Source organism: Neoarius graeffei, chromosome 8 (genome assembly GCF_027579695.1).
Source record: "Neoarius graeffei isolate fNeoGra1 chromosome 8, fNeoGra1.pri, whole genome shotgun sequence".
Lineage (NCBI taxonomy): Eukaryota > Metazoa > Chordata > Actinopteri > Siluriformes > Ariidae > Neoarius > Neoarius graeffei.
Window position 1 is genome coordinate 78,022,998 of NC_083576.1, and position 72,089 is coordinate 78,095,086.

The 72,089-nt window shown below is 40.0% G+C and overlaps 1 protein-coding gene across 11 annotated transcripts; it reads right to left on the bottom strand.

Annotated features, from left to right (window-relative positions):
• Positions 1-15,279: 15,279 nt before the first annotated feature.
• wt1a (WT1 transcription factor a) lies at positions 15,280-48,042 on the bottom strand. 11 transcript variants are annotated; one of them, XM_060927060.1, is made up of 11 exons: positions 45,006-45,402; positions 40,088-40,210; positions 38,938-39,040; positions 33,567-33,647; positions 31,658-31,677; positions 29,992-30,015; positions 25,105-25,196; positions 21,824-21,968; positions 18,521-18,610; positions 17,846-17,929; positions 15,280-15,401 (listed from the first exon to the last, which is right to left on the bottom strand). In XM_060927060.1, the coding sequence occupies exons 1-11, from the start codon at positions 45,400-45,402 to the stop codon at positions 15,280-15,282; spliced, it is 1,281 nt and encodes a 426-aa protein (XP_060783043.1). The 11 variants fall into 11 exon arrangements, with proteins under 11 accessions (XP_060783043.1, XP_060783041.1, XP_060783044.1 ...); XM_060927058.1 differs by lacking the exons at positions 29,992-30,015; positions 31,658-31,677 and adding an exon at positions 48,024-48,042 and having other exon boundaries at positions 17,837-17,929; positions 25,105-25,204; positions 45,006-45,407; XM_060927061.1 differs by lacking the exons at positions 29,992-30,015; positions 31,658-31,677 and adding an exon at positions 29,464-29,466 and having other exon boundaries at positions 17,837-17,929; positions 25,105-25,204.
• Between the last annotated feature and the right edge of the window lie 24,047 nt (positions 48,043-72,089).

A 72,089-nucleotide genomic window follows, 5' to 3' on the forward strand; every position in this document is an offset into this window, starting at 1 on the left:
CACAATGACCTGCATTTTTTTTCTTTTTGACAGCAAGAGCCGACATTAACATTAAAAAGCCGTTTGGTGACAGAACTACTGTTTACAGCTGTTACAATGTAAGTGATAATAGGAACTAGCTTGCTTTGTGGCCATTCCATTACATTAAACGTCACTATAAATGGATAAACAGTACAATAAATAATATTGCCCTGTTAATAATATTGAAGAACTAGAAGGGTACTTGGTAAAGTCCATACCTCCACCAAATCACATATTATCAACATCAAAACCAAATCACTTGAACCTAGGATAATACTAAAGCTGTCCACCAAATTTCATCCAAATTCATCCACTACTTTTTGAGTTATGTTGGGAAGGGGTAAAAAAAAAATCCTGGATCTGCGTACATATCTGGATTTGCATCAAAAATCTAATCAACTGTTCCTTGGCCCATGTCTTATATTTCTTCAAAATTTCATCAAAATCCGTTCACTACTTTTTGAGTTACGTTGCAAACAAACAAACAGAGGCAAAAACATAACCTCCTCCAACAAAGCACTAGTAAGAGAAACTCCACCTCATTACACCACCTTATTGCACATGCAAGTCACATTATTATTAAGTGCTGTATTATCTAACATGTAAATCTCTTTGATCCAAAATTTTGGGCATCAAACATTCCAGAGAAATTGTATATATCATTCCTGGCCCAAATGTTGTACTGGGTCTTTATAGAACTGTATAACAAAGCCTTTACAATGTGTAGAATTTGTGCAAGTAGTAGCTTCAGAGTCACTTCTACTTTATCTATTCCTCTGATAAATCATCACAGCGTCAGGTCAGAGATGTGCATTTGCTATTTACCCACTCCGACCCCTCCCAGTAACTTATCAGTGCTTATCTCATGTCTTATCTCACTTATCTATTCCAGTTGATGAAGAGCCTTTCTACCCCACTGTGCCTTTCGTAAAGGTGGGGCACTGATACAGCCAGCTGCTCCGTCTGGTCAAGCAGGTCGAGGTGATAGCAGTGCTGAATCATCCTGCAGAGTTTACACTCTCGCCTCTGTGTGAATTCTTCTCTGTCCATTAGCTCCATACAGAGCTTCAGTACAGACTTGATGGCATTTTATAAGGTCATTATAGTGATTGCAGGCTGATCTATATGCAAGTGTAGATGCTGTATGCTTCAGGTTTATAGATATCGTAGTTACCTCCAACAAATTTGTTGGAGGAGGTTATGTCCATTTGTTTGTCTGTTCCCAACATAACTCAAAAAGTAGTGAACCGATTTGGATTAAATTTGGTGGGCAGCTTTAGTATTATCCTAGGTTCAAGTGATTTGATTTTGATGTTGTTAATATGTGGCTTGGTGGAGGTATGGACTCTCCCGAGTGCCCTTCTAGTTTATAAAATGTCACATGTCAGCTTTGCAGAATGCTAGGTCCAGAGCTGCTGCCACCATCATCATTATCATCACCATCATCATCACCATCATCATCACCACCACCATTGTCATCATCATCATCATCATCATCACCACCACTACCACAGCCATCATCGCCACCACCACCATCATCATCACCATCATCACCACCATCACCACCATCATGACCACCACCATTGTCATCATTATCATCATCATCATCATCATCATCATCATCATCATCACCACCACCACCATGGCCACCATCATCATCATCATCATCGCCACCACCACCATCATCATCACCACCATCATCACCATCATCATCATCATCACCACCACCACCATCATCATGACACCACCACCACCATCACAACCACCATGACCATCATCATCACCACCACCATCATTGTCATCATCATCATCATCACCACTACCACAACCATCACACCATTGTCATCATCACCATCACCACCACCACCATCATTGTCATCATCATCATCATCATCATCAACACCACCACCACAACCATCACCACCTCTACCACATCACTACCACCACCACCACCACCATCATCATCATCATCGCCACCACCACCATCACCACCTCTACCACATCACCACCACTACCACCACCACCACCATCATCATCATCATCATCACCACCATCATCATCATCATCACTATCATCACCACCACCACCACCATCATCATCATCATCACCACCACCATCATCATCATCATCATCACTATCATCACCACCACCACCACCATCATCATCATCATCACCACCACCATCACCACCATCATCATCATTAAGCATGTTAATGGTAAGGAAAGAAAAAAAACAAAAAGCCAAAAAGCTTTTGAGGAAGAAACTTTAAAAGAAGCTATGACTCAAAAAAGAAAAGATTTTCCATCAGATTTATTCATGTTTGAAATGTTTTCCCATTGATAACTTTCAGAGCTTTTCATGAGTTGTAAAAAGCAAACAAACAAACAAACAAACTGATATATTCAGTATATATCCAGATATATTCCGATTTTATACTTTAACCCCAACTCCTTTAACTGCTCAGAGCATACATTTTAAACAGAAGTTCAATGAGTATTTTAAAATCTCTCGATCTAAGACATAAAACACTTTGGGGGCATGCTGTTGTGTGATAATAATCAACTAAAAAGCAGTGAACTCTGATGCGAAGCAGATTTACTGTTCCTACCCCACTGCTGATTATTGTCCAATAAGAGCACAATCCAGAGTGTTTTATTCCTAAATAGCACAAAGATTTGCCAATGCTAATCATTTGGATTTATTGGGTCATTCTATGAAACCGGTGCCTTTTCCACATTGCAATTCTTAAAAAAATAATTTAAGATAAGCTATTTTTTAAGATACTCATATTAAATATGTGACATCAGAGCCGCAAAAAAATGTATTTTCCCACCTCGTGCATAAATTCCTGTTAATATTATCCTTTTTACTGTGACCCAGGTGTCATGTGTTTTACCACCCTGTAACGGACAAGATGCACTAAATTTGAAGCATAATGCATATATTAATTTAAAATCATCTTATATTTTCCTCTCACATAAATGTCCATAATATGATATTAGAAATTGCAAGTTGGGCTTTTAATCAGATATTTATGTAATTTATATTTCTATCTCCATAACATGAATTCTCAGTGTTTTTTAATTGGTGTTTTAACAATATTGGCCATTTTACCCCATATTGTGAAATGAAAGTTACATTTGTTAATAGGCTTATTTTATCACATTATGATAAAACAATTATTTTGGGGATATTTCACAGCATTTCCATGAATTTAAACAAAAAACACATTGTTACAGGGTGGTAAGTCATGTTACAAAGTGGTAAGTCCTGCTTTGGGTCTGTTGATTTGGTTTGTTTCCATGCATCAACATTAGTTTTATTAATTTTTCCTGGATATATGTAGGGACAGCAAATATAAGACAAGAGCCAAAATACATATGAAATATTTATTGATAAAAGGTTTCACAAATACAAATAAAAAAACGTTAGTAAGTGCATTCAACATGGGCAGAATTCAGAAGATTGTTTTTGTTGTTGTTGTTGTTCTTAATTTCATTTCTCATGGACCATACAAAAACATGAAGTACATTTAGCTTTGAAACTATTGTTTAAAACACTAACATTGCACCCTGAATCGTTAACTAACTTTTCTAACTCTAACTGATTCTAGCTGTATTTCTGACTCTAATGATGATTAGGCATGGATCAGCATTGCGGCGGGCACGAAATAATCGTTGCCGTTCTGCATTGCTCATTGGGGCCATGATCATCTGCAAATTAACATTAAATTATGAAAATTATGATTAATGATACAAGTGAGTGTGATAAGTTTAAAGAGGGACAACTCATAACTGGTTGTTACGATTTTGTTTACATAAAAACGCAGCATTCAAACTATCTGGCTGGTATGAACTCACTGAAGCTTTGATTGTATTCCCAGTGCTCTTAATAAATAAATAAATAAATAAATAAATAGGTTTCTGTACTTATAGTATGTAAATCCCTAAATATAGATACAACATTTGAATGAATTATAATCTTAATGCCACTGACAAGCCTTCATATGTTCCCTTTACCACCCTGTAACAATACAAAGTGTTAAAGGGTGGTATGTTACAGGGTGGTAAATTTCACCTCAGAATGACCTCAGCTAGTTCTGATAATAACTAGCATAGCTAACAAGTGTACAATCCAGTTTACAAATCTCTCTATTTTCCTTAAAAGCTGAAAAAAACAAGAATTTTTTATAGTTTCCCTGTCTATTATGCATTACAGGGTGGTAAGGTTAAGCTTAACGGACCCTATCTAACTACCAAAAAGAGCAAATAAATCATATCAAATTGTGTGGGAACTTGCCTGCTTGGGATCCTGACTTTGGCCAAGGGTTTGAGTGATGTCATCAGCTTCCTGTGATGTCACTTAAAGAGACACTGTCTTTCTAACAGCCAAAAACGTGTAAGCGTTACAGGGTGATTATGTAAAATTGTGGGACGAGCATAAATTGTGATTTTTAGATAATAAATGATACTTTTATTCTAAACAAAACTATTGTATTTTACGAAGGATGTACTTTTATTCATGAAATTAATAAAAAATTGTTTGAAAAATGTATATATTTATGTAAATATGTTAGGTGCAAATTCCATACGGGACTTCCCGGACATGGGAAAATAGGTTGTGTATATGATAAAAAGATGAAAAAAATGTAGGATTTTTGTTTACAGTGACAGTAAAACATGCATTGTGTAATTCACAACACTTAAATAAACAGTTTTGTTCATTTGAAATACATTTTCACAATTTCTGACATTAGAGGTCATGAAATTATGCGGACACAAAAGGCACCGGTTTCGTAGAATGACCCTATTATACACTGACACATTGGGGGGTCTGTAAGCATCATTATTCTAAGTAATATGCATATTATACTGGCAAAGATCTGACACCGGGGGCAGAATGGTGGTGCAGTGGTTAGCACTGTCGCCTCACAGCGAGAAAGTTCTGGATTTGAACCTTTCAGTGTGAGTTTGCATGTTCTCCCTGTGACTGTATGGGTTTCCTCCAGGTGCTCCGGTTTCCTCCAACAGTCCAAAGACTTATTAGGTGGATTAGACCAACTGGATACTCTAAATTGCCAATAGGTGTGAATATGAGTGTGAATGGTTGTTCATCTCTCTGTGTTAGTCCTGTGATAGATTGGTGTCCTGTCCAAGATGAGCCCCGCCTCTTGCCCAGTGTCAGCTGGGATTGGATCCAGCTCATCCACGACTCACAATGGATAAGCAGTATAGAGAATGAATGAATGAATGAATGAATGAATGAATATCAGATGTCCAGTTTCACTATCAGGCCACTATCAGCAGAAAATGTTATCCTGTAACACATAAAGATTTAAATGGGATTCGGAAAAGAAATGCGCTTTTGTAACTGGAAATGTTTACACACAAATACACTTGACTTATTTTCTTTCATTAGGATTGACTTTATTACAGTTTTGCAAAAGTATTCATCCCCCTTGGTGTTTGCGGGGGTTAGCACCATTTGATTTACACAGCATGCCTACCGTACCACTTTAAAGGTTCAAACTGTTTTATTGTGACACAAACAATAATTAAGATGAAAAAAACAGAAATCTGGAGTGTGCATAGGTATTCACCCCAAAGTCAATACTTTGTAGAGCCACCTTTTGCTGCAATTACAGCTGCAAGTCTCTTGGGGTATGTCTCTAGTAGCTTAGCACATCTAGCCAATGGGATTTTTGCCCATTCCTCAAGGCAAAACTGCTCCAACTCCTTCAAGTTAGATGGGTTGCGTTGGTGTACAGCAATCTTCAAGTTATGCCACAGATTCTCAATTGGATTGAGGTCTGGGCTTTGATTAGGCCATTCCACGACATTTAAATGTTTCCCTTTAAACCACTCCAGTGTAGCTTTCACAGTATGTTTAGGGTCATTTGTCCTGCTAGAATGTGAACCTTCATACCAGTCTCAAACATCTGGCCGACTCAAACAGGTTTTCCTCCAGAATTGCCCTGTATTTAGTTCCATCCATCTTTCCTTCAGTCCTGACCAGCTTTCCTGTCCCTGCAGATGAAAAATATCCCCAGAGTATGATGCTGCCACCACCATGCTTCACTGTAGGAATGGTGTTCTCAGGGTGTTGGGTTTGCGCCACACATGGCATTTCCCATGATGGCCAAAAAGATCAATTTTAGTCTCATTTGACCAGAGAATCTTCTTCCATGTGTTTGGGGAGTCTGCCACATGCTGTTGGGCAAACTCTGAACATGTTTCCTTAAGCAATGGTTGTTTTCTGGCCACTCTTCCATAAAGCCCCACTCTGTGGATTGTACAGCTTAAAGTGGTCCTATGGACAGATACTCCCATCTCTGCAGCTCGTTCAGTGTTATCTTTGGTGTCTTTGTTGCATCTCTGATTAATGCCCTCCTTGCCCGGTCTGTGAGTTTTGGTGGGCGGCCTTCTCTTATCAGGTTTGTAGTGGTGCCATATTCTTTCCATTTTGCTATAATGGATTTAATGGTGCTCCCTGGGATATTCAAAGTTTGGGATATTTTTTATAACCCAACCCTGATCTATACTTCTCCATAACTTTGTCTCTGACCTATTTGGAGAGCTGCTTGGTTTTCATGTTGCTTGCTTAGTAGTGTTACAGAGTCAGGGTCCTTCCAGAACAGGTTGATTCATACAGACATCATGTGACAGATCAGGTGACACTTTGATTGCACACAGGTGGATCTTAATCAACTAATTATGTGACTTATGAAGTGAATTGGTTGGACCAGCTCTTATTTCGGGGTTTCATATGAAAGGGGGTGAATACTTATGCACACTCCAGATTTCTGTTTTTTCATCTTAAATATTGTTTGTGTCACAATAAAAAAAAACACAATTTGCACCTTTAAAGTGGCAAAAATTTATTTTAATTCCAGCTTGTAATGCGACAAAACAGGACAAACACCAAGAGGGATGAATACTTTTGCAAGACACTGTAGATTTCTACTTTATATTTATGTTTACAGTGTAAGTGATTTTTGTGTAAATGAGGTTAACTGTCAAGTGCTTCATTTAAAAAAAAAAGTCATTTTTAAAGAAAACAATATCAGTATTGGCTGATACTCAAGGTTTGAGTATGCGTATCTGTGTTGGGGGGAAGTGATATTGTGCCATCTGTATTTTAAATACAGCATAAAATTCTGCCATGAAAGTATTAGATGTATTTTACTTAAAGGAACAGTCCACCGTACTTCCATAATGAAATATGCTCTTATCTGAATTGAGACGAGCTGCTCCGTACCTGTCCGAGCTTTGCGCGACCTCCCAGTCAGTCAGACGCAGTCAGACGCGCTGTCACTCCTGTTAGCAATGTAGCTAGGCTCAGTATGGCCAATGGTATTTTTTGGGGCTGTATTTAGATGCGACCAAACTCTTCCGTGTTTTTCCTGTTTACATAGGTTTATATGACCAGTGATATGAAACAAGTTCAGTTACACAAATTGAAACGTAGCGATTTTCTATGCTATGGAAAGTCCGCACTATAATGACAGGCGTACTAACACCTTCTGCGCGCTTCGGCAGCGCATTGATACGGAGCTCAGATATCAATGCGCTGCCGAAGCGCGCAGAAGGTGTTAGTACGCCTGTCATTATAGTGCGGACTTTCCATAGCATAGAAAATCGCTACATTTCAATTTGTGTAACTGAACTTGTTTCATATCACTGGTCATATAAACCTATGTAAACAGGAAAAACGCGGAAGAGTTTGGTCGCATCTAACTACAGCCCCAAAAAATACCATTGGCCATACTGAGCCTAGCTACATTGCTAACAGGAGTGACAGCGCGTCTGACTGCGTCTGACTGACTGGGAGGTCGCGCAAAGCTCGGACAGGTACGGAGCAGCTCGTCTCAATTCAGATAAGAGCATATTTCATTATGGAAGTACGGTGGACTGTTCCTTTAATGTGATTGCAATGTTATACAGCATTCTGGACTTTTCCTAAATAGTTGTTTAATATTATTTAGTTATTGACGTATTATGACTCTAAAAAAGTTTTCTAGGCAAGGAATTCAAGTTCATAAGTTGAAAAAAAAAATGAAATCACAATCCGTTTCCGCCATCTTTCACAAAGTCCAGACTCTCTGTTCTTGCTCATTCCAACCCGTTCCTCAGTGTTAGCTTTTAATCTGCTCATCCACCCCCTCTTTAAATATCCACAGTTTGTACATTGAAACAAGACCAATGGCTGCTTCAATTGAATTGGCAAGTTTGAACAGAATGTCCAGTACGAGTGGACTGCGGCAGAGTTACACAAAGCAGCCTCCTCGCCTTCAAAGGCCAAGCAGGCCAAATCTGGGACAGAGATTAAGCACTGTCACTCTGAGATATAGCGGGGCTTTTCCTTCTGAGTAATAGGGTGGAGAGGCTCACTAATTTACACAGCACCAGGGGCCAAGCAAATTGCTGAAGGAAGAGCAGAGCGAGACGTCCACAGCTAGCGCTCCTGCTCAAGATGAAATATAATCAGAGAGCTGGACATTCCTAAAACTGCAGCTTTAATGCAAAGTATGTGCTTTTGAAGAGAGCCTTTTGTTACCACTGATGTAACTGTGATGTACTGCAACTTTTCTGGGGTGTGTAAAAGTCATAGTAAAGTATTCTGGAAGTTAGAAAAACAAGCCGACTTTCTTCTTATTGCCTTGCTTGGTTTCTGGTCCCAGAGCAGCCGAGAAATCCAAAAGTATTTGAGTCAAGATAAGGAAAATGGTGAATGATGGATTGACAATATATTGTTTTACTTTATTAGCTCAGTTATTATGATCTTGTGCTCTCCTAATCTTGCCGTGTGATCCTCAGCAGATGGAGAAAGTTACACCGGATCTTAAAAAGATCTCTAGGAAAAAAGGCATCCAGTAAAATTATTGATACAAAGCAGAACTTTTAGGGAAATGTTTTATTGTGTGAGTCTTGTGTGTGCAGTATGTAATTTATACTGATTGTTAGATTCGCATCAGAATAAATATCAGAGCTTAATTTCTAGTGTTTAAAACTTTTTGCATGAAAACTACATTCATTATGACAATCTCTGGATTGTCAAAGTAAGCCAAACTAGTCGGATAATCCAAAATATCTTTTCTTCATCAATCAGAGACTGATTTACACATAATCCAGCTGCCGTGAGTCAAGGAAAATGTTGCTGTTTTCCAGTGGTGACCTGTTAGTATCTGAGCTGGAGCTTGAGCTCAGCTAAAACTTAGCCAGACACACAAAAAAAACAACAGGGCAAAGGATTTAGTAAGGGATTAGCGGCAGGCTGCCAAGTCGCTCCGTTGTGTGTACTGTAGCTGTCAGTGTTGATTTTAAAAGTAACTAAGTAAATTACACAGGGAAATGAATACTTAAGTCTGAGTGAAAAATACTGTCGCGAGCATGCAGCATGGAAGAAGAGTCTGGAGACAGAAATCTTAGTTTCTCGGTCGTTAGCCTGTGCTACTTGCTCTCAGTAGCACTGGTTTGACTGCTTTATTAGCATTCGCTAACACTACTGATGAACGCTACACCGGCTGGAAGGTGACTTCACTGCCGCGCTGATGACGCCAACTCGTGGTTAAGCTCGCGTTGGGGTTCGAGAAGGCCGAGGGCGATAATTTTATTGTCCTGCCCACTATAAATCAAAATCTGATTGGTTAATTCATCTGTCACTTCCTACATAAACATACACTGCCATGGCCTTCTGTCCCGGCAATGAAGTCCTAACCAATGAGTGAGCAGCTCTAAACTCTTAGCCTAGAGACAACAAACAAAAAAATGTCATTGGATAACTCGATTTTAATGTTTTCAGGACAGTAGCCCTTTCATTTCTGAAGCACATTTGATAGAAAATGAGGCCAAATTAGGGTGGCATAGTGGTTAGCACTGTTGCCTCACAGCAAGAAGGTCCTGGGTTCAAGCCCAGTGGCTGACAGGGGCCCTTCTGTGTGGAGTTTGCATGTTCTCCCTGTGTCTGTGTAGGTTTCCCCCACAGTCCAAAGACATGCAGGTTAGGCTGCGATGATCTGGCGACTTGTCCAGGGTGTACCCTGTCTCTCGCCCATAGTCAGCTGGGATAGGCTCCAGCTTGCCTGCGACCCTGTACAGGATAAGCGGCTACAGATAATGGATGGATGAACGCAATTAACCCTCAAACGACCGAGTGGGGTCATTTATGACCCCTGGCATATAATTTTGTGTGCAGTTTTTATACATTGGATCTGAAAAATATTTCCCGCCATGAATTTGTCAGTTAACGTGTCCTACAACTGTTCATAGGTTTTTACAGGGATCGGCCGAATGGTGTGGCAAGAGTAATGAAAAATTGTGCGGGGTCATTTATGACCCTGGAAAGAAGCATAGAATTTCTTGCAGTAATTCCTTATCAAATTTTGCTTTTACCAGCTACTTATCTGTATGTTGTAGTTTTGTTGCAGTGAACCATGGCAAGTAGACCAAGAACAGCTGGATTTACAGCTGCAGAAGCATTGAGACAGATACTTGAGGCCCAAAGTGATGATGAAAATAGCTCAATTGATGGAGATGATTCATTTTAGTATTAGCATATCCGCTAGAAATAGCATGTTAGCTAGGATTAGCATATTAGTTAGTCACTAGTTTTATTAGTCGCTAAAATACCTTGGTCGCTTGAAGGTTAAATATAACATTTGAAATGCTGATATGTTTGGGCCTTCTCTGCAGGTCTAGAAGGCCCTAACGGTTCCCCTCTGCTGTTTTCAAAAGATGAAGCTTCTCTGAAAAACACTGAATGATAAGGTTTTTTAACCTGATCCAATCAGGAAACACAGCTCAGGGGGCAAGTGAAAAAAATCCAAGATGGAGGACAGAGTGCCTTTTTTTTTTAAATAGCCTTGTTAGTGAAAGAATACAAGGAGGTTGAATTGTAGATACTTCAGTGCAGAGAAAAGGCACATATCTGTAAACCTTTTGAATTATTTTAGCAATTTATGCTAAGACTAATAAGCTAATTAGCTATCAGCAATCAGATATGAGGCATTCACTGTATCCAGATGTATGTACAGTAGGTCTCATATTAACTGTAAAACATGCTTTTAAAATATATGGAAATATTTTACTTCTACATTTTTGTTTTTAATAACATATATTAATAATTCTTCTTAAAATAATAATAAGAATTGTAGATATACATACAGTGCCCTCCACAATTATTGGCACCCCTTGTAAAGATTAGTGAAACAGGTTTAAAAAAAAAATCCACCTTTTTGCGAAGTCGCTTCCTCTCACACTGAAAAAATGAGAAAAATTCAACCTTTAATTGAAATGAATTTATTGAGAGAAAAACAAATCCCTCAAGAAATATATTTTCAACAAAAACATATGTGCTACTATTATTGTCACCCTGGATTTTGTACTTTGTACTTTGAGAGTAAAACAGCACTGAGTCTCTCCTATAACATTTTATAAGGTTGGAGATACAGAGCAGGGCATCGGAGACCGTTCCTCTTTACACAATCTCTTCAGATCATCCAGGGTCCGAGGCCCTCTCTTGTGCTCTCTCCTCTTCAGCTCAGGCACAGGTTTTCACTGGGGTTCAGGTCAGGGGACTGAGATGGCCAGGGCAGAAACTTGATTCTGTGTCTCAGCGAACCATTTTTGTGTTGATTTGGACATCAGATTATTGTCCTGCTGGAAGATCCAGTGACGACCCATTTTTGGTTTCCTGGCAGAGAAGCCAGATTCTGATTTAAAATGTCCTGGTATTTCATGGAACCCATGATGCCATGGACCCTAACAAGGTTTCCAGGGCGTTTAGAGGAAAAACAGCCCCAAAACATCACAGAAGCTCCACCATATTTTACAGTTGGGATCAGGTTCTTTTCATTATAGCCATCCTTCATTTTACACCAAACCCACCTTGAGTGTTTATTGCCAAAAAGCCCCATTTTTGTTCCATCAGACCAGAGAACACAGTTTCAGTCAAAGTTGGAGTAGCGTTTCGCAAACATCAGGCGCTTACGTTTGTGGTTAACTGACAGAAAAGACATTTTCTGGCATGCTATCCAAATAACCTGTTGGCATGGAGGTGGAGTCTGATGGTGGTTTTGGAGACTTGGAAACCCCAAGATTTGACTTTTTCTTGTAATTCACCAACAGTCATCCTTGGGGATTTTTTTCTTGCTTCTCTTACCCTCCTCTTCACTGTACATGGGGGCAAAATAAACTTGGCTCCTCTTCCAGGCGAGTTTGTAACAGTTCCAGTTGGTGTCCACTTTTTTATTATTGCCCTAACAGTCAAAATGGACATTTTCAGACAAGTAGCTATTTTTTTTTATAACCATTCCCTGACTTGTGAAGGCCAACACACTTCTCCTTCATTTGGTTTGTGTGTCTCTTATCTTTCCCATGTTGATGGATGACTAAGGGAATTTGGCCTCTGTATCACCTCATATTTGTTCCCCAGTTAATCAGGAAGTCATGGATTACAGCTTCAAAGTTCCTACACACTCCAATCAACTCAAAAATACTGTACAATTTAAATGGGAACATGCTTCGGTTACAGTGTGGTCAATATAATTTCCAGGGGTGTCAACAATAGAAGTACATCTGTTTTTGTTGAAAATATATTTCTTGATGAGGGATTTGTTTTTCTCTGATATAAATTTATTTCAAGTAAAGGTTGGATTTTTCTAATTTTTTCAGTGTGAGATGAAGCGACTTCGCCAAAATGTGGATTTTTTCAAACCCTTTTTGTACTGGTCTTCTTTATAAGGGGTTTAATGGTGGCCATGGATATAGAGCAGAAATATGTAGATCTCAAAGAAGCCACACTCATTTTATAGCACATTGGCTAGCTACTTTATACTGATGTGTCCATTCATCTTAAAGCTGTTTACAATAAAATCGGCATCCCTTCTTTCTTTTCTTTCCTTTTCATCTGACAAGCTTCATATTTTAAGACAAAAGTTATATTCCTGAAAAGTATCGTTCATCATATCTGGTGATTATGTCGCTAATGCTACCACAGTAACCGTTTAGGCACCATAAAGGCATCGTCAAGCATTTTAAAAGCCTTGAGGTCCAAAAAAACACCCATGTAGCCTTCGTCTGCTTTTATTTAATACTTTTAATGTTTGGGATTTTTTTTCTGGATATTTTGATCCACACTACAGGCACATTGTCATTTGCTGGAACGACAAATCATCGTGACTCCTAGTTAACCTTTAGAGATGTAAATTATTGGAGAAAAAAAAGTCAATGTTGCAACCAGTTGCCCAGTAGCAGGGTTCTTATTTTTGGTTGAGCAAATCCCAAAGCGCTCTCTCTCTCTCTCTCTCTCTCACACACACACACACACACATTTACTGGCATCAACACTTTAATTTTTATAAAAAAAAAACTGCATATATTCATATGATACAGATAAAACACAGTTTAAGGAACAGAACGATTCCATCCGAGTAGTTTTCACATTTCCTGTCTTTGCTAATGTGAGTCACATTTTCCGCAAAATGAAGTATTTATTTCTTGTTCCAGCTGTGGAGCGACAGTAATATTTACAACTTGACCACAAACCATAGTCACATACCCAGTGTGACCTACACATAATTTAACTCCTGATGGTTACAGAGAGACACTATTTACAGAACAGACAGACAAATGCTTCAGGGGTTATACCTTTATGATGAATACAAACATTGGGATTGTGATATAATGAAGTGGGCTTCTGAATACGTGGGAGGAAACGAATGCTCAGTTTATTAAAAGAGATCTTAATTTACAAGAAAAAGTAATAAATTAGTCTAAAATTTCCTAAGAGCTAGTATAGTAAATATAACGTGCATGTATTATTATACATCTCGACAGCACTAGCAAGGGCATGGGTATGCCCTCTGTGGAAAAAGAGCTTTCAGTGCTGGTACTGAAGTGTCCATGGACTTGCGCTGTTGTGTCTAAGTGCCCATCTAAGACTAATAACCCCCCACCCCCCACCCAAATCAACACAATAATCATACAACTGGTCTTGTTATTAATTCGGCATTTAAACAAGGCTGTGTGTTCACATGAACAGCCTTCTCGTATGGTATGTAATACGTAATACTTCAAAATCTGACATTTTCTGATAATTCACAAGTTGTAATGTTAACAAAGGGATGGACAAACCACTAGCCAAACTCATTTCATGTCCTGGTTATTAGGGGTTTTTTTTTCTTTTGTTTTTTAATAGGCAGAGAAAGAAAAAAATGTCTCAATACTGAGTTTTGCGAAAGTAAAGTTAATATTTGTTGTGTGTACTGTCTTTAAACATCATACCGTAAGCTTCAAGGTTGTTCAATGTATCTCCATCTTTTAATAACTTATTCTGAATTCCACTACCCGCTGCACCACACACATCGGTTTTCATTAGTCAGGTTAATCAGCTTCCACAGAAAAATTACAATTAGCTAGCTAACTAATTTATGATATAAAGTTGTCCAGATTCCACCACCTGCTGCACCACACACATCGGTTTTCATTAGTCAGGTTAATCAGCTTCCATAGACAAAATACAATTAACTAGCTAACTAGTTTATTACATTAAGTTGTCCAGCATTTTTACCCAATTGTTTAATTTTTTTTTTTTTTTTGGAGGGGGGCAACTTCATCATGAGACATTTGCCCAGTATGCTAAGCTAACAGATTTATGATTCGTCCATCCTTGTTCACATTCCTCAGCATGGTGGAATCCATGGAAGTTTTGTATGCTGTAAATTCTTTGCGTAATCGTTGTAATTTTTATACAGCGAATCTTTTCATAATAAATTACCAACATTTCTGAGGAAAATGTTTATATTTCAGACATTTTTATCTTGGTTCTGCTCTCACTGTGCATTTTCAACCTTTCGAAAAAACCTAACGGCTTCATGCCAGCTAGCTAAATCATAGCCTGAGTCATTAGCTGGCTTTATGCTCGCTTGCCATATTTCCCTGTCACCTAGCAACAGTGTTCTTGAGACCTGAATCATCTAAATGGCAATCTTATCATGTGTCAAATACTACACAAGTGAACAAGTTACTTTTGAATATAACACGTTGGGCAGGTGAAGTAAATCCTAGAACTGCGCAAAGTTCAATCTCCAGTCATAGAGACACCGCAGGCTGCAAACACAGCCGTTTATTATATTTTTTCAACTCATCAACTAAATACCACGGCCGTCATGAGCTGTTTTCGAGCCAAACATGCAGAGCCAAGACCTGCAGGACTGGAATATATCTGACAGCAGAAGCAGCTTTCGTGACAGCAAGGTCTTTAGATGGCCAGCTGAAGTTTGGTCAGGTTCCTCTGGTGCATATTGTGGTGCCGGACTAACTCGTCAGATCGGGCAAACTTCTTCTGGCAGTTTGGCCACCTGCAATTAAAAGGCTTCTCACCTGAGGGAAAAGAGAACAGCAGTTTAGATCAGAGGAAGAGCTTAAATCAGAGATCAAGGAAGATGGTTTTGCTAAGGAAAATCTTAAAGTCACCCTCAAAACGTTTTCGAAAATTCAGCTGTTTGGAATTATGAATTGTAAATAAAATCCAATTCCAATGAATATGCAAATAGAAACCTCAATCAACCTGACACATACTGTACAATGCCTGACACTATTATTGGCACCCCTGGAAATTATGGTGAACACGCTGTAACTGAAGCATGTTTCCCTTTTAATTTGTACAGTATTTTTGAGTTGACTGGAATGTGTAGGAACTTTCAAGCTGTAATCCATGACTTTGTGATTAACTGGGGAACAAATATGAGGTGACACAGAGGCCTAATTCCCTTACCCTGTGTCCGAAATCCCTCACTCGTTCACTACTCCCTATATAGGGAATTACTATATAGAGGACTATGTAGTGAGCTCATTGGTAAAATGAAAAAACGCTTTCGGACACTAGTCCGTCGCGCTGGTATTTACGTCATTACTGTCGCACAATTAAAATGTGCCAGATCAGTCGGCTGGTGGGTTTTCAAAATAATAAATACACGCATGTATTTTTGTAAAATGAGCGTATTTCCCACATTAATCAATACAAAGTACCTGCAGCTTTCAGTTTTTTTAAATCCAGGCCGAATACTTTCTTTCTTCTTTGCCGCTGCCTTTTATTAACTCAAATTTGAGACTTTTAATTTGATTTCTTTCAGTGCGCCCGCAATGCATGATGGGATATATTGCTTTGGTTAGCGACCATCGTTGTACACTACTTTTCGTGGTGCATTGTGGGATACTTTGAGTGCACTATATAGGGTGTAAATAATCCTCACTAAGGTTTCAGACAACACTACAAAATGGCGTCCTCACTCTATAGTGCCCTATACAGTGAGTAGGGAGCGATTTCGGACACAGGGTTTTTTTTAGTCATCCATCAACATGGGAAAGGTAAGAGAACACGCAAAACAAATGAGGGAGAAGTGTGTTGACCTTAATAAGTCAGGGAATGGTTATAAAAAAAAAAAGTTATTCACCTTGTACAGGGAAGAGGAGGGTAAGCGAGGCAAAAAAAAAATCCCCAAGGATGACTGTTGGTGAATTACAAGAAAAAGTAAAATCTTGGGGTTTCCAAGTCTCCAAAACCACCATCAGACTCCACCTCCATGCCAACAGGTTATTTGGAAGACATGACTGAGAAAAAGCCATTTCTGTCAGTTAACCACAAATGTAAGCACCTGAAGTTTGCGAAACACTACTACAACTTTGACTGGAACTGTGTTCTCTGGTCTGATGGAACAAAAATGGAGCTTTTTGGCAAAAAACACTCGCAGTGGGTTTGGTGTAAAATGAAGGATGGCTATAATGAAAAGAACCCGATCCCAACTGTAAAATATGGTGGAGGTTCTGTGATGTTTTGGGGCTGTTTTTCCTCCAAAGACCCTGGAAACCTTGTGAGGGTCCATGGCATCATGGACTGCATGAAATACCAGGACATTTTAAATCAGAATCTGGCTTCTCTGTCAGGAAACTAAAACTGGGTCGTCATTGGATCTTCCAGCAGGACAATGATCCGATGTCCAAATCAACACAAAAATGGCTCACTGATCACAGAATCAAGCTTCTGCCCTGGCCATCTCAGTCCCCTGACCTGAACCCGAGTGAAAACCTGTGCCTGAGCTGAAGAGGAGAGAGCACATGAGAGGGCCTCGGACCCTGGATGATCTGGACAGATTGTGTAAAGAGGAACGGTCTCCGATGCCCTGCTCTGTATCTCCAGCCTTATCAAATGTTATAGGAGAGACTCAGTGCTGTTTTACTCTCAAAGCGAGGGTGTACAAAGTATTAAATTCAGGGGTGACAATAATAGTGGCAGAGTGCTTTTGTTGAAAAATAATTATTTCATGTTGAGGGATTTGTTTTTGTCTGAATAAATTCATTTCAATTAAATGTTGGATTTTTCTCATTTTTTCAGTGTGAGATGACGCGACTTCACCAACAGGTGGATTTTTTTCTAACCCTTTTTACGAAACTTTACAAGGGAGGGGTGCCAATAATTGTGGAGGGCACTGTGTCTACCTCTTCCCAATTGATATCGATGTTGCCTGGCTTGTATTTGCATAATGCAACTTGATTGGCTCTGGTGATGCAGTAACACACGCCTTTTCAGTGTTCTATATTAACTTGAAACTTCACACTTTCCAAACAGATTTTATGACGTTAAGGGTGGCTTTAAGGAGGTCATGATTTCGAAAAGCAAACGTTAAATAATTTATTTTTAAAAATGGATTTCATTGACTAAATAAAATCTATGGATAAAATATTTAAATAAAATGTATGACCTCTTAGATAATTGAAAAGAGAGGAAAAAGATGTGAAAAAATAAAAGTTTTACGCACTTGTTTTACCTGTATGAGTCCGGGTGTGGGTCTTAAGATGGTCTGACCGTGAGAACTTTCTCTGACATGTCTCACACTGGAAAGGTTTAACGCCTACATGCATACACACACATATACAGACACACACACACACACAAGCACACAAAGAGAGAAAGAGTATAGGCTACAGTAGAGGCCAGGAGGGAATCCCTTCTCAGAGGAAGAAGATTAGAAGAGAAGCGTTACATCTCTCTTCTCTAACACTGGATGGATGAAGTGAGAGCGTGTCCTGCTAGTAGCAATACATCTGCAACAGGCAGTGAATCAAGAAAATGTTGCCATCTTCAGCTCTGACACTTTCTCACAGACTTTCTCACACGTTATGACACATTTCTAAACATTCATGCTGACAACCGACTGTGTTATATCACCACGTTAGACTATATTATGCAGCTTCGATGTACTTTTGCTAGCAAAGGGTCATTTATATTAGCATTAATGGCTTACACGTAATATACACAAGTGCCATAAGGAATGAGTCATTGTGAAAATAAAATATAAGCTGCTTATCACAGAGTTTTAATCTGTGGCTTGATCCATAAGGATTGTCCTGGCTAGCATTTCTTCTCTGGTGTAAAGAGCAAATCGAAAGGCAGAAGGAAAGGGAAAGAGACGACAGGACAGATGAAGATGGATGAAGCAAACCTGTGTGTCTCCTCTGATGTCTCTTCAGCTGGTCTGACCGGGAAAATCTCCGGCCACAGTCTGTGAAGTCACACTGGTACGGCTTTTCACCTACAACGCAATCAATTTGCTCTTTCAGTTCACTTTTAAAAACAAGACGCATTCTTTAGAGGATAAAGTACAATCATTACTTTATTTATCACCAACTTCATTTATTCCAACGACTGGAACGGTCACAGTGACTTTGCTCGATTGGCTGGTTTTATGGAAAGAATAAAACACTTAGGATGTGCTGGGAAAGGAAAATAATAATCAGTGAGGTACTGTAATGTGGCCTGACACAAAGCAGAGTTACTCTTACCATCCCAAAATTGATTATTTTCCCAATAACAGAACATCCCAAAGTATTTTATTGGTTGTATACCAACGCAATTTGTCAACACTAACAACTACTGGCATTGGCATTTTTTTAGGGGCAACATCTGGAATGCAGTATTCAAAAAGCACAGGCGTGTAATGGTCAGGTGTCCAAATACGTTTGGCCATATAGGGTAGTTTAATCAAAAATGTAATATTGTGGAATCATATCAATGATTTCATGTTTTTTGGGGGGTAAAAAAAAACAACTGTTCATATGGAGCGTCCACCGTCCAAGTCTCTGTGTACACAATGGAAGTTATGGTCTAATGGTTAGAGAAGTAGCTTTGGAACCAAAAGGTCACTGGTTCAATTCCCTAGACCAGCAGGAAGGGATGAAGTGCCTTGAGCAAGGCGCCTAACCCCCAACTGCTCCCAAGGCTGCTCTAGGTATGTAGTATGTCACTCTGGATAAGAGTGTCTGCTAAATGCCTGTAATATAGAAAAGATTACATATAAAAGATTACCTTCTGAACAAACAATATAGTAAACATCACATTAGCTCATACTAGGGTTAGCAAAATTAACAGGAAAAAAGAACCGTTGAAAGATGAAAAAATGTGAGCCTTGCGATAGATTAGCGACCTGCCCAGGGTGAACCCCACCTCTCACCCAAAGTCAACTGGGATTGACGCCAGCTTCTCCCATGACCCTGACAGATAAATGGTATAGATAATGGATGGATGATATTAACTGACTAAAACGGCTGTTAAATCAGCCGCTCATATATTTAACAGTTACTCCACGACATCAAGTCGTACATGAGTTGATAGCCAATGAGGTGCGTCGCACCAAGTTGTCTATAATCCATGTACGACGAGATTGAGTGGAGTAACTGTTTTATTCTATCCACATTCACTGGATTTGGAGAAACAGAGCATTTTTATTTTTATTTTTTGCAAATTCGATCAATAAAAACTATATACAAAATGTCCGACAAAATCATTTCTGCTGAGAATGTAAACAAACCGGCAAAATGACAGGAGCAATTTGTGAAAAATGTGATTATAATAATTCTTGAAAAATAAAAAAGGTATGTTCTTACCATCAAACGCTTTTATTCCATATTTTGTTGCTTTCTTTTGTATTTTTGGGGGTGTTGCTTTCAAGTAGAGTTTTTGTTTCGTCCTTGGTTGGTTCAGCAACACGCTCCGCAGCCAATCAGAGCATGCGATTGCTCATATCCAGTGAATGTGGCTAGAAATATCAGGAATCTAATAAAAGCATATTAATTTGTTCTACATGTGTAAACTAAAAATCATTGTGCTTTTTTTTAAATAGTTTATATTCCTAATCGTTTGTCAGATTCACAAATAATTTACAGTACTGTCCAAAAGTCTTAGACACATATTAAGAAATGCTGTAGACCAAAAATTGCTTAAAAAATAATGAAATGGAATGAAATGTTTCAACATTCAAAAAATACAATAAACAGTAAGCAGTAATAAATGAAACAAAGTCAATTTGGTGTGAGACGACCCTTTGCTTTAAAAAAAAAAGTAGTCTCAGGTACAATGAGTGCAGTTTTATGCAGAAACGAGCTGTAGGTTTTACTGAGCGTCTTCCAGAACCAGCCCCAGTTCTTCTGGACACTTTGACTGTCACACTCGCTTCTTCATTTTGCACCAAAACCCAGCAGCCTTCATTATATTTTCTTTTTTAATCTGAAAAGTGCTCTCTTATGTAATATGCTGCTCAGATACAAACATTTTTTTTTCTGTAACATTTAATTTTGTGCTGGAAAACGAACGAACGTTTGGAACTCTAATGTTTTTGTCCTGATTTGATAATGTAGAAGTCTCATCTCATCTCATTATCTGTAGCCGCTTTATCCTGTTCTACAGGGTCGCAGGCAAGCTGGAGCCTATCCCAGCTGACTACGGGCGAAAGGCGGGGTACACCCTGGACAAGTCGCCAGGTCATCACAGGGCTGACACATAGACACAGACAACCATTCACACTCACATTCACACCTACGCTCAATTTAGAGTCACCAGTTAACCTAACCTGCATGTCTTTGGACTGTGGGGGAAACCGGAGCACCCGGAGGAAACCCACGCGGACACGGGGAGAACATGCAAACTCCGCACAGAAAGGCCCTCGCCGGCCCCGGGGCTCGAACCCGGACTTTCTTGCTGTGAGGCGACAGCGTTAACCACTACACCACCGTGCCGCCCTAATGTAGAAGTCATAAAATAGAAATCTATAAGAAAGTTGGTATGGGGGAAAAAAACTATAGGGTGCCTAAGACTTTTGCACAGTACTGTATGTTATGACAACACAAACAGCAAAATTCTTACTGAATCAAAAGCATCAGTACACTGTGCAGCGGTTAAATAGTCTAAAAAGCACACAGGCAGTCCGAAATTTTGGCTCTGTTTCTAAATCTGCGGTTAATCAGCATTACATTGGTCTTGATTATATGACTCAGGCTTGGAGTTGGAACAAAACCAGAACTTGGAAGAATTTGATCTGGTGTTTATCTGCAGGGAAAACACAAAATTACACAGTACAGGAAAATATCAATCTATACTGGAGATACACGGAATGTTCTTTCTGTGCTAATGAGTGTTGTCTAGATCCATGCTTCTCAAAGCAGCGTTTGGTGATCCCCAGGGGTGTGGGATTTTCTACTTTTTGCGGTGTAAATCACCACCTACCATTAATTAATAATGATCTCAACAAAAATCTAATGAGAATTTGAATGAAAATGGGTGGAAATTTCAGAAATGAAAAAACTCCAGCTCGAATAAATCCAAAGTGTTACTCTATACATTATCAATACTGTGCCTAATTTTTCAGCAGCTTGTTTTTTTTTTTCCAAATAAAGTGGCTCCTGACTGAAAAACGTTGAGAACCTGTGCTCTGGAGAACCACGTATGTGTCTTTCTCGGAAGCTCTCGGTACCTGTATGTTTGCGACTGTGCATCTGGAGGTGAGAGAGTTTGAAGTAGCGCTTGTTGCATCCCGGATAGGCGCACATGAACGGCCGCTTCTCGTTAGTCTCGGAGCGCACGATGGCTGGAGTGATGCCAGGGACCCTTCTGACATCCTACAGCAAAAGATTACACACAATCAACTGAGAAGAACAGTTTCAAGGTTTATTCTGAAACGACTCATGGCTGTCGTTAAGGTGTGAAAGTGCTGCTGCTCATCAGGACTCAGGTGAGCTGGAAGAAAATAAAAGACATGATCACATCACATCGTTGTTGTGTTTCTTCGCCCTGACCAAAATAGCTTGCTCATCAAGAGCTCATTATTGCAGAATTAGCTGTGAAATGATCACTGGGACTCACCCATGCCCACCGATTTAGCCGCCAAATGGGAGCTGTTAGTCACGGATGTTAGGCCGACCTTATCCCATGGCTGCTCTCCTCCACCCCTCATTTTCTCACCCTTAGGGCCCATCTGCTCTTAATTAGCTAGCACTTAGCATAATGGTGTTTTTCTATACGCTGGTTTGGTAATGAATGTGTGGTAAATGTTATTGATAAGTAAATTACTAAAGTGTTTTAAGGCTGCATTGCCAGACTCATCTCTTGACCCCATGGGACTGATAACACGCTATGCCACGGTCACCAACATGGCTATTGTGCTCGTGTGCTGTTCTTATAGCGTGTATATTAAGGTCAGTCAAGTACATGCTTATACACCCTGTTCTATATTTAACAGTTATTCCACAAAATCGAGTCGTACATGAGCTGATAGCCAGCGAGGCACGTAGTACTGAGGCTACATCCACACGACAACAGCAACGAGATTTTTTTTTTTAAATATCGCGTCCACATGGGCAATGGATCAGTAAAATTTCAGGTACATATGGCAACGCAACGCATGCTGAAAACGATGCAATACACATGCCACACCACTACGTGCGCTGTAAGACGGTCCCATCGGAGACACCAGAACAATAGAAGAAGTAGACGCATGCGCATAAACCCTTTCTTCTGTAGCATCAGCCACATAAAGTTTTGATTATTAATCAGTAGCGTAAAACAAAAGATGCGGAAAGAGGAATGAATGGGGGTAGATGGAAGCCGGTACGCCAACATTCTGATATCCTCCAGAATTCTTTAATGGTCCGGAATAAATTGAATGCTACACGTTGATGGATTACTTTGTTCTTCTACGCCCTTTTTGAGGAATGTATTGTCAGACTTAAACCAACATCTGAAGAGGTGAGAGCGCTCCTTTTTTTTCCCTATGTTTGCTGGCGGGATTGTTTTTGTTTTTGGAAAGCGCACGGGCGGTGCGCGGTTTGGTACTGCTTCCGCATTGTTTGGACTAAAGACTCTGCCCTAAGGGCTATTCTCTCTCTCTCTCTCTCTCTCTCTCACTTTGCACCATTACACAATAAATATTCACAGTGAAAATATTTTGTAAGCGCGTTTCATGAACCAAGTTATAGGATTTGTTGACAACTCGCATCGAGTTCGTTACACTTCTACCCGGCGTGAAGCACTGACAGTCATGTGGTTGTGACATCATCGTAAACAAATCCGTTCTACTCATCCAGACAACTTCGCAACGGCGCCGTTGCCAGATTTTTTTACTCTGGAACCCGTTCTCAAAAGATTTCGTTTTGGGGCACCCAAAACGCCAGTGCCGTGTGGACGCCAGGCCGAAACGATAAACAATTTTATCAGATTCACCTGAATCCGTTGCCGTGTGGACAGGGCCTGAGTCGGCTCTAAGCCGTGTACGACGAGATTGAGTGGAATAACTGTTTTATTCTATCCACATTCACTGGATTTTGAGAAGCAGAGCATTTTTATTTTTACTTTTTGCAAATTCGATAAATAAAAACTTTATACAAAATGTCCGACAAAATCATTTCTGCTTAGAATGTAAACAAACCGGCGAAATGACAGGAGCAATTTGTGAAAAATGCTATCATAGTAATAATAATAATAATAATTCTTGAAGAAGTAAAAAAAGATACATTCTTAAAATCAAATACTGTACTTTCATTCCATATTTTGTTGCCTTTTTTTTGTATTTTTGGGGTTTTGTTTTCGAGTTGAGTTTTTATTTCATGCTCGGTTGGTTCAACAACACGCTCTGCCATTTTGTTTTTCTTTACTCATGGTATATGAGCTGATATCCTAGTAGTAGAGTAGCCAATCAGAGCACACGACTGCTCATATCCAGTGAATGTGGATGGAATAATCTTTTTTTTTTTAATTAATTCGCATGACATATCTCCTCCAGCAAACGGTATACTTAAACTTCTCACTGCACTGCCTAATGCTTTCTAAAACACTCAGGAGAGGGTTTTCTTTTTTTTTTGCTATTATTTTAAACAGTCTTCTCAATGAAGAGCTAGCTCTGGAGAATCTCTGCTCGCACTGCTTTAAGACTGCTGACAGACATTAATTAAGACTTAATGATTTATTAGCATGTGGTTGCAAATGGAAACCGTAGCTTTGTTTCTAATGGAGCTTTTTTTAATTCCTTTTCTCTTCTCTCATCCAAAAATGCCTTTCAAGTGTCTCAAATGTTCTGGCAGCCTCCTGCTTCCTCTCAAATTGCGTCAGAGCCATTCTTCCTGGCTTTATTGTTATTTATTTGCTGTTCATTTCACTTACTTGTTCATTCGGGTCTGCTTTATCACTCGTCACCTTTTTAAGCGTGCTCTTTTGCAGTGGGGTTACGATTGTGGAGGAACCATGGGGAGTTTCAGAGGACGGGTGTGTATGCACAGTGTGCACAAGCACGAGTTTGTGTGTGCGTGTGTTTGCGCCTTGCCCTGACCTTGGCCTTGTATTAGCAAATGGGGGAAAATCCCAATGTATTCCAGTTTGCTCTGAATGATATTGGACTGAAATATACGTGTGAGTGATCAGCACAAAACGAAGTCTTGCCAGCTCAGTTTATAGCCAGGTGACATTGCAGGGCAACAAACACACACACACACACACACCAGCTAACATAATTAGCTTAATTAATGAATAATCCTTAGAATAATGTTTGTTAATACTATATATTAACACTTTAGACATTAGGGAAATTTGGCAAGCATTTTTTAAAAATCTGTATAATGTATCCAAATGTGTTTTTCTATGAATATAATGATATCGCTCTGGAAACAATTACATTATCAGTTGACTGGGCCTGTAATGGTATGATTAAGACTGCATTGTGCTTTATTTGTACTGTAGTGTGTGTCTGTGTGTGTGTGTACTGACCTGAATGCCTCTGAAGACTCCATGGGTGTGTATTCGGTATTGGGTGCTGCAGCTGTACACCATGGGCGTGCTCGGGTCGCTCTCATAACCAGCTGTATGACTGTGTGATGAGGAGGAGACACACAATACTTTGCTCATGAGAAATTCTCAACTCTTAGAAACCGCACTATTGATTTAACATTTCTCTCGATTTTATTCAGACATAGTTCAACAGCAACAACAAAAATTCATGTACACTATTTTAACCCAATTAGCCGAGACATTCTTTGCACCTGACAAGTAAAGGAAGTTGATCTCAAATAAAATAATGTTTTTCACAAATGCATGTCCAAGCATATATGTATAATCTTTATATGTTGCTTCATATATGTGTATTGAGATATATAATCTCTCTTTTTTGGGGCGGCACGGTGGTGTAGTGGTTAGCGCTGTCGCCTCACAGCAAGAAGGTCCGGGTTCGAGCCCCGTGGCCGGCGAGGGCCTTTCTGTGTGGAGTTTGCATGTCCTGGGATCGAGATGCTGGCCTCTTCTGCTCCTCAGACCTGCCTGATCCATCCTGGTGCCCTGTGTCTGGTTGGAGTCTCATCGCATCGCTCCTGTGGAGAGCGGCCCCATGTGGACAGTTGGGGGTCGCCCCTGGAGGACGCTCTGGACTCTTGCAGTGGTGCTTTTGTGGCTGGGGACTGCAGTTGACTTGCTGACTTTAGGACTGCAGTTGACTTGCTGACTTGGGGACTGCGGTTGTTGTGAACGGTTTTGCGCTCGGGTTTCCGTCGGTGGGGGTTTATAGCATCAACGAAGCTGACTTTATGTTAGGACTGTTAATGTTATAGTCAGGCTGTCTGTTGTTGCCCAAATGAGGATGGGTTCCCTTTTGAGTCTGGTTCCTCTCGAGGTTTCTTCCTCATGTCGTCTGAGGGAGTTTTTCCTTGCTGCAGGCTTGCTCATTGGGGATAGATTAGGGATCAAATTAGCTCATATTTTAAGTTGTTCAAATTCTGTAAAGCTGCTTTGCGACAATGTTTATTGTTAAAAGCGCTATACAAATAAACTTGACTTGACTTGACATCCTAGTTGTAGAGTAGCCAATCAGAGCGCGCGATTGCTCATATCCAGTGAATGTGGATAGAATAAAAATGTACGGTATATCCAGTAAATTTACAGAAACAATAAGGAAAAGATGATCAGGATCCCAGGAATATATTAATCCCCACCTTTTTTTTTTTAATATACTGTATTTTTACAGCACTTTGGTCAACCATATATAGACATGGTTTTAAATGTGCTCTATAAATAAAATTGGCTCACTCGCTTTCTTACTTACTGATGATGAACTCTGGTTCGGTCAATAAAGTGAGAAACGTTAACAAAAACAAACGTTGTTATTATGAACTATTCTGCTGTCTAGTCATTGAATGATGCCTATGATCTGCTATTTTCTTGTGGTTACGACACGTGAACACAATCTGCAAAACCTCCAGGATTTTATCAGCAGCTGATCCATGTTGTGGATTTACTGTATGGCATGTAGAATGTGCTGAAAAGCAAAACACCAACATGCCACCATTCACCACATGAAAAAACAACAACAACAAGAACGATGACTGTCACATGTCAAAATGCTTTAAACACCAAGTCTTTTTTTTTCTTCCCTTGTGTGAATAGCATGCATTCTTACTGCTCCTTGTGCTTTAGTGTGTGGGGTTTAGGTAACATATATAGGGCAAGACTGGCTATAAAACATTGAGGCTCATCTCTATAACTTATCTTGACATCAGGGCAAATTGCTCTGTGCTCCGAAGTGCAATATATTCACCTCAACAATCCAAGGTAGGGCTGCTTAGACAGACGGATGGGGAATGCAGGGCCTCTCTCTTTCTCTTTCTCTTGAATTTATACCTGAACCCGAAGTACACTGGCCTTTTCTCTGACCCTGGATTTGCACAAGTTTCCTCTGTTTCACCCTAGACATTTCCCAACTAACAATTTATAAGCTGCATAGTCTCAAACCGCATAGTATAACCAAATACTTTAAAGTATTTGCTCTGTAGTAATACAGAACAGCACATAAAGGTGACTTTTAAATGGATTCCGATGTATATAATCATTTTATACTTTGCATGTATACTTACTTACTCTTCGCCATGTTCGTTATTGCCACTTTGTGGTGCATAATGGGGTAGATTTCTAACAAGAGTCATACTTGTTCTTACTCTATCTGTTTGGCAACTACAATTAATCATCTATCTGCTTTTTATTCTATCCACATTCACCGGATATGAGCAATCGTGTGCTCTGATTGGCTACTCTTCTACTAGGATATCAGCTCATATACCATGAGTAGAGAAAAACAAAATGGCACAGCGTGTTGCTGAACCAACCAAGGACGAAATAAAAACTCTACTTGACAACAAAACCCCCCAAATTATCAAGTATTTAAAAGAAACAGAAATGGCTAAAGGAATATAGTTTTTCTTCCGCGATATCTCCTGTTCCAAACTCCAGCCCAGTCGGTGGCGGTAATGCACCTTTAAGTTGGTTTGCCAACCGCCAAACAAACCCTAAAGAAGAAGAAGAAGAAGAAGAAAACCAAAAAAAATACAAAAAAAAGCAACAAAATATGGAATAAAAGTATTCGATGGTAAGAACATATCTTTTTTTATTTTTCAAGAATTATTATTATCACATTTTTCACAGATTGCTCCTGTCATTTCGCCGGTTTGTTTACATTCTAAGCGGAAATTATTTTGTCGGACGTTTTGTATAAAGTTTTTATTTATCGAATTTGCAAAAAGTAAAAATAAAAATAAAAATGCTCTGTTTCTCAAAATCCAGTGAATGTGGATAGAATAAAACAGTTATTCCACTCAATCTCGTCGTACATGGCTTATAGCCGACTCGGTGCTATGTGCCTCGTCGGCTATCAGCTCATGTACGACTCGATTTTGTGGAATAACCGTTAATTACTGTACCACATTGTTCATATTTCGTAGTATGTCCACACTGGACAGTTTGTGTGCTCTAGAATCATCTAGATGGCTTTGCATGGGGAGAACATGCAAACTCCACACAGAAAGGCCCTTGTGAGCCGCTGGGCTCGAATCCAGGACCTTCTTGCTGTGAGGCTACAGTGCTAACCGCTACATCACCATGCTGCCCCGCAGCAAATTCATATTCCATAGTATTGTGGCATAATTAAGAAGAAAAAGAAGCCTTTATTTGTCACATGTACACTCAAGCACAGTGAAATTCATCCTCTGCATTTAACCCATCTGAAGCAGTGAACACACGCACACACACAGAGCAGTGGGCAGCTATGCTACAGCACCCAGGGAGCAGTTAAGGGTCAGGTACCTTGCTCAACGGCACTTCAGCCCAAGGCCGCCCCATGTTAACCTAACTGCATGTCTTTGGACTGTGGGGGAAACCAGAGCACCCGGAGGAAACCCACGCAGACACGGGGAGAACATGCAAACTCCACACAGAAAGGCCGTGTGTCGGCCGCTGGGCTCGAACCCAGAACCTTCTTGCTGTGAGGCGATTGCTTTTTCTTTTCTTTTTCTCCAGCTGTAGCAGCTGCGTTTTATTTTTCTTTCTCTGACCGCCTAAATATGCAAAGAATAAAACACTTTGGCGCATCCGGTTATAGAGGATGTTATTTATTCCTCTTATGCTACAACAGTTTGCCAACACTAATAAAATTTACACTCATCAGCCACTTTAATAGGAACTTGTTCTTGATTCGAAGATTCCTGTTCTTGACTGGCAGGACTGGAACCCAATGGGCTTTTCTGCTGTTGCATGCTGAGATGCACTGTAAGAAGTGATTTTGGAGAGTGGTAAATATAATCTATGCAAACCATATAAAATTTACTCGATTATTGCAGTCAGCCAAGGAATTATAAAGTAATGGGTAAATTATACATATGCTACCTATTCGTTAAGAGTAACAGCCGTTACATGGAAAAATACGGTAAAATATACCCCAAAGCCGTGAGTCCTGTGCTCCAAATTGCGCATGCGTCAGACCGTGCGTTTGAGTGAGCGGGACAGGGAACTCTCGGACTGCCATCTTCCTCTCTCCGGCTGAAAGTGTTGTTTGCATTAGCCAATTATCCAGAAACAACATTTGACGCTGTTAGTTAGTGAGTTATAAAACAGGTTCATTACTTGAAATGTTGTGTGAAGCTGTTGTACTGCACTTTATTCTGTGTTTGGTTTTTTTTTGATGATTTTATGGATTAAAAACATTGAACCATCTGTAAGTCTTTTTTTGGGGGGTACATCTTACCTTCTCCGAATAAGTAATGGTTACTAACTGATATTAATTACCTTTGATTAGTAACTATCAGGTATTACCTACTAGCAAACAAGAGATAATTTTACCCAGTTTCAATGAGAAAGTAGCTGTTGAATAGATACATAAATGTGAGGTAAATTTTACCCAATTTATTTAAGTATTTCATAGCTTTTTATTTCAGTTATTTTATACTCAATATATGGAATTAAATCTACCCCAAACAAGTCGATGCAAATTGTTACCTCAGATTTATTGGGTAAATTCTATAGGTTACTTTTTTCAGTGTACTTTTCTGCTCACCACGGTTGTAAAGAGTTGCTATGAGTTATTATATCCTTCTTGGCACAAAAGCTCGAACCAATCTGTCCATTTTCCTCTGACCTTATCAACAAGGCGTTTGTTTCCACCCACAGAACTGTCGCCTACTCACTCACTCGATGTTTTTTTTGTTTTTCGCACCATTCTGTGTAAACTCTAGAGACTGTTGTGTGTGTAAACCCCAGGAGATCAGGAGCAGTTTCTCAAATGCTCAAACCAGTCCATCTGGCTCAAACCAACACCCATGCCACAGTGAAAGGAAGTCACACTTTGAGATCGCAATTTTTCCCATTCTGATGTTTGAACGTTGTGAACATGAACTGAAGCTCTTGATTTGTATCTGCATGATTTTATGAATCAAGGGATCGGCTGATTAGAGAACTGCAGAAGACAGCATGTGGATGGGTATTCCTAATAAAGTGGCCGGTGAGTATATATTAAAAGTATACGACTTTTTATTCATTTATAGTAACATTTAATGTTATGGAGCATCTGTGAAACAAGTTTGTTATTAATACGTTGCTATAATCACTTATGCTATAGCAGCAATGAGCACTCGCTTCTTCCCCAGCCTGTCTTGAATAGAACAAGGCAAAGAAAATGGTAAAAATGTTACCGATATGTTAAATGTTAAACATTTCCTTACAGGAAACGTCACCGTAGCAATGTTTTAATCCCTTTAATGCGGAGCCTGATGTCCAGTTCTATGTGTAAGATGTTATTATAGAAATGATAACATATAAGCAAATTAATTTCAACCTGTGATTCGTCTTACAGTCGGAACAAGCATTTCCTTTCACTGTTATCTTGAGATAACATAGCAGTAGATGTGAAAAGGAGCTAATTTTTCTTACTTTTGTTTTTTGCACAAGCCAAAGTTATTAAAAGACGTCCACATCCTGACTTAGTGAGGGTGATACGGTAACTATAAAGCTCTCTTTGTCTGTCTGTATGCAAAGCCAGCCAGACTGAAGGACAGTACAAAACAGCATCCTGTGATAAATCTTCTCACAGTTCATTCGTTCACGGGCTCCAGCCGCGAGCAGAGCACCCTGCCTGTATGTCTATGTCTAAGTGAAGCTTTTCCAGGGATGAACAGATCAGCTGGATGGATGGATATAGTCTGAGATCATCTTTGGATAGAACAGCACCAAGAGCACTTGTGTATCAATCCTCAGGGGAGACACTGGGGTGTCTGATTTTTTTATTTAATTTTAATTTTTTTTTTTTTTTTTTACTCCTGGAAGGATGGGGGCTGTGGATACTCGGCTGCGTCCCACAGGAGGATAGGCCGTCCTATTGTGCAGCGATGCACTTCCACTACTCCCCCAGTGCGCTCCCTTCCTCCCTATGGGCCGGCTCTCGGCTCGCTCAAGGCTACGGTGCCACGGGGGAAATATATGGCCGGATATCGCTCTCTGTCCAGACAAAACAGAGTGCACATACACACACACACACTAACCAAGAGCATGGAGTTTTGCCATGAAAGAATGGTGCACAGAGATGCTTTTTTTTTTTTGGACCAAAAAGTTTGTTTAACCAGTTTAGTATCTTGCACTTTGACATTCCTTGGACGTTCCCAGGATGTAATTGTATCTTCTTTTCTGAAGGTGTAGATTAATTTTCGATACCATCAGCTCAAACAGTCATCCTGGCTGCAAATCACAGCTTTATATTAACGCACTCATTGTAATGTTATCAGTTATAAAATAACACTTTACACAGAGACTTACTTGTATGGTGGATGCTCAAAATAAAGATTTTAAAAGATATCATTGTTGTTATTCTATCCGCATTCACTGGATATGAGCAAGCGCATGCTCTGATTGGTTACTCTACTACTAGGCTATCAGCTCATATACCTTGAGTAGAGAAAAACAAAATGGCGGCGCGCATCAAGTCAGATATATCACTTTGTTATCAAGTATGCACCACTGACTGGGCTGGAACTGCACCTTTAAGTTGGTTTACCAACCGCCAAAAAACCCTAAAGATGGAGAAGAAGAAAATGGCGGAGCGTGTTGCTGAACCAACCAAAGATAAAATAAAAACTCGACTTGAAAACAAAAATACAGAAAAAAAGGCAACGAAATATGGAATGAAAGTATTTGATGGTAAGAACGTATCTTTTTTATTTTTCAAGAATTATTATTATTATTATTATCGCATTTTTTACAAATTGCTCCCGTCATTTTGCCGGTTTGTTTACATTCTAAGCGGAAATTATTCTGTCAGACGTTTTGTATAAAGTTTTTATTTATCGAATTTGATAAAAATAAAAATAAAAATGCTCTGTTTCTCAAAATCCAGTGAATGTAGATCGAATAAAACAGTTATTCCACTCAATCTCGTCGTACATGGCTTATAGACAACTCGGTGCTACGCGCCTCGTCGGCTATCAGCTCATGTACGACTCGATTTCGTGGAATAACTGTTAAATATTATGATGTCTTCCATGAGATGGTTTGTTAACACTTTAGAAGAAGTCTCCAGGGTCAGAGTTAGGAAAGTCGTAATCTTTTTAGTTTTGTTAAATTTTTAAACTTAACTTTAAGACAGAAAAAAGCAAGCTTGATGAGGGGATGACTGTTTATAGCTGCTAGAATGTAAGTAATAACTTGTTTCGTTGGCATTTCATAACATTAAATGTTACTATAAAAGTATGATATTACAGTACTGTGCAAAAAAAGTCTTAGGAAACATGTTTTTTTATACAAACTTTGTTATAGATTTATATTCTATGACTTCTACATTATCGAGTCAGTACAAAAACATTAGAGTCCAAACGTTCATTCGTTTTCCAGCACAAAATTAAATGTTACAGAAAGAAAAAAAGTTTGTATCTGAGCAGTATATTCCATAAGAGAGCACTTTTCAGATTAAAAAAGAAAACATAATGAAGGTTACTGGGTTTTGGGGCAAAATGAAGAAGCGAGTGTGACAGTCAAAGTGTCCAGAAGAACTGCGGCTGGTTCTGGAAGACGCTCAGTAAAACCTACGGCTCATTTCCATATCAAACTCCACTCATTATACCTCAGACTTTTTTTTTTTTTAAAGCAAAGGGTCATCTCACACCAAATATTGACTTTGTATTTGTTCATTTATTACAGCTTACTGCTTACTGTTCATAGTATTTTTAATGTTGAAACTTTTCATTTCATTATTTTTAAGCCATTTTTGGTCGACAGCATTTCTTTACGCGTGCCCAAGACTTTTACACTGTACTGTTGATATGAGAGGAATAAAAGATGTTGGGACATGCCATTAGAGGAAAATAGTTTCCCATCAGTTTCCCATCCTGTCATTGATTTTTTCCCCCCCATAACGCCATGCGGTCTTGTGTTTTATTCCTTACATATACCATATGACATTTCTATAAAATAAACTTTGATTGCATAGTTAATGGAGGATCTTTTAATATCCTTCATACACATCTTATAGATAATATTCTACTCGGTATATCTATACTTGGCTTTGACACGTCACGACATAACGGTTGAATATGCAAAACGATTCATTAATACATACATGACTATAATTATTTCTTTTTCACATGGCACTGTAGGCCCAGCTGGCTGCAATAATCTGCTGCTGTTATATTCCTGAAACATTTCAGAAGTTAAAAAAGGGATGAAAATTTTTCTTTGTTTTTTTTTTTTTACCTTTACAGCATTAAGCCACTTTTTCAGCTCAGAACGACGGCAGTGTGAGTGAACGATCAGAGATGTGGTTTAGTGGCACGCCCTAGCCGTGCTTTCCTGTTCCGAAGTGAACTCGGAGAAAAATAAGCACTAATCCACATGTGGATGAATTCCTCCTGTGATATCGGGTCACTTTCACGTACCTCTTGATGCCGGATGCCAGCGTGTTGACAGGGTTCCAGGCCATGCACTCCAACTGGGACGCCATTTGGTATAAATTGTCACTGCTGGGGTTCAGACAAGCACAAGTCAACACTTGAGTTTGAACAAATAATTTTTGCTTTTTGTTTTGTTCCTACTATGAACAGAGAAAACCCTTTTGCTGCGCTGTACGTCAAGAACACAACTAGACTTTGGCGAATGAAAAATGGGTTTGAAAAGGGCATCCTGGGTAACACTAAATGAATCTCTCAGACACACACACACACAGAAGGAGGTCACCCAGACCAACAGGATAATCAGTTAATCAAATGAGACCATTTTTCTGAGCAAGACACTGCCATAGTTTATTGAGAGGTTGACTGGAGGTCCATTAGTTACTCTGCCAGGTGCTTAACCAAACACATAATTTGGATTTATCTTCAGCGCCTCCGACATCACGGCATTGGAAGTGCGTGCCGGTGTGTGCTGGTACCAGGTACTGTGTAACTACACGACTGCAGCTTTGGCGTCATTACTGGAATGTAGCCTACACTGCTTAAGCATTTATAATGTTAATAATAAGTCATGACTTGTGGATACAAGTGTAGCTTTAATGGATATTTTAATATGTACCAATGTATTTATAACGGCCTAATTGCAACACTCTTGGTGTCCCTTATCTCATTTCCATGTGGTTTAGATTTTTCACTGATTCCTTCATGCTTTACACACCAACAACAACCCATCTTTGGCTCAGGTTTTGATAACTCGACATGTTTTTATTCCAACCACCTTGAAACGGCTAAAAACAGCAGCTCCAAGCTCAGGCTGTGTAAATACAGAGCTGTTGGTACCAGGCATTCGATTAGGGAAAGGAAAAAAAAAGCTGCATAGCATTTTGATTTGAGGATTCCCAGTTCCCTCTTAACTCCAGCAGATAGGAGTCTGTTTATTACAACATGCCGAGCGGGAACTGGAAGGCGAAGCCAGAGCAAAATGGAAGTTCGCCTATCGACCTGATTCTGCTGTTTTGAATCGTTATGTTCCCTCCGAGCTGCAAAACAACGTCGCAGAAGTATTTCAGGAATTCCGCAGCTCGTTTTTTGGATGGGTAATAAGCGCACGGCTGTCTCGGGCTGCGGAGGGAACTCCTCGGAGAGCGGTTATCAGAAGGAAGGAATTCAGGACTGGTTAAAAAGTGGAAGCCAATGGTGGAAAGGACAGTTTATCTTGGCCTGGTACATTCTACTATTCAGCACTTGACCTCTGGTGGGCTTGAGCTGCTGCCTGTAGGATGGAAACCCAGCCTTGATGTAGTAAAGTGCCATCAATCAAAATCGCACATGCTGTCGCTGAAATGTCAAAATGTTTATTTTCAGAACCGCATTTGAGCAAGAGTTGACGTTCTCGTATAGATCCGTTTCATGGACGTGTACGGGTGAAGTGTTTTTCATGGAATAGCATGGACTGTAATGTCTACTAGTGATCTTTCTACAGCCTTAAGGTTGATCCAGGTTTAATCAACTGTAGGAAAGTGCGTTATAGATCAGGGTTTGTAATTCCTGTAATAAATAATCACGTCGTTGTCTTGTCATCATCTCATCCAAGGTCTTCAATACACACAACTGCATGAAGTGCAGTGCAAATAATGACAGAAAATGGCAGACGATTATGTGTTATGTAACACAACATTCCAAAATCAGAAAGGAATTCATGTCATACAAGTGAAGAATATGAAGCAGAAATGTTTTTCCTGCTCAAAATAAGTATCCTATTTTATTCTATCCACATTCACTTGATACAAGCAATCGCACACTCTGACTGGCTACTCTACTATGAGGCTATCAGCTCATATACCATGAGTCATCGGCTGTACATCACTAGCAATGATGACTGCTTTATCAGGATGCACAGAAACAGAGATGGGATGCGAGGCCCGCACCAGACTTATTCTCCTTTCCTAACGAAGTGCCTTGCACAATAAGATAAGACAAACAATGTCATGCCCCCATCGTGTTGTCTCTCTGGACCTCCAGACCTGAGGCCAAGTAGTGCACAAAAGTGGCACAGACCTGACGGGTATGGAAGCTGCCCCACAGTGACAACTGACTTGCTGAGTGATACCATCCAATGGCCATTTGAGTGGCTCTTCCCCATGCCATCTGGAGGTGTACCACTGACCCTGTTGGGTTCATCTGCCACACTGCACCGAAAAGTGCCCTGCTGCCAGCGCCTTATTGGTGATGTACTGTTTAACCCATAGCTGGAACGCAGGCAGGTGCTACTGTACCACTCCGAGTCAGAGCGGACCTGGGAGCAATGGTGATTAAGGGATAACTCTACTTTCCCCAGTACTCAAGTCCTCCCGGACCTGAGACTCACCACCGGTTGCAGTTTAAAGTCATAACCCAGGACTAAGAATGACAGTATAATGCTTTATGGATAGAAATCGAGAATAGAATAGGATAGAGTAGGATAACTCAGGAGAGAACAGAATAGAACATGACAAATTAGTATATATTAAGACAGCGCATAGAGAAATAGAATGTATGTTCACAGAACAGAAGAGAACAAAATGGCGGCGCGTGTTGCTGAACCAATCAAGGACAAAATAAAAACTCTACTCAAAAACAAAACCCCCAAAATTGTTATCAAGTATTTAAAAGAAACAGAAATAGCTAAAAGAATATAGTTTTTCTCCACAATATCTCCTGTTCCACACTCCAGCCCAGTCGGTGGCAGTAATGCACCTTTAAGTTGATTTGCCAAGCACCAAAAAACCTAAAGAAGAAGAAAACCCCAAATAATGCAAAAAAGCAACAAAATATGGAATGAAAGTATTGATGGTAAGAACATATATAGGTTTTTTTATTTTTCAAGAATTATTATTATCGCATTTTTCACAAATTGCTCCCGTCATTTCGCCGGTTTGTTTACATTCTAAGCGGAAATTATTTTGTCTAACGTTTTGTATAAAGTTTTTATTTATCGAATTTGCAAAAAATAAAAATACTCTTTCTCAACATCCAGTGAATGTGGACAGAATAAAACAGTTCTTCCACTCAATCTCATCGTACATGGATTATAGACAACTCGGTGCTACGCGCCTCGTCGGCTTTCAGCTCATGTACGACTCGATTTCGTGGAATAACTGTTAAATATAATATTGCAACATTTCTGCATTTTGTACTTTTCTCGTACGCCAGAATAACGAACTTACATGTTTTGCTTAGTCATAACTGACTTACATAACAGTAACGAACTATTAATAACAACTTTCTGTGTAAATCCAAGTTGTTCATTTTTCTTCTTTATATTTGGGAATGTGAAAGGATATGCGTAAATAAAAGCCTTGTTTTTATTCAAACCATTATTTCTACTCATTGTCATGGTGACATTCCAACATGGTTACATAACATTACAATATAATATAGCATAACATACTGTAGCATGACATAATTTATTATATAGACACGAGTGTTTTACTGGGAAATATGCCACTCATATTTTTCATTCGAGCCCCATGCGGGACATGGAGAACCAAAACCGTGACATAAATCTCTATATGTGACTCGTGATGAAATCGATGAATTGTTTTGATAAATTTAGGTACTTTTTGTTTATGAACGTGTCGATATAATAAAAAGAAAATCACACGTTGGCTTGAAGATATGAAGTTTATCTTCTTGTATTGAAAAACTCGCATTTTTCATGCGAAATACATCGCGGATCTGAGTGATATAATTCCTGATGTTTCACTCCGATGATGTCACTCCCAGTGTTTTCCCGCTGGCTGGACGCGCGTTGTCAGAATGGAGAACTGGTTCAAAATTAAAATTCTTTTGATTAACTTGCGTATTTTTTGTGGAGGTGTCCATGTAATATAAAGAACATTACACGGTTGTGTAAAGATATGAAGTTTATCTTCTCGTGTTGAAAAATATATCACTCATTCGCTTCACTCACTCGTGAAATGTACATTCACCACTCGAAGATAAACTTAATATCTTCACGCAACTGTGTAATATTCTCTATTTATTCTGTCCACATTCACTTGATATGAGCAATTGCGTGTTCTCTACTACTAGGATATCAGCTCATATACCATGAGTAGAGTAAAACATTCTTTTGGAACGGAGCGTGTTACTGAACCAACCGAGGACGAAATAAAAACTCTACTCGAAAACAAAACCCCCAAAAATACAAAAAAAAAAGCAACAAAATATGGAATAAAAGTATTTGATTGTAAGAACGTATCTTTTTTATTTTTCAAGAATTATTATTATAGCATTTGTCACAAATTGCTCCTGTCATTTCGGTGGTTCGTTTACATGCTAAGCAGAAATGATTTTGTCGGACGTTTTGTATAAAGTTTTTATTTATCCAATTTGCAAAAAAATAACAATAAAAATGCTCCGTTTCTGAAAATCCAGTGAATATGGATAGAATAAAACAGCTATTCCACTCAATCTTGTCGTACATGGATTACAGCCAGCTCGGTGCTACGGTACGCACCTCGTCGGCTATCAGCTCATGTACGACTCGATTTCGTGGAATAACTGTTAAATCAGAAACAAGTATTTTTCTGGTCCTGATATCAATCTGTATTTGGCATTCCTTTCTAAAATAAACCCTTAATTGCTCCTCTTTACATCACTTCCTCCGTCCTCGATGCACTGGGCATGCTTGATGTTAACCTGACCTTCTGGGGTTGAAAGAAAGCCGCTGATTGCAACCTGTTTGTTTTACATCCTGTACAACTAACGGATGACTGGAGGTGAATTTCAATTTCCTGTCTTCACTGCTTGCATAACAAACCTAATAAATCATATAATATCGTACATCACGCAGTGTTTTCTTTCATGCTTGCTGGATTCAGAACACATTTCATATTTACACTGCGCTTTAAGAAGTTTGAACGGTAAACGGATAAGCCGAAAGGATAGCGCTCGGATCATGTAAACAAGGCCCTTGACACGGGTCTGTAAATTTCTTTGCTGTTCATGGTATGCTCAAGATGCGTATATCACCTCGCCTTCTCAGAAGCTTCTGGATAGTTCTTTGGAGGTGTACGGGTATGACAGTAGGTTGTGTGTAGGAAAGTACTACTTTGGTTGTGACCAGCTGAAACTGCTTGGTCCAGGAATTTCCAAGACGTGATTCCTGTTTGAATCCAAATCAGTGGCTTTGATGTATTTTTATCGTTGTTATTTTCAATATTGCAAATGGTTTCTTTGTAAAACTAACTACACTCTAGACAGCAATAAATTTTTACTAGGCATGAAGAAAAACAGTTTGAACAGGAAGGAGAAGTTCTTCTTATTAAAAAAAAAACCAAACCCACACACAAAAGTTAGCTTTTCATGATCGTACCTGTTGTAAGGGTTTCTCAGGAGCAGTGCTTGGCTTCCTGTACAGCTCTCCGACGGTGTGTGGCAGCCATAAACAGGTGGAGGGACGGGATACTGCTGCTCGCCTTATAACACAAGACGGAGAGCCGTTAGAAATGGGAAATAGTAATCGTAACGCTCGGTGTGTTCCCGTATACACGCATACATTTATCAAGCTCCAAAGCAACTCGCCTGAAATCAAACCTGTGGAACAACTTCCCAACAAATAACACGGTTCAGCCAATAGTCCAATTCGCTTTGGGGATTTTCATCTTAACAGCTTAAAACAATGTCAGATTTCCAGGCCGCTCCCTCGCTCGGCTCTCGAAGCTCTCACTCCAGGAAAACATGCTTAATTTAGAAAGTCAAATCTTTTTTTTTCCCACTTTCATCCTTCTAACTAATGAGAACGAACCCTCTGTGGATACTTTGTATGTCTAAAGTCTCATGTGGAAAAAAAAAAGCTTTGTACTGCATGCTTCAAGTATCATAACTTTGCTGTTCTCATGAAACACACACGTGAGCAAACGTGTACATGAGTGTGTGTGTGGGGTGAAGTTGGTCTCAGAAGGGGAATCTGAGCTCGGGGAGGATTTGGGGAGATGCAGCCGAGTACACTCGGCACTTATGAAAACAGCGGCCTCGCTCTCTTTGAAGCCATAAAGCAGGCTGACCTCTTGCTCGCTCTTTCAAAGTGCAAATGAGGAATCGGTGCCCTTTCTCGGCCAGGTCCCAAATCGCAAACGGGTCCCATGGTGCTTCTAAACTTGACAAAAGAGCTCTCACTCTCACTCTCACTCTGTTCTGACTTGCTATCAGCTTGGTGGTCTCCGGAAGGATTTACGACGCTGGAACGGCCTGATAAGGTGTTACTTACGGTGTTTACCTTACCTACCTATGCTTTAACACAATGTTATGTGCCCGAGACTACCAGAGAAAAGAAAAGCGCACTGATTTACCGTCAAAGGAAGAGCCTGAGTGCAACTTGACCTTGGATTGATTTTGCCCTTTGACTTCTGAACGAAGGAAAAACACTCAGGCGCTGGGCAAGTACGGGTCGGAGCTTAGAAATTTGCAGATGAACCAAAACTCAGAAGAGACTTCTTTGTAATGTGTGCTTTTTTTTTTTTTACCCATGTTGCTTTGCTGTGGGATGGTGTCTTCATGTTTGAAGGGGTGGTTGGGGAACTGTGAAGCGTGGTGCGACGGTGTGTGTCCGTAGTTCGTGGCTCCGTCGAAGGAAACTGCACCGTAACCTGGAGAAAGACAGCGAAGTGCAAAGCATTGAAGCAATGGAGAACTGGGTTGAAGAAAAGTTTTTAGCTTATGAAGAGATGTTTTCAGCACCATACAGGAAGTGAAAATGATGTGAAATGTAATTCTGTGTTGAACTTCAATTTGTAAATATGGATTATCTTATAATCTATTGAACCAAATAACTGATTTGCTAAATTAAGATGGTGTTACGTAGCTCAATTATTATTTCAAACATGAACAATTAATGATTTAAAAAAAAACCACACACACACACACACATTGGGTGTTTGCTTGTTAACATTTTTCTTTGAGCTCCAAAAAATATCATGCACTCAAACCTTCAAAATAAACCTTGCCTGATAATTATTTGAATACATTTTTATATTACGTTTGTTCTGTGTTTCTACATAAAACGCAAGTTTAAAAAAATCAATGTGCGATGCACTGCAAAAAACTGAATTTGAGGAGAAAATTCCTTAATACTTGCTGCATGGACAGATAATTTTACTTGACGAAACATCTTGGAATAAGTTGGTTACATTCAGAACTAGTTTTAATAATCTCAGACTTGGTGACTTGCATTCTTCGACACTGCAAAAATGATATCTTAACAAGTTAGAATATCTTGACTATAGTTGAAACGATCTCGAATTTCCTATTAGAAGAATACAAGACACCAACTCTGAGATTATTAAAACTAGCTCTAGATTGCAACCAACTTATTCGAAGATGTCTTATGAAGTAAAATTATCTGTCCATGCAGCAAGTTCATTTCACTAATATTAAGGAATTTTCTCCTGAAATTGAGTTTTCTTTTTTTTTTTTTTGCAGTGTGTAGCTAATGGTTAGGTAATGACCCTCTCGTACCCTAATGACCCTTGGCCCTCCTGACTCAGGGTTGGAGAAGGAACAACGAGCCGTGAGTGCAAACAAACGCTGGGCAGGATGATACAGTCGAGAGCAGACACTGGGTTTAGGGTATGAATCATGCCTCGGGTGACCCCGGGTCATCCTCAGCCTCGTAAATCACTACGTCCCAACGCTGTCTTCATTAATTACATACAACCACTTTCACCTCGGAACGACAGAGAAACTCATTAAAGAGGGTCATTCCTCTTCCACCCCACCGGGCTCGCTGATGGGCCTGGAGTCTGGGAGGAGCAGCCTGAGCCGTGGGGTGTGTGAGAGTCAGAGTCTGGGCTGCCCATTAACATATGTGTGGTTACACCAGATACAGGAGCTATACGTAACAACGATCCTATATTTACCTGGGTGTACCAACCTGTCGCAACAGCGTACGCCTACTGCTCAATAAAATGATAAAAGTGCTGATGTCGTTGTTGTGTTTAAAACAATGTGATTACGTACTGTAATTATTTCTAATTCCTTTTGTATAGGTGGTTAATACAGTATACTTTAGTCCAGACACTTTGGTTATAATGTATAAAGGAAATGTTCAGCAAAAAAAAAAAGCTCTCTTTTTTTTAATTTAAAAAAAGTTGAAAGACCAGACATGGTTGATGTCAAGAGTCAAAACTTTTTTTTTTTAAACGAAGCTATGAAGTTAACGCGGCTAACAAGTCATGCACATCAGTGTCAAACAACCCCAAGGACGGAAAAGACCAAGGAAATAAACACTAAACATCTGTAGTCGTCACTATATTTGAGATAAGGATAAGACTGCGGATGTAAATTTGCAATTTGTCCAAGTTATTCATTTCACCAATCGTTTCCCTATTCACACTCTACACACAGACCTAAGAAAGCAGCATTTAACAAAATCTGATGCTCTTATAATACTCACGGTTAACTTCGGAGCGGTTTAGAAATCATAAGCCAGACGCTGCATGGCCGTCGTGAACTCGTCGGATTTTATGTACGCCATAACTCACTGAGATTTCACAATCCTTTAATGGTAGAAAACATAGAATCTTCGCCTTACGCTTTATCCTTATTTACCTTCTCTGCATTGAATGATAAACACAGATTATGGTTTTGTAATATACAGGAGATCAAATACAGGTTTGGCTTATATATATGAGCATTTGATCTTTCAGAATGTCTTACGTAATAAACTAAAGTCAAATATATCAAGAGTGCGATACGAATTTCGTGTGAAAAGGATCGAAAGCTGAGGTGTGCGAGTTTATCGGATAAAAGGACTGTTCAAAGCGTTATGGATTAGCGTATAGCGATTACTGTAAGCTATCATTTTATTATAGAGTATTTAAGAGCAGGATGTTTGTTTCTGGAGAGGACTTTATTCCCGAAGGATTCATGAGAAGAGCGTGAATGAACATCAACCAAAAATAAAAATAACCGACTTTTAAAAATATATTTTAAATCTTATGTTTGACTTTAAATCTTTGACATCAGGTCGATTAAAAGTGAAATTCTAATTTTAATATTTATATAATATAACATTAAAGCTATTATTGTTATATCTTTATAAAAATATGAATACATAAATGCACTACACTGTTGGTTTTGGGTTGTTTTTTTTTTGCTATATTAAAACTTTAGATCTTCGGACGAGGCGTGTTATTTCCTCCTCAAATTGCATACATTGACGTATGCTGAGTCTGAACAAATGAATAAACAAACTGAAAGTGTTTTGATTCAGGATGATCCATGATGTATAATTTACATTTTTTTCCAAATACTGCTTGTTCAAATATTGCAAAGAAAAAAAAAATTTTTTTTTTGCACAATAAAATCCATCATTTTCGGAGGAAATGGCTGTTTTCTTACTCTACTCCCAAACTTTTATCAACACTCCCCATGACCAAAAGCAACACGTCTAATGGTTTTTAATAAAGTTAAACATTAATCACTGTGTGCGCGCGTCATGTCGACTCAGCATAACATCATTTGGGTCAGGATTTTAATTTCATTTCATCAAGCATTTAATGCTTTTTATTTATTTACATGGTCAAACCTGAAGAAATTGAAATGGATAAAATATTTGTCAGGAAATTAACTAGTAATATTTATTTATTTATTTATTATGAGATCTATACGATGTGTTTCGTCACAGTACAACATATCAGACAATTATCTAATCGACCGGCGACAAAATAAAGTGAAAAAAACGTGACTAAATGTGTGACGAAAACAAGCTTGTTCCGGACAGGTACAGGAACTGAATGACGCAATGAAGAAGTTGACATCCATCCTGCTCTCTGTCATGGATAATAAAGCTGAGGAGGCCTTGATGACCTTAATTCGGGACCAGGATGCTAACAGAAGAGTCTCCTGATTTAAGAGGATGCATTACTGGGATACAAACACTATGTTTCAATAGGAGCAGCGACTAAACTAACATCTGGATTTGCATGGGAAAAAAAAAAGTCAATAAATACTGTAGGTTTGGAAATGACCCAAAGCACACGTTCAGTGACGAGGATGCTTGGGCATGAAGGAGGGTGTTATGTAAGAAAAAACAACTGTTGTTCAGAATGCCAATGTAGAACGGTCAGCAAAAATAAATAAATAAAATAGCTAGATAGATAGATAAATAAATAAATCTGTCAGTCGAACATATTTTCTTTTTTATAAATGAAATGTCTGTTTTAAAAAGCTATACTTTTAGTGAAATTGAATAATCCATATCAAAGATAACCACAATAACTCACTACAGAAATAGCTAATTATTCTTTAAAAAAAAAATGCAATACCTACAAATATGTTCGAAGACATTATTATGTTGAAGTTCCTGAGTCACGCTATTTTCTATGATGTCATCATATCAATCATAGAGAATAGTTCATTTACGCTTTACACATAGGAATGTAAGTAAATACACCGATTACAATTGTGCAATATCTGCTCACACTGCGATTTCCTCACTTACTTTATCTTGTATTTTATTTTTTATTGCTGCTGTTTTCTCCGAGTGCTAAGTTTTGTTGTATAACTACGATGACAGTCTTATCTTGTTTTATTTTATCTTATGATTTTCTCAAATATAACAGGCTCAGAGGCTCTGAGACAGAAACACTGTCCTGTGTAAAAACAACAACAACAACAACAACAAAGTAGGCAGTATAACAAGGAATTAAGATATGATTTTAGCTCTGCGTTGTCTGCTGTTTGAACTCATCCAGTCTAATGGATTTTATTAACTGTGTACTTTTTAACACATGAAGTTACACCACATGACGAAATCTGACACGTGACTACAAGACGAACAAACTTTCTGGTTCTGCGTTTGCTTTTCAGTTGTTCGTTGTTGCCGTATTGATTCCTGATGGAGGCCTTGCCCTAAAAAAATCTCTTCTTCTTCTTGTAAATCAAGACATCGCTTGAATGAATTCAGTAAAATCATACCGATGTACGTATGTGCTACATGGATTCTGCTACATGGAAGCTTGTGACCCGTAAACATCACTACCAATCAAGTATAACATGTCGAGATCCCCAGTGAGGGCCTTTTTCTGAAACGAGTGTATTCCTGAGACTGTGCGAGTTGATTTTATTTGGTATTTTTTTGTCTGTATTTTGCAGTCACCAGAAATTCTGCACTTTGTTTCATTTCCAAATCAAGCCCAAGGCCTTAGACATACTGCGTATACTTTCGTATTGCTTTATATGACTGACCTAATATATAGGCAGCTACATTTTTTCCCCCCCCGGAAAGAGTTCATGCTTTGTAGAATCTTTGACCCAGACTTCTACGACTGTCAATGTTGCAACATGTGGATCTGATATTAAACAAGAGTATTAGAAGGTAAACCATGTCAAGTCAGAGCTGTGACAGAGCTATGTGTGAGTGTCAGAAAGCTATTTCCTTACCCTGGTTCCTGGATCCAGTCTGGCTGTCCATGCAGTTGGACAGATACGGGCCGTTACTGAACATCCGGCTCTGGCTGGTGGGGGTCTGGCTCGGTGTGGGTGCTCCGAAAGCACCGTACCTGCACGCCCCAGTACCTGTGAACTGTCCTGAGAAGTGGACGGTGAAGGCGCTGAGGCCACAGTGTGGGTCCTCATGGGGGTCTGTGGAACCCCAGGTGGGTTCTTGCTTGATGAAGGAGTGTGAGCCCAGTGAACTGTAGGGGGCACCAGTATGGAAATCCAGCACGGGTGCCCACTGCGGGGCACTGCTGACGGGCAGAGGGCAGTTCCCGTTCCCTGCTGGCAAGGCCGGCACTGGAGACAAAAGGGTGTTGAGGTCGCGTACGTCTGAACCCATGGCGGCTGGCTCACACACCTCGGAAAACAGCTCCAGAACAGAAAGACGAGGAACAAGTCTGAATTCAGAATCCGAATCAAGCGTTGAGTCAAAAAAAAAAAAATCAAGTCCAGTGAAATTTCATGGCTGAGTTCTGAATCTAACAGACATGAACGTCAACATGAACGCTGCCTCCATGAGCGTGAGGCTTTTCTTCTTTGGTAAAATAGCAGACCAAGATACTGATGGATGGAGAGTGAGGTACGAAGCGAAGAGAAAGAGAGGACTCAGTGGGATGGTCTCGATGCGAGGCCGAGTTCTCTGAATGGAATGAAAAGAGAGAGAAGAAGCTCAGACGAGGAAGGAGGAGGTTAAGTAGGAGGAGGAGGAGGAGGAGAGGTGTAGCTCCTTTACTCGTGTGTCTGTTTTCTTTGCAGGCCAGAAGGCTGAAATAGAGGCAAACAGAGGAGGCAGGAGGAGGAGCCAGAGCTCGGGACTGATGAGAGGAGCACTTCATTCATTTCCTTCAGCATACAGGACACTCTTCCCTGCGCTCTCTACATCACACAGGGACGCTCACTAAGCCTGAGTGTGTGTTTATGATAGTCAAGTAGGCGAGATGGGTCATAATTCTGAGAATTTATTTTGGTTTTATTTTCTCTCAGTGAAAATGAAACCTAAGGACTTGTTGGAAACTCATCTAAATTTCAGCTCTTTGAAATCCCGACTTCTCATTTAATCCTTTTTTCTTCTTTCATCTGGATGAAATGCTACTTTTTTAAATGCATGCATGACTGTGGTATTTCCGAAATGCACAAGAAAAGAAAAAAAGAATTATTTTGGTTGTAGAAAAATAGGGGGGAAATGGTAAAAGCTCTTAACGCAGTATGAGAAAGAGGAAATATTTTGAGTTTCCGACAAGAAGAAAATCTAAAGAAATCCCTCCATCGCTGACTGTTTTAAACAGAACTTCAGTCAGTTTAAAAAAACAAAAAAACAAAAAAATGTTAATAGTAAAGGTTAAATTATTTCTAATAAAAAAGGACCGCGTTAAAACGTATAGGCTAATTCTTTAAAAAACAAAACAAAACATTATTTTCGGCTGCATGGGGCGTGACTTATTAAACACTGCACATTGCAAGACAGCCTTCCTTACTTATATTAAATATGAGATTAATTTTAAACCTTTTTGAAACTAATTAAAAATTTCCTGTAAAACGTACGGCAATTAAGGGCGAACCCCAAAGCTCATCAATCAACCAATTAAAATATAATTTATATCATTGCGATATATATATATATATATATATATATATATATATATATATATATATATATATATATATATGACATATAATAATAATAATAATAATAATAGCCCTGTGATGACCTGGCGACTTGTCCAGGGTGTACCCCACCTTTCGCCCATAGTCAGCTGGGATAGGCTCCAGCTTGCCTGCGACCCTGTAGAACAGGATAAAGCGGCTAGAGATAATGAGATGAGATGAGATAATAATAATAATAATAATAATAATAATAATAATAAAAGCGTGCGCGTTTTTTCTTTCTTTTTTAATTCTGTATTATTATTATTATTATTATTATTATTATTATTATTATTATTATTATTTCCCATCACAGTATAAAAGCTCTCATCAGAATCACTGCTTGTCTTTTTTCCTCCTCCAGCCTTATGAATTTAATTAAATTAACAGTACGAAATTACTTTCTCTAGGAAAACGAATTGCATGAATACTATTCAATAATAATTTTAAAAATAATAATAATAATCCAACCCAAATTATAACCATCAAAATGGCATCGCTGTAGCTAATTATCACGACTTTTATTTATTTATTTTTTTAAATATACAGTATAAACGCATCTTCTCAGAGTTTCGTGAAGCTGAAAACCAGCTCTTTTATAATTGATATTCATAAACAGGCTGTACTAAATCTAATTTAGATATAAATAGCTATAACTCTGACCCCGCCTTAACGAGCTTATTATTGGGTTTGTTTATAAGGAAAGGAATAAAGAGAGAGAGAGAGAGAGAGAGAGAGAGAGAGAGAGAGAGAAGAGTAATTTACGGCTGAGGGAGCTTTCTGGATCTGGAGAGAAGAGTTTATCATGTTTAATTGAGGAGCAGTGAGACCCACGTGTTCACTTACAACATCAGCTAACACTCAAATGATAGAAAGGGACACACAGCTGGAAGACTGAGTGCTGAAGGAACACATCAGGGCTGAACCAAAATGCACTTTAACAAATAAAATTCAAACTGAGTAAATTCGTATCCTCTTTTACATTTCGAATCCCGAGATGTAAAGTGATTCACTGATATGATGTGATCATGAAAGTTAAAAAAAAAAAAAATACCAAGAATGACTGTCCAAAAGTCTGAGGCACATATAAAGAAATGCTGTAGACCAAAATTCTTAAAAATAATGAAATGAAATGAATTGTTTCAACACCAAATAAATAAATAAATAAATACTATAAACAATAATCCATAATAAATGAAACACAGTCAGTATTTGGTCTGAGAAAACCCTTTGCTTTAAAAATAATAATAAATAAATAAATAATAAAATAAATAGTAGTCTGAGGTCCAGTGAGTGCAGTTTGATAAGGAAATGAGCTGTAGGTTTTACTGAGCATCTTCCAGAACCAGCCACAGTTCTTCTCGACACTTTGACTGTCACACTCGCTTCTTCATTTTGCTCCAAAACCCAGTAGCATTCATTATGTTTTCTTTTCTAATCTGAAAAGTGCTCTCTTATGTAAAATGCTGCTCAGTTACAAACTTTTTTTTTTGTAACATTTAATTTTGTGCTGGAAAATGAACATTTGGACTCTAAAATGTTTCGACTCGATAATGTAGAAGTCATCAAATAGAAATCGATAAAGTTAGTATGGGAAATATAAAGTGCCTAAGACTTTTGTACAGTACTGTATGTATATGTTCTCTCTGGAAGTGTTGATCATCTACAGTATACATTTTGTGACCTTGGTATTCAAAGGTTCTTCCTGTAATTTATTCTAAACCTAGACAGAACCTTATAACAGTCTAAGCTAAGATTATGATTTGTGTCCAGCTGGAAATGTGATGATAATTCGAGTGCATAATAAAATGAGTCCTGCGTGAAGAATACAAAAGAAATCACGCATCAGTCAATTCGTCTTTGACTCACAATCAGAAATGTAAGAGTTTAAACTTGGCACAAATTATATATATTACAGAATACACCATAATAATCAGACTTCTTAAAATACACAACTACCAACCACATGGTCATTAATTACATCATACTTGGATGATAAGATGATGATGGTATAGTGATGAATGCAAACCCCAATTCTAGCACACTGTGGAGTGTCCAGTGAAGAGAAGTGCACGTTCCTCCCCATGCCTCCTCCGTCTGAGGGCTGAACTCCTGCTTCACTTCTGCGCTCTTCACTGAAGGGAGGAACTGCACTGGACATCATTCGCCTGTCCTCACTTACAGCCTGCTGCTGGAGCTTATAGATACACATAAATGTCCAGTCCTTTCTGCTACACATCACAGTGACGCTTTTTTTTTTTTTAATCGCACAAATTGACTAAGTGCACGGCAAAATTGAGCATGAAATGGACAATTAGACAAATCCATCTCGATATGTTGAGTATTAATTAAATACCATGACAAGATGTAGTTAATCATTCTACAAGTAGATCAGAGGTTTCTGTGATCAGTGAAGTCTGTGATTTATTATTATCATCACCATCATTTTTTAAAATATAGATACAAGTTCTTATAATTATAAATATTATCTTGTTTGAACGGCCACTTAATTTCTTTTATTCCTTCATCTTAGAACCCGTACACACTTTATCCTGGTCAGGGTCATGTTGGATCTGCAGCCAGTCCCAGTAACACTGAGCCCAAGTCAGAAGAATTCACCCAGATGGGACACCAGGACACAATTTAGTGGAACGTGGAAATCTACATGGACACTGAGAGAAGATTAAAACTCCATGCAAGTTCAGGATCAAACCCAGAACCCGGAAGCTGTGAGGAGGCACCGTTTCCTCACTACCGCCATGCCATCCGTCACTTGATGCGCTGAAACCAAACGACAGTAACTCAAAAACGTGTCGCCGATACTTAATATCACTTTGGAATGATTGTGTTCTATGGGTGGAAACTTCAGGAATAAAAACTCTGTGGTGCTAATGAATAGGGAGTGTATGGAATTTATTGAGGGAGTTCTCATCTCATCTCATTATCTCTAGCCGCTTTATCCTGTCCTACAGGGTCGCAGGCAAGCTGGAGCCTATCTCAGCTGACTACGGGTGAAAGGCGGGGTACACCCTGGACAAGTCGCCAGGTCATCACAGGGCTGACACATAGACACAGACAACCATTCACACTCACATTCACACCTACGGTCAATTTAGAGTCACCAGTTAACCTAACCTGCATGTCTTTGGACTGTGGGGGAAACCGGAGCACCCGGAGGAAACCCACGCGGACACGGGGAGAACATGCAAACTCCACACAGAAAGGCCCTCACCGGCCACGGGGCTCGAACCCGGACCTTCTTGCTGTGAGGCGACAGCGCTAACCACTACACCACCGTGCCACCCTATTGAGGGAGTTTGTGGAATTTATTTTACTATTAAATAGTACCTACGGTGCCCTGGAAGGGACATGGGGAGAAAAAAAAAATCATGGAGGAAAAAAAATGATGTATTTTTTATGAGATCTCACAAAACACATCTAGAAAATGGATTTAATGAAGTGAGACCATTTAATATTTGGGCTAATCTCAAAATTCTACACCCTCAGAACATAAAGTGCATTATTCTACCTTTACATGTACAACAGCTTGTCACTAGTGCAGGACCCTCTAAGGTACTTATTTGTACCCTTTATATACTTATTGAGAACATATATGTGCCATTTTGGCACTAAAAACATACACAGGTCCAATAATGAGCCTTAGAAAGTACATTAGTGTAGACTGTACCTTGGGGAACAGAACTAGACTCCTACTGTACCCTTATTTCTGACAGTGTAGGAACCTCTCCCATTGGTGTGTGCGCTCCATTACTGTGGTTTCCATGTCACTGAACTGACCCGGAAGTACACTGACCTCAGTGAAAAAGTTTTGTGATATCTCACAAAAGTACATCTTTTTTTTTTTTCTTTCTCTCTCCATGTCCTTCCGGGGCTCCGTAGGTACCTGATGTTAACCGAAGACTAAAAGTTAATGCTGTAAAGAGGGTGTAACAATTTACTGACATTCACACTGTTCAAGGATTTGATTTAAAAATGAAGCGCTTGGATGTACAACAAGAAATTTCTTGTTTTGTCAGTTCTGTTCTGTCAAATATGAAAATTTGATTTATTTGATTTCTATTATGAATTTAAATGCTTCCATGAAATGAAACTGGTGTTTTAGGACTGACTGTCAAAATTAAAAAATATCTTTTTATATATAGAGGATATTACACGGTCATGCGAAGATATGAAGTTTATCTTCAAGTGTTGAACATATTCACGAGTGAGCGAAGTGAACTACTGAAAATATTTTCAACATGAGAAGATAAACTTCATACCTTCGTGCCACTGTGTAATTTTCTTTATATTATATGGACACATCCACAAAAAAAAAAAAAAAACGCACGTTAATCAAAAAGATTTTAATCTTGAAATGGTTCAACATTTTGACAACGTACATCTAGTCAGCGGGAAAACACTGAGAGTGACATCATCGGCGTGAAATCTCATCTCATCTCATTATCTCTAGCCGCTTTATCCTGTTCTACAGGGTCGCAGGCAAGCTGGAGCCTATCCCAGCTGACTACGGGCGAAAGGCGGGGTACACCCTGGACAAGTCGCCAGGTCATCACAGGGCTGACACATAGACACAGACAACCATTCACACTCACATTCACACCTACGGTCAATTTAGAGTCACCAGTTAACCTAACCTGCATGTCTTTGGACTGTGGGGGAAACCGGAGCACCCGGAGGAAACCCACGTGGACACGGGGAGAACATGCAAACTCCGCACAGAAAGGCCCTCGCCGGCCACGGGGCTCAAATCCGGACCTTTTTGCTGTGAGGCGACAGCGCTAACCACTACACCACCATGCCGCCATCGGAGTGAAATATCGGGACTTATTCTATCCACAATCACTGGATATGAGCAATCGCGCGCTCTGATTGGCTATTCCACGACTAGGATATCAGCTCATATACCATGAGTAGAGAAAAACAAAATGGCAGTGTGTTGCTGAACCAACCGAGGACGAAATAAAAACTACTCGAAAACAAAAAATACAAAAGGAAGCAACAAAATATGGAATAAAAGTATTTGATGGTAAGAATGTATCTTTTTTTTTAAGAATTATTATTGCATTTTTTACAAATTGCTCCTGCCATTTTGCTGGTTTGTTTACATTCTAAGTGGAAATGATTTTGTTGGACATTTTGTATAAAGTTTTTATTGATCGAATTTGCAAAAAATAAAAATGCTCTATTTCTCAAAATCCAGTGAATGTGGATAGAATAAAACAGTTATTCCACGCTATCTTGTCGTACATGGCTTATAGACAACTCGGTGCTAAGCGCCTCGTCGGCTATCAGCTCATGTACGACTCAGTTTCGTGGAATAACTGTTAAATATGTCACTCCGATCCGAGATATATTTCGTATGAAAAAATGCGAGTTTTTCAGTACGAGAAGATAAACTTCATATCTTTAAGCCGATGTGTGATTTTCTTTTTATTATATCGACACGTTGACAAACAAAAAGTACCCAAATTTATCAAAACAATTAATTGATTTCCTCACGAGTGACATATAGAGATGTATGTCCCGGTTTTGGTTATCCATGTTCCAGATGAAGATCGCATGAAAAATAAGAGTGGCGTATTTCCCAGTAAAACACTTGTGTCTACACACACACACACACACACACACACACACACACACACACACACACACACACAGTGGTATGCAAAAGTTTGGGCACCCCTGGTCAAAATTGCTGCTCCTGTGAACAGTTAAGCAAGTTGAAGATGAAATTATTTCCAAAAGACATAAAGTTAAAGATGACTCATTCCCTTTATATTTTAAGCAAAAACAGTTTTTTTATTTTCATCTTTTACATTTTCAAAATGACAAAAAAGAAAAAGGGCTCAAAGCAAAAGTTTGAGCACCCTGCATGGTTAGTACCTAGTAACACCCCCTTTGGCAAGTATCACAGCTTGTAAACACTTTTTGTAGCCAGCTAATAATCTTTCAGTTCTTACCTGGGGGATTTTCACACATTCATCCTTGCAAAAGGCTTCCAGTTCTACAAGTTTCTTGGGCTGTCTTGCATGCACTGCTCTTTTGAGATCTATCCACAGATTTTCAATGATGTTTAGGTCAGGGGACTGTGAGGGCCAGGGCAAAACCTTCAGCTTGGGCCTCTTGAGGGAGTCCATTGTAGATTTTGAGGTGTGTTTTGGATCATCGTCTTATTGTAGGACCCATCCCCTTTTTAACTTCAACTTTTTTACAGATGGTGTGATGTTTGATTCCAGAGTTTGCTGGTATTTATTCGAATCCATGCTTCCCTCGACCAGTGAAATATGCCCTGTGCCACTGGCTGCAACACAACCCCAAAGCATGATCGATCCACACCCATGCTTCAGAGTTGGAGAGGTGTTCTTTTCCTGGAATTTGCCACCCTTTTCTCTACAAACATACCTTTGCACATTGTGGCCAAAAAGTTCTATTTTGATTTCATCAGTCCACAGGACTTGTTTCCAAAATGCATCAGGCTTATTTAGATGTTCATTTGCAAACTTCAGACGCTGAATTTCGTGGCTCGGATGCAGGAACGGTTTTCTTCTGATGACTCTTCCATGAAGGTCATATTTGTTCAGGTGTCGCTGCATAGAACAGTGCACCACCACTCCAGGGTCTGCTAAATCTTTCTGAAGGTCTTTTGCAGTCAAACAGGGGTTTTTATTTGCCTTTCTAGCAATCCAACGAGCAGGTCTTTCAGAAACTTTTCTTCACCATCCAGACCTCAGCTTGATCTCCAGTGTTTCTGTTAACTGCCATTTCTTAATATTACAATCTGAGGAAACAGCTACCTGAAAACACTTTGCTACATTCTTGTAGCCTTCTCCTGCTTTGTGAGCATCAATTATTTTATTATTCAGAATGTGATGGAGTTGCTTAGAGGAGCCCATGGCTGTTGATTTTAGGGACAAGTTTGAGGAGTCCGAGAATTTATACAGATTTGAAATCTGCATCATCTGACCTTTCCTAACGAAGAATTTGAACAAGCCACAGCTCAATAAGCTAATTAAGGTCTGGAACCTTGCTAAAAGTTACCTGAGAACTCAAATGTATTGGGGTGCCCAAACTTTCGCATGGTGTTCCTTTTCTTTTTTCACTCTCCAATTGTACAAAATGAAAATAATTCACAAATCTTGCAGAAAACGCTGAAAAGAAATGTGTCGTTCATCTTTACCTTTATGCCTTTTGGTGATCAGTTCATCTTCTGCTCACTTAACTATTCACAGTAACAGACATTTTCAGCGAGGGTGCCCAAACTTTTGCATGCCACTGTGTGTATATATATATATATATATATATATATATATATATATATATATAATTTTTTAAAATTTCATTTTAAATCACATGCAGTGACACAGTGAGACTTCCAAACACTGAGTCACTCGATGTTTTTCACGTTTAGTTACAGAAGCCAGTCACTGATGTCCTTGAGTGTTTCTTCACCTTTGATGTACGATAACTTTCAGGTTATCTTCACCGCTTCTAATCTTGCCAAGCATTTTGTTCTCTTAGCAACAGTGAGCCTCCACACAAACACGGTGTCTGTGGAAGCCAGGCGACTTGTTACTTCATATCTAAAATCTCCAAACATTTAAGCTCCCTTCACAACATCTTCGTCTGAATAATTACCAAATTGATAGATTGCAGCATTAGCGCTCTTTCCTCTTCCTTACCTTTCCCCTTTTTATAATTTCTCAGAAGCCTCCTAGAACAACACGCTGGAAAAAAAACAGACACAATTATTTAAGATCAGAAAAGGTCATAAAACACATGCAGGAGTAGCAGTGTTTCGGCATGCCCGCGTTTTGCACACTGCGTCTATGCTGTTCCCAGTTAGCTGAGATATATCTCAATTTGTCCAGCGCTGCAGCCGGAAGCGTTGGCCTAGGAGCAGAACGTGGATAAGCAGCGACAGCGCGGCTCGTTAAATTGATGAGCTGAGATCTGCTCTTACTTCGCCATCTGGAATTCTAGTCTGGGCTTCTGCTGAAAGCTGCTGACCCGCGACTCAACTCTTCAACCCAGGCAAAGAGAGCATGAGGAAGAGAGAAAAAAAATTTCTGTTATGTCAGCAGAAGTCACTGCGTTAAAGCCTTTTTTTCTTCTTCTTGCAATCAAATTGAATAGAGTGGCGTACAAGAAGCCTGGTGTCAGGCTTCATCCGGCAGCCATGATGAAAATCAGAGATGCAAAACAATGTCCGACGTAGCAAATATATATTTTTCCAATATTTAGTATTTCAGGAAATGGCTTTGAATAACCTTGGCGATATTTGACAAACACCAGAACTGTATGATATTCTGGTCAAAGGGAGGAAGAACTCGAACATGCTTGTCTCCGCAATTTAATGCAACATTTTCTTGTGAAAACATTTCAAGTGCTGAGCATGACTGAGCGCAGAACCTTACCCTATCCTATCTTTCGCTCTGCTTAAGTCCCTAAATATTTGTAGACAGATACGCACACACACCCCCACTCAAAAAAAGGACCATAGGTTCCGCTGGGTTCTCCCAGGAGCTCGAAGGCATTCTGTGGATGTCTAATGCTGCTTTTCAAAAACAACAGTGCAGAAAAAGAATGACTCCCCTGGCCATTCAAATGCATTTTTCCACTTAACAAACAACAAATTATCTTAAAATAAAGCCGTGGCCGACTTTTAGCCAAGTGCTCCCCAGGCGTAAGGAAAACACAGCGGTCCAGCTGACCCTGAAAATATTTTGTTTTTATAAACCCCACTGTTGCATCAAAAGGCTCCGACTTCAAGGTGGAATCGCAGCCAACGTCATTTGTGCAGCGGGTTTATTGATAGCCCCAAGACGACTTCCGCTCGCGTGATGGATCTTTCTTGGAAATCCTAGGAGAGCGTTTCAAGGAAATGAAAAATGTTATTGTTCACCCATGACAACGGGATGGCAAAGTTTGAATATGCATAGAGCTAAGAGCTCTCGCTCTGAGCAAAGATTTATTGTAAACATGACAAAAGCTGTAATTAAAACTCAGAAGAAATAAAGCCGGAATGGCAACAGATAACAACGTAGATCACGGTTCGCGCCGCTAAAGCTGTGTGAACTGCAGATGTGCGGTCAAATGAATCATCGTCACGCTTATCAGTGGCAGCTTCAGCGAAATGCAGTCAATGTAACATCGCTCGCTCGGTGTGAAATATCCATTGTCTGCTTCAAAACAATGTCCCACTGTTCGTGCTCTCAGCAAACAAGCGCACACACATACGTTCGCACATCCTGACTCTCTGATCTTCTCACACACATATGGCATCCAGTGAGTTTAAAAAAAACAACAAAAAATCCAAAATCCAAATCAGTACCCACTGGTTCATGTTAGCCGCCTGCTTCAATATACTTCAAAGCTCTGAGAATGGACAAACTAGATAAACCAGGGGTCTGTGATACTACAGGAGAAAAAGAAGAGCGTTTTTGTTCAGCGACTGAAGCCCAGGAGGCCTCCATCACTGGTTTATCTGCTGATTCTGAGGGTTCACCATTCATGGCTGGTCCAACTGTGCCTCACACACCCATACGCACATATACAGCTGGAAAGATGGTGCAGGTGTCTGGAGGAGCATCCTGTCAGTCTTCGGGGAGTCAGGAGTCTGACAGATTCATCACCACAAGTGGAGAAAGGCAGCAAAAGGAACAAAAGGAGTGACCTTGAAGTAAAGATACTGTAGGACAAACTCCTTTAGCCCCTTTACTGTAACACAAACAAGCAGCTGTTGATCAAGAAAACTGCTTTATAAAATTGAGAAGATTCATTGGAACGTCACCACGAAGATGAGATTCTTGATCGAGTCATTAAAATCGTCATTAATGATGATTTTATAATAAATATTCACCATTATTATACATACAGGACACTTCTTCGATGGAATAAAAACGTGTTCTATTCCCTTCTAGCGGGTTTCATTCGTTTGGATTGATAGCATGCAATATTGTTAGCGTATCGCTTATCCTGCGTGTATCACGCCACTCTACCCGATGGAGAATGAGCGCTGAATATGGTTTACGATATTGCATGGTTGTCAAGACAACATGACGTCATACTGTACGTCGGAGCTGATGCGAATATTATGAGAGAGTTTTCTGAAACAAACCTGGTGGCCATGTTTGTTTACAAATTGTCATCTTCATTAGATCATCACAATATTGTTCCATCAAATTTGCTGGCTTTTTTCATGGTATATCAGATATATACCATTCAGGCAGCATGATATTGAACTCATCTTCAACTTGTTCAATATCATGCTAGCTGAATGGAATATATCTTATATACCACTCAACCCCAGCCATCTCATCTCATCTCATCTCATCTCTAGCCGCTTTATCCTGTTCTACAGGGTTGCAGGCAAGCTGGAGCCTATCCCAGCTGACTACGGGCGAAAGGCCAACCCCATCCAATATTATTTAAATATATTGCCTAGATTTTATATATATTTTAAAGGGGTCCAAAATATAACATATACGGTTGCTGATGTGACAAAGTAACGTATTCTTAAGTATTCTATCAAATTTATGTACTAGAAAACAACGAAATATCTTGGTAATTGTAAATATAATACTTTATTAATAGTCGGTACGCTACACCGCACAAGAGTCGCCATTTTTAAGAGACCGTGACGTCAGCCCTACCCACTGCACTAGTGGAACTCGTGTAATCATGGCGTCGGGCGCATCAAGTGAAAGCGACAGCTCTGTCGAATCGTACGAAGAGATCCCGCAAGACACATTGCAAGCAGGCTATGGCTTAGAAGGGTACCAGTTTGAACCTAGGAGAGGTACTCTTGACTCCGGTGATGAAATAAGAGAAGAAAGCTCGGATGACGGCGAGGATGAGACCGATACTGATGCTGAGCGTGGGGCAGAGCGTCTGCGTGCAGGTGACACAGCGTGGTGCTCGTGCGGAAAATGTAACGTGGAGTTGCTCACGAGTCCAGCAGAATTTATTTGCTGCAATGAGATAGGCGCCAGGGCGGCACGGTGGTGTAGTGGTTAGCGCTGTCGCCTCACAGCAAGAAGGTCCTGGGTTCGAGCCCCGGGGCCGGCGAGGGCCTTTCTGTGCGGAGTTTGCATGTTCTCCCCGTGTCCGCGTGGGTTTCCTCCGGGTGCTCCGGTTTCCCCCACAGTCCAAAGACATGCAGGTTAGGTTAACTGGTGACTCTAAATTGACCGTAGGTGTGAATGTGAGTGTGAATGGTTGTCTGTGTCTATGTGTCAGCCCTGTGATGACCTGGCGACTTGTCCAGGGTGTACCCCGCCTTTCGCCCGTAGTCAGCTGGGATAGGCTCCAGCTTGCCTGCGACCCTGTAGAACAGGATAAAGCGGCTAGAGATAATGAGATGAGATGAGATAGGCACCACCCGTGGACTTGCGAAATCGTCGCAAGAGGCAGAAACAGGTATTTCCAACCTCAATGAGCCATATCGTTTATTTACAACTGGGCACATGCATACGTCATAAGTGTTACGCAGAGAAAATTAAGGTGCATTCTGAATGGATAAAATTAATATCATGGCAGGCTGTTCAAACTGCGAAAATAGTTTGCTCGAGCTACTTTCAAAACACTATAACTTTCCAACCTTAGAACAAAAAACTTTTGTAAGTCTTGAATAAGGTTCGTCATTGTGTGTTTTATTGTTATATTTACTCTATATATTGCCCTCTGTTCCCCTTTAACAAAGAGCTTCTTGCAGATTTGTTCATTTCTTGAATAAAAATTTATTACATTAAATGAATGGTTCAATTAAAAAAAAAAATGTTATCCGATATGTGTGGGAAGCCATTGCCTAAAGGTTACAGATGCAGCTTTGGTACCAAAAAGTCGTCGGTTCGATTCCCTGGACCAGCAGGAATGGTTCAAATGCCCTTGAGCAAGGCACCTAACCCCCAACTGCAACCCATAACTCCCCAGTTGTACGTTGCTCTGGATAAGAGTATCTTCTAAATGTAAGGAATCACAGTGCTTAGCACTGTCACCTCACAGCAAGAAGGTTCTTGGTTTGAACCTCATGGCTCACTGAGGCCTTTCAGTGTGGTGTTTGCATGTTCTCCAACAGTCGATGTGAACCCTGCAATAGACTGCTAAACCCTAGTCTAGCTAATGCGACTTCAAAGCTCTGCGAGCATTTGGTCTGGCAAAGATATTAAGCCCAACCGTTTCCCAAAGGCGTGGTTGACCCGCCTCCCTGAAATGCCTCAGTTTGCTACTGGTCGAAGCCAGAAAAGGCTGTGACAAAGCTTAAACCAATCACATCACTCTTTCCTCTGACGTATGTGACGCGACAGAAACTGCTTGAGTAACAGGAAGAAGATAAATACCTCCAGGGCTGCTCTTTGCTCCGGTTTCAATGAGAACTTCCCGTTGAATGCTTTCAATACAGCATCTACCGCTGTGTCAAAGGCTTGCCGCTGCTCCATGTTCGTAATGTTTTTAGTGAATGAAGCGCTTCCGGCATAGATTCTGTAAACAATCTATGGCTTCCGGTCGCAGTTCTACTACGTCAGTGCCTTGAACACGCCTCTACCCAGGGCCGTTGGAGATGCTCAAAGTTGATTGGCTCCCGATTTTTCGGGAGCTTGGAAGAGCTGGAGATAGCTTGCCTTGACAGACTAAGCTCGCAACAGGCCTTCGTGTTGCGTCACACTTAGGATGGGCGGGCCCAGGCTAGCTAAACCCTGCCTCTTGCCTGAAGTCAGCTGGGATAGGCTCCAGCTCGCCTGCGACCCTGTACAGGATAAGCGGCTACAGATAATGGATGGATGGATGACTAACAATTAAGAACAGCTTATTTCATCAACTTACTAACAAGAAAATCCTATCAGTCATAAACAAAACAAGCAAAAACAACAACAACATAAGTTTGCTGCGCAAATCCTAACATATGTTAGTGGATGAGCTGGCTGATTAAATTGTTCTTCTTTTTTCAGATATATACCAAGAAAACAGCAAGGTAAAGGTCTTTTGTGACCGCTTGATAATAATCAGTAGTTCCTTCTCTAGTAAGACCAGCCCTGTATTTGAAATCACTCACTACTCACTATATACTGGACTATATAATGAGTTTGCCATTTTGTAATGCTGTCCGAATGTATAGCGAGAATTATTACACCCTATATAGTGCACTCAAAGTATCCCAAAATGTATCATGAAAACTAGTGTCCGACCGATGGTCACTAATCAAGCAATGTACCGTATACCATCATGTATTGCGGTCGCGCTGAAAGAAATCAAATCAAAAGCCTCAAATTTGATTTAATTAAAGGTAGCGGCAAAGAAGAAAGAAAGTATTCAGCCATGATTCAAAAGAACTGAAAGATGCAGCAGACACAGAGTACTTTGTATTTGTTAATCTGGCAAATACGCTCAGTATAATGTGGATTTATCACAAAAATACATGCATGTACAGTGGTGCTTGAAAGTTTGTGAACCCTTTAGAATTTTCTATATTTCTGCATAAACATGACCTAAAACAACATCAGATTTTCACACAAGTCCTAAAAGTAGATAAAGAGAACCCAGTTAAACAAATGAGACAAAAATATTATACTTGGTCATTTATTTATTGAGGAAAATGATCCAATATTACTTATCTGTGAGTGGCAAAAGTATGTGACCCTCTAGGATTAGCTGATAATTTGAAGGTGAAATTAGAGTCAGGTGTTTTCAATCAATGGGGTGACAATCAGGTGTGAGTGGGCACCTTGTTTTATTTAAAGAACAGGGATCTATCAAAGTCTGATCTTCACAACACATGTTTGTGGAAGTGTATCATGGCACAAACAAAGGAGATTTCTGAGGACCTCAGAAAAAGTGCTGTTGACGCTCATCAGGCTGGAAAAGGTTACAAAACCATCTCTAAAGAGTTTGGACTCCACCAATCCACAGTCAGACAGATTGTGTACAAATGGAGGAAATTCAAGACCATTGTTACCCTCCCCAGGAGTGGTCGACCAACAAAGATCACTCCAAGAGCAAGGCGTAATAGTCAGCGAGGTCACAAAGGACCCCAGGGTAACTTCTAAGCAACTGAAGGCCTCTCTCACATTGGCTAATGTTAATGTTCATGAGTCCACCATCAGGAGAACACCGAACAACAATGGTGTGCATGGCAGGGTTGCAAGGAGAAAGCCACTGCTCTCCAAAAAGAACATTGCTGCTCGTCTGCAGTTTGTTAAAGATCACATGGACAAGCCAGAAGGCTATTGGAAAAATGTTTTGTGGATGGATGAGACCAAAATAGAACTTTTTGGTTTAAATGAGAAGCATTATGTTTGGAGAAAGGAAAACACTGCATTCCAGCATAAGAACCTTATCCCATCTGTGAAACATGGTGGTGGTAACATCATGGTTTGGGCCTGTTTTGCTGCATCTGGGCCAGGATGGCTTGCCATTGTTGATGGAACAATGAATTCTGAATTACACCAGTGAATTCTAAAGGAAAATGCCAGGACATCTGTCCATGAACTGAATCTCAAAAAAAGGTGGGTCATGCAGCAAGACAACGACCCTAAGCACACAAATCGTTCTACCAAAGAATGGTTAAAGAAGAATAAAGTTAATGTTTTGGAATGGCCAAGTCAAAGTCCTGACCTTAATCCAATCGAAATGTTGTGGAAGGACCTGAAGCGAGCAGTTCATGTGAGGAAACCCACCAACATCCCAGAGTTGAAGCTGTTCTGTACGGAGGAATGGGCTAAAATTCCTCCAAGCCAGTGTGCAGGACTGATCAACAGTTACCGGAAATGTTTAGTTGCAGTTATTGCTGCACAAGGGGGTCACACCAGATACTGAAAGCAAAGGTTCACATACTTTTGCCACTCACAGATATGTAGTATTGGATCATTTTCCTCAATAAATAAATGACCAAGTATAATATTTTTGTCTCATTTGTTTAACTGGGTTCTCTTTATCTACTTTTAGGACTTGTGTGAAAATCTGATGATGTTTTAGGTCATATTTATGCAGAAGTAGAGAAAATTCTAAAGGGTTCACAAACTTTCAAGCACCACTGTATTTATTATTTTGAAAACCCACCAGCCGACTGATCTGGCACATTTTAACTGTGTGACAGTAATGATGTAAATAACAGCACAACTGAGTAGTGTCCAGAAGTGGGGTTTTTTTTCTCATTTTACCAATGAGCTCACTATATAGTCCTCTATATAGCAATTCCCTATATAGTGAGTAGCAAGTAGTGAACAATGGTAAAATTCCATCTACTATTGTTTCACCTCTTTACTGAACATTACACACTTTATTCTTGATAATAGATACAAAAACATCTGAAGAACACTGCAGAATAAGTCATTATCATCCAAATTACTTCTCTTCAAACATCTTGTACATCTTGGGCGCAGCAACAGAAAATGGTTTGTACAAGAAGAAGTGATTCCAGCTTCAACATGTACACCAATCAGCCATAATTTTAAACCACTGACAGGTAAAGTGAATAACATTATCTTGTTACAGTGGCACCTGGTGGGATATATTAGGCAGCAAGAGAACAGTCAGTTCTCAAAGTTGATGTGTTGGAAGCAAGAAAATGGGCAAGCGTAAGGATCTGAGCGACTTTGACAAGGGCCAAATTGTGATGGCTAGATGACTGGGTCTGAGCATCTCCAAAATGGCACATCTTGTGGGGTGTTCCTGGTATGCAGTGCTTAGTGCCTACCAAAAGTGGTCTAAGAAAGGACAACCGGTGAACTGGTGACAAGGTCATGGGCGCCCAAGGCTCATTCTTCTGCATGGGGAGTGAAGGTTAGCCCGTCTTGTCTGACCCCACAGAAGAGCTATTGTAGCACAAACTGCTGAAAAAGTTAATGGCGGCTATGACAGAAAGGCATCAGAACACACAGTGCATCACGGCTTGCTGCATATGGGGTTATGTAGCTGCAGATGGTCAGAGTGCCCATGCTGACCCCTGTCCGCCACCAAAAATGCCTACAATGGGCAAGTCAAGTCAATTAATTTGTATCGCGCTTTTAACAATAGACACTGTCACAAAGCAGCTTTACAGAAACAATAAATATTTTAAATACATCAACTAATATCCCTAATGAGCAAGCCTAAAGCGATGGTGGCAAGAAAAAACTCCCAGAGACGACATGAGGAAGAAACCTTGAGAGGAACCAGACTCAAAAGGGAACCCATCCTTATGTAAGCATTAGAACTGGACCATGGAGCAATGGAAGCAGGTGGCCTGATCTGATGAATCATGCTTTCTTTTACATAAGGTGGATGGCTGGGTGCGTCACTTCCCTGGGGAAGAGACAGCACCAGGATGCACTATGGGAAGAAGGCAAGCCAGCAGAGGCAGCGATCAAGGTGTTGACTTAGTCTCCAAATTCTTTTGATCTTGATCCGACTGAGTATCTATGGGATGTGTTAGACAAACAAATCCAATCCACATAGGCACCACCTCACAGCTTACGTGACTTAAAGGATCTGCTGCTAACGTCTTGGTGCCAGATAGCGCAGTGCACTTTCAGAGGTCTTGTGGAGTCAATGTTTTGACGGATCAAAGCTGTTTTGGGGCCACAAGGAGGACCTACACAATAATTGGCAGGTGGTTTTATTATTATGGCTGGCCAGAGTATCTTCATTCATTTTTAATAGGATAACAGTGCAATACATTGTCACACCAAGTATATTTGAAATGAATTCGAAACTAAACCTGGTTTGGTTTGATAATTTGCTAGTTGCAAGTCTGATAAACTAAATCTCCTAGGTAAAGTTATTAGAGAAACCTCAAGTTGACGAAATGTGCTAACAGCTTGGGTTACTGCCTGTGTGGAGTTTTACATGTTCTCTCCATGTTAAGAAGGGTTTCCTCTAGGTTTTCAGGCTTTCTCCCACTGCCCAAAGAATTGCACACGGGTGGACTGGAAATGTTAAATCACCACGTAGGTGTACATGAGCGTGTGAATGCGTGTCCACAGATCTGGGGTGAATTCTGCTGCCTAATGCAAAATGTTCCTGGAAGTGGCTTCAGATCCACCATTACCAGGATAAAGTCGTTCCTGAAGATGAATGAATGAATGAATGAATAAAGCTGTTCCATGAAAGTTAGTCCTTTGCAATAATGAAAAAATAGAAAGTATGAAAATCTTCACTGAGTACATGTCACTTTTATTAATAATAATAATAATAATAATAATAATAATAATGTCCATCCATCCATCCATTATCCGTAACTGCTTATCCTGTGCAGGGTCGCAGGCAAGCTGGAGCCTATCCCAGCTGACTATGGGCGAGAGGCGAGGTACACCCTGGACATGTCACCAGATCATCACAGGGATGATAATAATAATGTAGCGAGCTTAATTATGTACAAACGCCACTTCCAGAAAAGTTGGGATATTTTCCAAAATGCAATCAAAACAAAGATCTGTGATTTGTTAATTCATGTGGAGCTTTATTTAACTGACAAAAGTAAAAAGGAAAGATTTCCAATAGTTTATTGCATTTTGTAAATTTAAACAAAGTTAGAATTTGATGCCTGAAGCACACTTAAAAAAAAAGTTGGGGCAGAGGCAAAATAAGACTGAAAAGTTTACAGGATATTCAAATAACACCATTTTGGAAGATTCCAGAATAAGCGGGTTCATCGGTAACAGGTGAGGGTATCATCTCATCTCATTTCATTATCTCTAGGCGCTTTATCCTGTTCTACAGGGTCGCAGGCAAGCTGGAGCCTATCCCAGCTGACTACGGGCGAAAGGCGGGGTACACCCTGGACAAGTCGCCAGGTCATCACAGGGCTGACACATAGACACAGACAACCATTCACACTCACATTCACACCTACGGTCAATTTAGAGTCACCAGTTAACCTAACCTGCATGTCTTTGGACTGTAGGGGAAACCGGAGCACCCGGAGGAAACCCACGCAGACATGGGGAGAACATGCAAACTCCACACAGAAAGGCCCTCGCCGGCCACGGGGCTCGAACCGGGACCTTCTTGCTGTGAGGCGACAGCGCTAACCACTACACCACCGTGCCACCCGTGAGGGTATCATGATTGGGTATAAAAGGAGCAGCACCAAAGGCTCAGTCTTTGCAAGCAAGGATGTGTTGTGGTTCACCCCTTAGTGCCAAAATTCATGAGAGAATTGTGAGTCAATTCAAAAAGATTTCTCAATGCAAGATTGCAAAAGAATTTAGGTCCTTCAAAATCTACAGTCAATAATATTGTGAAAAGATTCAGGGAATTCTGAGACACCTCAGTGTGTAAAGGGCAAGGTTGGCAACCACTGCTGAGTGCGTGTCCTTCGAGCCCTCACGCAGCACTGCCTGAGAAACTGTCATGCCAATGTGACAAATATAGCCATGTGGGCTCGGGAGTACTTCAGAAAACCGCTGTCACTGAACACAGTCCGCTGCTGCATCCAGAAATGCAACCTGAAACTGTATTACGCAAGGAGGAAGCCATTCATAAATTCGATGCAAAAACAATGCCAATTTCTCTGGACCCGAACTCATCACAGATGGACAAAAAGACAGTAGAAACGTGTGCTGTGGTCAGATGAGTCCACATTTCAGCTTGTTTTGGGGAAAACCAGATGTCAAGTTCTCAGTGTCAAAAGTGAACACGACCATTCAGTTTATCAGAGAAAGGTGCAAAAGACAGCATTTGGGGATGCATCAGTGCCTATAGACCCTTTTCACGTGACGTCACGACAAACGCGGCCGCCATTTTGGACATGTACTACCAGTAGTTTACCACAGCCAGCATTGAGGAACGGCAGCAAAGAAAGTGTTTATTTTCAGCAAGACTTCCATCATGCCACTATATTGTTGTGCACCTGGATGTAGTAACCATCAACAAACAAGGCAAGGGTTATCATTTTATCGGATCCCGATGGAGAAGATGGATAGCGGCCATTAACAGATTGGCAGCCCTCGGCATACCAACGCTTGTGTAGTGACCGCTTTGTTGGAGGTAAGACGAATAAAATTAGCCAGAAAAGGCATTACATTGCTGTTAACATTCTGTGGCAGCGAGTGTGTAACCAAATAGGCTAAAATAACCCATTGTAACCTCTATTCTTCTGTAGTAGCTATTAGCTAACGACATTAGCTAGCGTTGTGTTCCTTTGCTGTTGGTAGACTGTAGGACAGATCAGAGGCAGTGTCCTACAAACAGCGCTTAATTTGAGGGGAGCAAGCCGGAGCGCACTCCGGAACCTCGGGCATTGGCTCCGGCAGCTATTTACACTGGATCCAGTGATCCGACACCTCTTTTGACTATGTAACAAAAAAAAAAAAAATAATAATAATAATAATAATAATAATAATAATAAAATTAAAAAATGCAAGTTTATTTAGTGTTAATGTCTGATTTTGATATCTGTCTTGTTGGTGATTTCTCTCATGAAACGACATCCACAAAATATCTGCAGATGAACTTAATTTGCAGTGTTATTACAAAACATGCCCAGAAGCGCAGCGCTGCGCCCCTCTCCCCTCCTCTTTTTTTCCGCTCCGGAGCCACTCATCCTCTGCGCTCCGGGACCTCCCACTTTACAAATTAAGCACTGCCTACAAATAAGTGTTCAAAACAAGAGGAACATGTATTTGTCTCTTAAATCCAGGCCGTTCCCTGTAATCTGTCACAACGGTTGGAGAAAGTAATGGCAAATAGTGAGTGCACAAACCATAGAAGGTAAACTGTACACAGCGCCAGGGCAGTGTGATGGTATGTCTACTTTTAGATTGTGTTAGCTTATCAATGAACACACTCGTCACTCGACGAGTTTCACGTCTTTACGACGGATACTTAAATGTGTGTTAGGTATTATTGTTGCAGTCTAAGCAGTCATTGTAGCAGCTAGATGAGCAAGAACCGAAAGGGTCTGTGCCATAAACCGTTATTTCTGTACGGCGTTGCTAATGTGTCGTTACTGTTGTTATTTCTCCCTCTGCTCGCCCTGTAAATGCCCTACGTTGCTGGATAGCGAAGGTGTTTTCTGCATCTCACTCCTTTTTCTTGTATGTTCTCCGTTTGTCGCCTTCCTCGCATTCAAACCAATTCGAGCCGAAGTCCGCTACATGTCCAAAATGGTGGTCGCGTTTACGAAGGTCACGTGACTGAAAAGGGTCTATAGCATGGATGAGTCGCATGTGTGAAGGTACCATTGACGCGGAGGCGTATTTTGGGATTTTAGAGAGACATACTGTATGTTGCCATCAAGGCTACATCTCTTTCCAGGAAGTCCATGCTTATTTGAGCAGGACAATACCAAGCCTCATTCTGCACGGGCTACAACAGCGTGGCTTTGTAGACACAGTGTGTGTGTGCTTTGCTGCCAGTCCAGATCTGTCTCCTCCTGAGAATGTATGGTGCATCATGAAGAGGCGAATCAGACGACGGCGACCACGGACTGTTGAGCAGCTGAAGTCTTGTATCAAGCAAGAATGGACAAAAATTCCAGTTGCAAAACTACTATAATTAGTATCCTCAGATGCCACATGATTAAAAAGTGTTATGAAAAGGAAAGGTGATGTAACACAATGGTAATAATGCCTCTGTCCAGACTTTGAGTGTGTTGCAGGTATCAAATTCTAACTTTGTTCATATTTACAAAATACAATTAAGTTGGTCAGTAAAACTATTAAAATATTTTCTTTGTACTTTTGTCAGTCGAATAAAGGTTCACGTGAATTAACAAATCACTTCTTTTTTTTTTAAATTGCATTTTGGAAAATATCCCAACGTTTCTGGAAATGGGGTTTGTACTATATAAATTATATTATACTACTCTGATAAAGTTTGACAAGATTTAAATAAGTGATAAATAAGGGTAGAAAGTTTAAGCTATAAAAATGATTTTCCTAAATCGAGGTCTTACTTCACAAAAATCAGAACTTAACCACAGTATACCATATCATAATATAACTTCCAGCTATGTATCCTGACAAAGGTTCAGTAAGGGTTTTCTTGTACTATCCCGAGTTTAACAGTTTTGCTTTATTATTCTCATCTTTGACTGGAACTTGGCCTTGCTTTGCTGCGAGATGCTCTTAAAATAACGTGCAGGTGGTAGTAGATTTGTGAAGAATGGTAGATAAGGCGAAGCCCGAGAATTGTCTGGGATCCACTGAAGTATTTAAAATACTGGCTCACCTTCAAACGCCTAAATAGAGAGAAATTCAGGCGTTTGAGCGGATGTGGGCTGCCGTCCAGCATTACTTAAACAGAGAGTCTTGGAGAGAGTGCAGGCAGAAGGGTATCGGAGTGGTACCACCAGCTGCAGAACTGTTCATTAATGCCCTGTGGTATGCACACAGCGCAAAAGCCTTGAACACGTGTGGGAATAAAAACATTCAACATTTGACTTAATTAAAAAACACAAGGACGCTGGGTATTGCAGTCATCCCTCAGACATGCGGTTTCATCTGGCACGGTTTCACGAAAACTGAAGCAGCGGTTATCTATTACTTCTATACATAAACGATACATACTTGTGTTTTTAATGCACTGTGATAGTTTTGGATTTGGTGCGCACGGTGAAAGCTTCATATACTTTGTTCTACAAATAGCACACAATGGAACACTTAGAGAAATAGAGTCCTTGTATAATAAAAACTGAGACTTCTATATCCTAAGCACACACTATCAATCTTAGGAGATGAAATTTTTCAGTCTCCACTTGAGTTTATGAGGAGGAAAAACTTTCGAGGGCCTGGCCAGGCTCCAGGAGAGAGCAGAAATTATGTTTGGTCAGGACATTTCTTCAAAGATAGTATCTTAGTGTTCGAACGCTGCAGCATCGGTTTAGTAGGAATCAAATACCAGGCCTGTAAATCACTACAAAGTGCTTATCTCCTGCCAGATCCTGAGAGCTGAACTCCACGACTGAGCTGAGCTCCATGTCAGGCCTGAACACAGCGGTGGGATCAGAATCTGGAAATAATAAATGCAAAGGACGGGCTGCTTTGATAAAAAGGCAAAAAAAAAAAAGGTTAGTGTTTAAACTGAGAATATCAGCAACAAGGACAAGAGGTCACGGCAGTGCGCTACGTAAGGCTTGAGGTTTTTCAGGACAATGAATCAAGTAATGATACCACAGTGTCAGGTGAGCGTGCTGGAAGTGTTATTGTGGTATGCCACGCCGCGTCACTGATGTTTCAGCTGTATTCAAGGAGACATTTTGTTCCTCCGTGTCATCGTGTTCTTAACACTTGACACCATCTTTAAAGCTCAGCAGTTAAAAGTGCTAATAGAGACATTTTAGTGCTGGGAAGTTTATAAAGGCCTGTCTTGCCAGATCATTTGGCAACAAAACTAACAAGAGTACAGTTACTTGAAAAGTGATGTCTCTGGCGGTGTCTGGGTTCACCGGCTGGTCAGCTCACGAGGGGCTTTCCACAAGGAAGACAGAACTGGAGGATATCATTATAAACTACTTTAAAGACCTCAATCAGGAACTGTAGAAACAGCAACAGGGCTGCATGAGTTTACTGACAGAGAACAGGCTTGAATGGATGTGTGGTTAGATTCATGGAGATGTAGTAACCTGTCAGTCACAATGGTTTCCAATTGGGGATTTGAGATCCTGTAAAAAAGATAACCGTTACTCACCATTTACTGTTTACTTCTGTAGTGCACAGTTTGTAGAAAACAGGATTTTCAATTTGCGAGTAAAAACATTGGAAAAAAACCAAAAGGTTACTGAAGCATATATTTTATACTGCTTACTGCATCATTTGTACAAAACAGGACCGAAAGAACCTTCCCATCCATCCGATCACATTTAATTACGTCTCGAAGCTAAACTTTTTTTTTTTTTTTTCGGGTCTACAAGTGATTAACTGTTTGAATGATATATACACACATCTGTTCAGATATATAAAATAACCAACACACCAGGGCCGGCTTTAAACGAGACCTCTTGGCCTTTGAAGCGTCACTATCGTTTTCTTTCAGCCACAGAGCGTGGTGAGACAGTCAGTGAAAGCGTACTATATAAACACCACTCAGTGACTAGAAAGTGATCCATCAATGTGCACTGCCATTGTAATGCACCTAAGACTGATTAAGTCAAAGGCAGCTAAATCATCTGAATTCCTGCTGTGCCTTGGCCCGGCTTGGTCTCTAGATTAAGATGAAAAGGCCTGCACATTCCTTGTCTGATAATTAATGACGTAACTGTAACGGATGATTGTGTGACCACTTAATAGAGATTTACTTTTCAGCTCGTCTCATCTGAATTACGTCGTTTAGCGTATGTGCGCTATTCTGATCACTTTTCAGTCAAAATGAACGCGAGGCAAACGTCGACGGAATAATATCGTTCAGTCACTTTTTCAGATTAAGAGGAAGTAGTAAATTGTCTTTAAAACTTGATCTGAATCGCAACCGAAATAAACCGAGTAGGAAACCTCAATCATTTTGTTATCGCTAAAGCGAGACGGAAGAAATATGTATGTAGTAAGCGCTGGCATCACAAAGCTAGGAATGGAACTGATTTCAATCTGATGACCTCTGACCTCATTTTTTCTTGCAATCTGACAGGTCATTAAAGGGTGCACTGTTGGTCGTTAATCTGGCAGTAAGGGATAAATACACATCCCTGTTTAAAATCTCATAAGTTGATTTACGCACAAAATTCCACACACATGCATCTTTATATGGCGACTATGACAACAGGACTTGGTATTTCTATCGGGGAAAAAAAAAAACCATCAATAAATAAAAGACAAACCAACACCATAGGACGTATATTAAAATTTATAATAAGGAAGATCAGGTCTTATTATTTGAGTAAGCAGGGAGAAAAAAAAAAAGTGACACTCGGACTACATCAGACAACTCTGATGAACAGTGCGCAAGCCAGTGGAGCAAGTATGAGTTTTAATGTAGCTTCGTGAGTCACACTGAAATCCTGATGGAAGGCACCTGCTCAATGGCAGCAGACACTCAGGGATGAACTCTTCAGAAAAAGCGTCCCATAAAAACAGCCTCGGAGCCTCAAGACCTGGAGTTTCATCCTCTCGCATACCGGAGACTTACTCAGACGTGGATCTTTTCGAAGTATATATTACGGAAAAGTGAGATGGCATGAGAAAATGCAACAAGCAGAGGAAATGAGCACCGTCCCCATCAATCGGACGATGAAGGAAGCACCACTTTGGTGCAGCTTCCCGAATTACAAAGATATTTTCAATTAACTTGTGAAGGACACGTTCCTATTAACTGCCCACTGAGAGAACAGTTGAAGTCAATTATTTTGGAGTACAAACAAAAATGTGCTTTAAAAAAAAAAACACACACTAGAGGATAAAGATGAAAAAGAGAGAGATGGATAAGGTTCAATAAACCAATTGAGATGCTCTCTTTATAACCGAGAAGCAGTTATGGGTAGCTGGGTGAGATTAATGGTGCATGTCATTGGGGCCTTGTGTACTGGCCTCAATATCTCTCATTCCCTCTGACTAACACACACACACACACACAGCTATCAAAAACAATGTTGATAAAAACAACAGCAAGTTTCACTCATGAGTAACTGCTGACAAAGAGAGCTCCAACAGCAACACTCAGCTGCTTTCCAAAACTTTAGCAGCTTAAGATTTTTAAAAATGACTTTCAATATAAATAAACAAAGAAATAATTAAGGTAACCAACATAAATCCTCATTTAAATATAAAGCCTGTTATTAAATTAAAATAAAAGAGACAACATTTGAAGAGTGAATGATTGAGAGCCATAACGAAGGCTAAGCTATGAAGATATCTCTATTCAGAAAATCCTCTTATCATAAGTCACTCTAATGACCGGTTATGACGATATGGGAGGGAAACAGCAACTTGGTTTAAAAAAATTAAAAAATAAAACTCTCTTTTCCCGTGTAATCGAACAGGCCACCTACTCTTCATTAGTTGACACTGATTCAGTACCCCACAGTGCATTACTTCAAAACAGCAAGACCCCGACCATCTCTCTGACCCTGTAAAAGTTAGTAACTAAATACATTTGTTGCTTAATGGATCTCAACATGTCATCCCCGCTCCGTGATTTAGGGCAAGCCGAGAATGGAGAGTGCGCTGAGGTGGAGGCCGGGCTCGGAGTGGAAATCAGGGGCACGGCAGTTTTACAAGATCCCCTGGAGTGCACAAGCGCTCTCCATCATCCAGCTGGGGCGTCCCACTGCGTGAGACTTACGGCCCAACACGTCAGCAGGGACATGGATAATGCGGGACAGCATGCAGGTTAAGACGGGGCTTTGGTGTCCGCTACTTTTCAGTAACAGCTGAAACAGTTCATCCTTTATGGATCGCACTGTGCTGCTCATATATATATATATATATATATATATATATATAGAGAGAGAGAGAG

Excerpts from the sequence above, each read along its gene's own strand:
- wt1a (XM_060927060.1), bottom strand. The coding sequence starts at position 45,402 with ATGGGTTCAGACGTACGCGACCTCAACACCCTTTTGTCTCCAGTGCCG. Across the intron at positions 40,211-45,005 it reads GACTGGATCCAGGAACCAGG|GTTACGGTGCAGTTTCCTTC; the intron begins GTAAGGAAATAG and ends GTCTTTCTCCAG. Across the intron at positions 15,402-17,845 it reads CCACACCCGGACTCATACAG|GTGAGAAGCCTTTTAATTGC; the intron begins GTAAAACAAGTG and ends CTTTTCCCTCAG.